This window comes from Pyrus communis, chromosome 9, assembly GCF_963583255.1.
Source record: "Pyrus communis chromosome 9, drPyrComm1.1, whole genome shotgun sequence".
Lineage (NCBI taxonomy): Eukaryota > Viridiplantae > Streptophyta > Magnoliopsida > Rosales > Rosaceae > Pyrus > Pyrus communis.
The window spans coordinates 12,616,189-12,688,115 of record NC_084811.1 but is presented as its reverse complement, the minus strand read 5'-3'; the positions used below and the strand labels follow the sequence as shown (position 1 = coordinate 12,688,115).

The 71,927-nt window shown below is 37.8% G+C and overlaps 5 protein-coding genes, 1 long non-coding RNA gene and 1 pseudogene across 6 annotated transcripts; 5 read left to right on the top strand and 2 right to left on the bottom strand.

Moving 5' to 3' along the window:
- The first annotated feature begins 12,664 nt into the window (after positions 1–12,664).
- On the top strand, positions 12,665–15,797 carry LOC137745992 (leucine-rich repeat receptor-like protein kinase PXC1). The gene is made up of 2 exons (XM_068486035.1): positions 12,665–14,192; positions 14,796–15,797. The coding sequence occupies exons 1-2, from the start codon at positions 12,818–12,820 to the stop codon at positions 15,467–15,469; spliced, it is 2,049 nt and encodes a 682-aa protein (XP_068342136.1). The 5' UTR covers positions 12,665–12,817; the 3' UTR covers positions 15,470–15,797.
- A 3,383-nt stretch (positions 15,798–19,180) lies between these two features.
- Positions 19,181–20,434, top strand: LOC137744407 (uncharacterized mitochondrial protein AtMg00810-like). Its single transcript, XM_068484227.1, has 2 exons — positions 19,181–19,438; positions 19,529–20,434. Exons 1-2 carry the CDS (start codon positions 19,181–19,183, stop codon positions 20,432–20,434), a joined length of 1,164 nt encoding a protein of 387 aa, XP_068340328.1.
- A 1,101-nt stretch (positions 20,435–21,535) lies between these two features.
- LOC137744406 (uncharacterized) lies at positions 21,536–29,339 on the bottom strand (annotated as a pseudogene).
- Positions 29,340–33,482: 4,143 nt separating this feature from the next.
- On the top strand, positions 33,483–39,283 carry LOC137745089 (pyruvate kinase 1, cytosolic-like). Its single transcript, XM_068484962.1, has 16 exons — positions 33,483–33,752; positions 33,857–33,953; positions 34,049–34,146; positions 34,571–34,726; positions 35,354–35,431; positions 35,668–35,799; positions 35,933–36,013; positions 36,138–36,209; positions 36,310–36,399; positions 36,484–36,628; positions 36,829–36,917; positions 37,117–37,212; positions 37,338–37,405; positions 37,551–37,650; positions 38,306–38,365; positions 38,886–39,283. The coding sequence occupies exons 1-16, from the start codon at positions 33,684–33,686 to the stop codon at positions 39,036–39,038; spliced, it is 1,584 nt and encodes a 527-aa protein (XP_068341063.1). The 5' UTR covers positions 33,483–33,683; the 3' UTR covers positions 39,039–39,283.
- A 6,962-nt stretch (positions 39,284–46,245) lies between these two features.
- LOC137746187 (trihelix transcription factor DF1-like) lies at positions 46,246–48,150 on the bottom strand. The gene has a single exon (XM_068486262.1). It carries the CDS (start codon positions 47,729–47,731, stop codon positions 46,307–46,309), a length of 1,425 nt encoding a protein of 474 aa, XP_068342363.1. The 5' UTR covers positions 47,732–48,150; the 3' UTR covers positions 46,246–46,306.
- A 7,171-nt stretch (positions 48,151–55,321) lies between these two features.
- On the top strand, positions 55,322–56,698 carry LOC137744666 (uncharacterized). Its single transcript, XR_011069616.1, has 3 exons — positions 55,322–55,383; positions 55,485–55,558; positions 56,508–56,698. It is a non-coding gene; the product is annotated as an uncharacterized lncRNA (long non-coding RNA).
- A 9,386-nt stretch (positions 56,699–66,084) lies between these two features.
- LOC137745886 (F-box protein PP2-A15-like) lies at positions 66,085–70,742 on the top strand. The gene is made up of 3 exons (XM_068485921.1): positions 66,085–66,792; positions 66,928–67,046; positions 69,966–70,742. The coding sequence occupies exons 1-3, from the start codon at positions 66,481–66,483 to the stop codon at positions 70,423–70,425; spliced, it is 891 nt and encodes a 296-aa protein (XP_068342022.1). The 5' UTR covers positions 66,085–66,480; the 3' UTR covers positions 70,426–70,742.
- The last annotated feature ends 1,185 nt before the right edge of the window (positions 70,743–71,927 follow it).

Sequence of the window (71,927 nt, the reverse complement as noted above, 5' to 3'; positions counted from 1 at the left end):
TGTCCCTTTTCTGACTTGATTCCCTGTTGTTTGCACACTCAACAGCACGATGTCCTCTACCACCATAAGAAAAACAAAGACCAGATTCTCTTGAGGGAGATTTGTCTTATAAATTATCCTTGTGTTCTACCAAAAGTGAACTTTCGATATGATTGATGACTTGAGTTTCTAGAGGACTCCCCAATCTTTTTGAACTCTCTTCCTTTATTGTTGAGAATCCTTCTAAATTGTTTGACAAGTAGGGCAAGATGCTCCTCTAATGATTGCTCAGACAAGTCACTTACACCCTCACTGTTCACAACCTTTGAAGGGCCACTTCTTTTCTCTTCTTGGAGTCATTTTCATCCATATCAAGCTCTATCTCATAGGTGATGAGTTTCCCAACCAATTTTCCAAGCTTGATCTCATTTAGGTCTTAAAACTCTTGAATGGCAGCCTTCTTTGCTTGAAATCTCTTGGGTAAGGATCTCAAAATCTTTTGAACAATGGTTGTTTCATCAATAAGTTTCCCTAATTTTGATGCTCTGAATCTGTTTTTGGCATCCACTTAATGAAATTTCAAAATTTTAACGTAGTTGACAGCCTAGGTGTCTCAGCTAACTTTTTGGTTGACCGTTGACTTTCCCGTTAATTTTTTACAAATTTTTCCTAGGACCTTCTTAACGTATTTCAACGCGTTGATTTGATATCCGCTATCAGTTTTTTTTAAATTCAAACATTTTAATTGAATTTTATAATGGGCCCCAATATTATAGTTAGGTACGATTATTATCGGAGACTCTGGCTTTTCTAATTTGAACAGCTGTGACCTCGCAAGTAACTATGAGTGGGTCTTTTCTTTTAAATATATATATATATATATATATATATATTTAATTAGTTTCCATTCACACACACACACACACACACACACACACACACACACACACACATACATATATATATATATATATATATATATATATATATACATATATTTAATAATGCATTTCTTACATGATGCCATAATTAAATTAACGTTATAAGACATGTCGTAATGATGAGAATTATGAAATTATTATAAATCATACGGGATGCATAGGTATGTGTACTATTATGAGATGTCTTAATTATATTTACTGTCATCAATAGTATTATATTGATTAGAACTATTGAATTACCGTGGCATGATCATATTTATGTTAATTGCTCATCATGCATGCTACACTAGTGTTAGTACTCGCTCGGGCCAGGGCCAACCTCACATGTATGTTCTGAAATTGGTACCAGGTGGAATAACCTGCAATTTAAAATCTATATACGTGCTTGTCTGACTAGTCAACAACACTCATTAACTAAGATCAATAATGTTAGTTTACTCACAGCTGAAGTAGTCAATTGAAGGCTCAATTTACTGAAGTGTTCCTAGTTAACTAAGATCCATTTTTGTGCACATTTTAACTCTGACAATCTTAGTTGCATAGACTTATCTATTTGCCAGTAATGATGAACATATATACATAAGCAAAGAGTAAGATAAGTAAACTTGAAAAGCGATAAATTGCACGAGATGTTTTTGGCCGGAAAATCCCACCTCTTAATTAAAAAACAGGGGATTATCCACTGAGTCCAATCCACTAGTGTAAATAAGGTTCATACAAAGACCACACAAGCTCAATTCCTAGATCCTTATCTATGAAGCAGCTTTACCTTTGTGCAACCTTGCTTTACATGAGAAGAACTCCTTCGATCTTTATAAAGTGGCAGCTCCTCTTAAGCTCTTCACCTTGTAGCATCGATATCAACACGATCAAAGAAATGATAGGATGTTATGATGTGCTCATAAAAATCTAGATTTAAACGACTAGTTAGATTCTTCAATCAAACAGTTGAAGGAAGAATCTATCTTGAATCCAAAAGCTTGGTCTAAAAAAGGATTTATAGCTTAAAACCAAACCAAGAACTTAATGTAAAACCTTAAAACAATGCAACCCTAATATACAATGATTAGGTGTCTAATGCATGAATTTGTTTTGCAGCTAAGGTTCCATAAATGAAGAAAAGGCAAGCTCAAAGCTTTGAAGGGACACTCTCTCTCTAAAATAAATTATGAACGAAGGAAACCCTAGCTGCAGATCTTAACCCGAAAAGCTTTGGTTTGTTTTTCACCTACCAAAGACACATGTTGTCCTACAATCTGATCATAAATGATTAAAGGCTGAGATCTGACTATCGTCAAAAAGTCAAGAAGCCCCTATGAGTAGGTCTTAATGTGCATGCTCAACTTATTGGAAATCGCACGCAAGTCTAACCAAACAACTAAGCTAGTCAGAATAAAGCAGGAATGTAGACGTGAAATGCACATACATGAACAAACCCTTTGAAGTGAGTTGTGCCACATCCTTGAACATTTCTTCCTAGCAAACACATCCTATAAATAAAGAAAATCCTAAAGCTAGATTGAGCATGTGGTACACTTACAAGGAAAGCCAAACCTAAAAATCTAGACTTCACTTGTTCACATCACACCGATACGCTCACCTTCGATCCATGGTAGGTGCCAGTCTAGTCCTAGATTGTTATAAGCAATTAAGACTCATATGTGATGCACATAACGCCAATCTTCACGTGATTGTAGTACTAAAACGTAAATGATTATTACACCTAGTCTTGTTCATGTCAGAATATCTCTAGATAAATTCGTGTGTCAGCATATGTTGATGAACACTGGATGTTATATGTTTTATATGCAGAATATTGTGAATTATAACATTTTTGAGATATTACTGTTTATGGTAAGTATTTTCATACAAAATGTAGTATGTTATATTTGGAAACTATACTTGTTTTACAGCGAAGCGTTATTACATTTTCGAAAAGGTTTTACAAAGCTTTATTTTTAGGCCCACTCATCCTTGTTTTTCACCCCTTCAGGTTTTAGTGGTAGAGTTTTTGTGTCGACGAGGATCTTGGCAAATGTTGATATAGGAGAATACTTCCAATGGTATAATTCTTCTTTTACTCTTACTGTACTTTACTTATACTCTGACATCTTGTGTGAAATGGGTTCATTCCCGCTCACATGCGCACTCTTATATTTAGTCACTTTTAGTTTAAATTTACTCATATTTTCCACATCACCACACTTTTATAACTTCATCACCTTCCTAGTGTTAGGCAACACAGCTCAATTCGGAGTCCAAGTGGACATTCCGGGTTAAGGTGTGTCATAAAAAAATAATCATTCATTGCCGAATATATAATAACAATAAAACATGGCTAATATATGTAATAATACATGCTTAGCTCAGTTGAGTCAATCAAATTATATTTTACATATAAATGTAGGTAAATTGTTTCACATACACACATATAACAACAACAAAATGCTCGATATACGTAAAATTTAATGCAAAATAATTTACTTACAAAAAAATGTTATTAATTCAATGCACCTACTATTCGAATTTTAAAATGTTAGATTGCTTAAAAAGGTAAAATAATTTACCCAATAAATGTAAAGTACATACAAAATAATTTTCCAACATAATAAAGCAAAGCCAATATATGCAAAATAGTGTACCTACATACAAAAATAATATTACTTTATTCAATACTAGTTCACCTATTATTTGTACCATATAATAATAAAATGTGCCCAATATATAATATGATATATACAAAATAAAATACCTATACATAATGAAGAAATGTTATTTGATTCAATATTAATTTTACCTACAAAATATATCTTTGTTGCTCATCATAAATTTACAAATAGGTAGATTAATTAGTATAATTTGTTTGAACACATATGTAGTTGTGACAGCCCATACCAAATTTTTCATACCGTAGGGGTGAAATGACGGTTTTGCCCCTAGTGATTTTGTTTCGTTGTGTGGTCGTTTTGGGGTTTTGGTTGGCTGCATTTGGACCACACACACACCCCCACACTTTCAGTCTCATCATCTGCCTGTCCCGAGTCTCTCTCTCTTTCCCTTCTTCTTCATATGTACGGACAAGAACCCAATCACTCGAAAACGTGGTAGATCGAGGAAGCAAACTTTACATTTGTGCTCGTGAGGTTCTTAGGAGTTCAACCATACCCATTTCAGGTAAGGGAACCTTCGTTTTCACATCGAACCCAAGAGGTTCATTTCGGAGTACTATTCATGCACTCATGTGTTTTTGGGAATTTCAAGAGAAGACGACGGAATATTTCGTCAGTTTGGACGGAATATTCCTAACGGCGTTAGGTTAAATTTTACGGAATCTGTCAGAGTTAACGGAATATTCCTGATGGCGTTAACTAACGCCGTCAGTGTGCCAGGCACGTGCCTACGAGTGGGCGGCGCGTGTATCCGTGCCTTGGCCGGCGCGTGGGGGAGCGTGCGGTGTCAGAAAATTATTTTAAAAATATGGGGATGTTCGTGAGGTTGAGTAGATCACGTTGGTGTATTCATACACCCCATTTGAGCATGTATGAGAAGTTTTTACCTGGTTTGGGTTATGTGCTTTAAATTAACGTTTTTATAGTTGTTTCGCATATAGGTGAGACCTATCCCGAGGACTAGTGCAGTCACTCGAGGCAAGAGGGTTACGACCCTTCTACATACCAGTGAGTGGGCTTTTGGCTTTTCGTATATACCTATATACTTGTGTTTTTCCCAGAAAGTGAAATGAAGCGTTTAAATGTTTTATATGCCATGCTTTATGTTTGCCCATTTAATTATGCATTATTAGTTGCATATATATATATATATATATATATATATATATATATATGTTTGGTGTTGCGGACACACAGGTAAGTGCCAGGTAAGTTATGGTTTATGTTTGTGTTTAGTAGTGATTTGAGATACTTAGAGAGCTCATAACCTGCACCCCCGGTGTTAGTGCTCCTGCCCAGAGTAGGGTACAGTCCTTCACGTGATGTTCACCTCCTACACCACACGCTCATCTTGGATCCAAGTTAGGTGCACAGTCCTGTCGTACAGACCACTATAGGTGGTTCCGACTTGTAGGTGACCCGCGATTATTCGCCCAGTCTTCACGTGATCGTAGCACTTGAGCGTAATTATTTACACCCAGTCATGTCGTACATACCACTTTAGGTGGTTCCGACTCGTGTGCAGGTATAGTTAGTGAGTTAGAGATTTGAGCTCTAGATTCAGCCTTACAGGTCACGTTAGGTGACTCCGGCTGACATATTTCATGGCATTGATTTGACATTACCTGAGTACTTGCATTTTGTTTAGAGGCATTCGACATGGCATATTTCTGAGCATGATTTATATATATGTGCATATTCTATTTTCTGGGAAACTATACAGGTTTTACGGCGAGGGGTTAGTACTTTTGATATTGAAATGATTTTGAAAAGCTTTTTTTTTGCCCACTCACGCTTTCTGTTTTGTGCCCCTCCAGGTTCTAGTTTGAATAGCTCTTTTGGTGGCTCTCAAGGAATTCATGGCATATCTGACAGATTATCACCAGTGTAGGACCACATTTGGGTGTGTTTATTTAGTGTTTGTTTCTCCTGGACTGCACTAGGTCTTCCGTGCTTTAAATATTGTTTCTCACACTTACGCTTGCACGTGTATGTTATCTACTTAGTGTATAGCTTGGTTTTTATTTATTCGTACTTTTATTATTATTCTTAGCTTCCACACTGTGCACATGGTTACGTCACCTTCACGTGACGGCCAGCATGCCCTGATCTCGATCGAGGTGTGTCAGTAGTACTGTGCACATATAGATATAGATATATATATATATATATATATATTTGAATGTACATATATATGTTAGGGGTGATAATATGTGCAATAACTATTTGTTCATTGTAATTAAGGTGAGTAATTATATTTATTCATTTATTTAGAATATTGAGGTACAAGTTGTAAATATTTTGTAATAATTGGTCAATTACTTTTCTACTCGATAGTCATTTTCAAATTTGGGTTTTATTTGGATGTTTATAACTAGGTGAGTTTTTGTCTAGGAAATAAGAGTTGCAAGAGTCTATATCTAAAGAACTCTTTATCTTATACTCTTACTTTAACTCATTCTCATACTTTCTACAAATCACTTTTACATTACGGTTTCGACCAACATGACACACCCCGACCGAGATCAGGGCATGCTGGCCGTCACGTGGAAGTGACGTAACCATGTCCACAGTGCGAAAGCTAAGAAATAATAATAAAAGTACGAATAAATTAAAACCAAGCTATACACTACGTAAATAACATACATGTGCAAGCGTAAGTGTGAAAAATAATGTTCAGAGCACGGAAAACCTAGTGCAGTCCGAAAGAAACAATACTAAATAAACACACCCAAAGGTGGTCCTACACTGGTGATAATCTGTCAGATATGCCATGAATCCCTAGAGAGCCACCAACAGAGCTATCCAAACTAGAACCTGGAGGGGCGCAAAACAGAAAGTGTGAGTGGGCAAAAACAAAGCTTTTCAAAATCATTTCAATATCAAAAGTACTAACCCCTCGCCGTAAAACCTGTATAGTTTCCCAGAAAATAGAGCATGCACATATATATAAATCATGCTCATAAATATGCCATGTCGATGCCTCTACATAGAAATGCAAGTACTCGGGTAATGTCAAATTAATGCCATGAAATCTGTCAGCTGAAGTCACCTAACGTGACCTGTACGGTTGAATCTAGAGCTCAAATCTCCGACTCATGCTCACTAAATATACCTGCACATGAGTCGGAACCACCTAAAGTGGTCTGTACGACAGGACTGGGTGTAAATAAGTACACTCAAATGCTACAATCACGTGAAGACTGGGCAAATAATTGCGGGTCACCTACGAGTCGGAACCACCTATAGTGATCAGTACGACAGGACTATGCACCTAACTTGGATCCAAGATGAGCATATGGTGCGGGAGGTGAACATCACGTGAAGGACTGTGCCCTACTCTGAGCGGGAGCACTAACACCGGGGTTGCAGGTTATGAGCTCTCTATGCATCTCAAATCACTACCAAACATAAACATAAACCATAACTTACCTGGCACTTACTTGTGCGTCCACAGCACCAAACATATATATATATATATATATATATATATATATATATATGCAACTAATAATGCATAATTAAATGGGCAAACATAATGCATGGCATATAAAATATATAAACGCTTCATTTCACTTTCTGGGAAAAACACAAGTATATAGGTATATACGGAAAACCAAAAGCCCACTCACTGGTATGTAGAAGGGTTGTAACCCCCTTGTCTCGAGTGACTGCGCTCGTCCTCGAGATAAGTATCACCTATATGCGAAACAACTATAAAAACGTTAATTTTAAAGCACATAACCAACATTACGAAATAACTTCTCATACAATGCTCAAATGGGGTGTGAGTACACCAACGTGATCTACTCAACCTCACGAACATCCCCATATTTTTAAAATAATTTTCTAACACCGCACGCACCCCCACGCGCCGGCCAATGCACGGCCACACGCTCCGTCCACACACAGGCATGTGCCTGGCACACTGACGACATCAGTTAACGCCATCAGGAATATTCTGTTAAGTCTAACAGATTCCGTTAACGCCGTTAGGAATATTCCGTCCAAACTGACGGAATATTCTGTCGTCTTCTCCAGCCAAACTCCGACGCCATCGCCGGAAAACCGGGAAAATTTCTAAACTTAATATCTCACTCGTTTTTCACCCAAATTTCACGAAATTGGTACCAAAATGAAGCTTACAACTAGAGGAACAAATCCTTACCACTTGCAAGTACTAAAACCAACAAAATCTCATCAGGAAAACTCCACCAAAACCGGCCAAACATGTAACTCACGATCCCGACATCCAAAACCTTCAAATGAACCACCCCGAGCCTCCTAAGGACCTCACCAAGCTTCCTACAAGCTTGAAATTCCCAAAAACACATGAATTTACGTGTGCATGAAAAGTACCCCGATTTGAACATCTCGGGTTCGACGTGAAAACGAAGGTTCCCTTACCTGAAATGGGTACGCTTGAACTCCTAACAACCTTACGAGCACAAATGTATAGTTTTTTTCCTCGATCTACCACGATTTCGAGTGGTTTGACCTTGTCCGTACAAGGAAGAAAGGAAAGGGAGAGAGAGACAGTGATACGGGACAGGGAAAGCAGAGGAAAATGAGTGTGGGTGTATGTGTGGTCCAAAATCAGTCAACCAAAACCCAAACTGACCACACAACGAAACAAACACACTAGGGGCAAAACTGTCATTTTACCCCTACAATACGAAAAGTCGGGGACAGGTTGTCACAAACACACTTCGATTCGAGTGTCTACGTTGGATATTCAGGTTGGGGTGTGTCATTTAATTATTATGAATAAAATTGACACTTTTTAATTTTCAGAATTTTTATTTTTCTCATTCTACTTCTGATTGAGCTGATCAGCCTCTAAATGTAGAATTGTTTATATATTAGCAGTGCAATAGAGGTCATAGGAGTGGAGAGATACTCATGTAACTGATAAGGTTGCATGTAAAATATTTAATGGACTAATGACATCATTAAAATTATGCACTGGTTATAAGAAAAAAATGTCTCTTCACATCAACTCCAAGAAAGCCGTTTAATCGAATTTAAATGTTGATATTCAAATCCCCACCAATTTTTTTTCTATTTTAAAAATAAATCTCAATAATCTTTTTTTAACGGTTGATAAGTACATATTTTTGTAATCCTAAATAAGAGCTTAGTGACACTCAATTAAGTTATTTAATACTACGATTTAGTAATATTCTTTTTACTTCTTAATGTAAAATACACACACACACACACACACACACACACACACACATATATATATATATATATATATATATATATATATATTCTAATGATGATATTAAAAAGGAAAATAATAAAGACACACTCTTTCTAGTGTCTTACATAGTCCTGTTTTATACTGACTGTTGATTTCGTTTGATTTATTCAATTTGACGAACATAAATAAAAAAGAGAGTGTGAAAAGCTAGAACTTGTATGAGAAAATCACTGTTCTATAAAAAATTATTCGGCATTGGAATGTTAGGAAGTTTTGTAAGGTTGCCTTATAAGAAGTTGGGTAATTGGTAAAGCCTGCTCTGTACAGCTTGTATATTTATTCCAAAGTTTGGAATCCAAACCATGTATTTTGTTTCTTCTTTGAATATTGTATTTTCTTTTGAATAATAAAAAAACATATTGCCACTTAGTACTACTGTCTAGTGTTTTCTTCACATAAGAGGTCTTAGATTCGATTATCACCAAATACGATTTTAAACCACATTATTATTAACTCATTGTAAGGCTAAGAGCATCCTCTTTGTTTTAGTGTAGCTAATATCGTTTATTAATAAATAAATAAATAATGAGAAAACATATTTTCTTGATTAGCTAAGATTATTAGTATTTTGCCTCTTCTGACTTTCACATAAAATCCAAAGCCCAAGTTGAAAGTTGAAACACACATGCTCTCCAAGGAAACAATACAAGAATTGAATCTTCTAACTTTGGCCTTATTTTGTACCTGGAACTTATTAAACATACAAAAACCACTGCTCTCTTTGTCTCATTTTCTGGATGAGGAATGGTGGAGATCTTAGATATTCTCACATACTAACGGTTCATATCGTGCGGTTAGAAATCATTTAAATTTTATTATTTAAAATTAAACACAAATAGTACTTAACGAAAATTGACCGCATATTATACGATGAAAAACCAGATGTGAAGATCCCTCTATATGGGATCCTCATCCTCATTTTCTAATAAGCTTTTGTCCTTTGACTCTTTTGCTTTTTGCTTATCGAGTACAGCTTTTGTCTGCTTTTTGTTTGCTGATTCAGCAAGTGTACGAGGCAAATTGGAACGCCAATCACGCCTTCAGTCTCTCCTCTTTTTTTTTTTTTTCTTTTTTTTTTTTTTAAATAAACTTGGCTCCTCACCAAATAAAGTGGAGCTCCTCATTAACCTACGACGTGCTTGGTTCGTGGAACTTTATACAGATTGGAATGGTTTATATTATGACTTATTTTGTAAAATTTAGCTTTGTAAAAAAATCAATTAAATATAAATTGTTTCATTATCGATCTATATAAAAATAGATGTGAAGATTTAATAAAAGAATTACGAACTGTTTATGTATTTTTTACAATTGATTGACTAAACAATTATAATTTTAATTGATTTTTTTTTAGAGATAATTTTGAAAAAAAATTTATATATGAACCATTTTTATTATAAACATGAAATTCTGTAAATTGATCACTTAGTAAATTTAAATGAAATTTCTCTATCATGAGAAGCAAAGCCTTCTTCTTTCTTTTATGCATGTTTCATAATTAAATACAAAAACAAACCAAAAACATGAAGCAAAAAAAGTAAAAAAGAAGAGAGAGAGAGAGAGAGAGAGAGAGAGAGAGAGTTTTTAGCCTGTAAGCATGTCCTTCAGTTTTCGAGACAGTATCAACTGCGTACGTCTCAAGATGATTCCTGACAACAGGGAAATGCACAGGTAAGCTGGGTAATCATATATGTGGCAGTAAGATTTGCATATATGAATTTAATTAGGACTAATGGAACAATTAAACTGTTATTAAATAGTTTCCTTAATTAGTTATTGGGTATGTTATTTGTGTCGTCAAAACTCCATGCTAGCAAACTTCTTAGGACAATGCACTTGGCAATTATACTGGTACTACTTAAATGAAAGCACAGATGCAGGGAAATGCCTAATCATGATAGAGAGGAATAAATATTACATAATGAAGAATTTAAGAAAATAAATTCAGGACAATAACGAGGAATAATTTCACTAAAAGCTCCGAACGACAAAAATTTATTTAGTTTTCTTTAGGTAAATTTCTTTATCAAATTTGAGGTCGCAGAGTAGTGCTATACATGTTAAACTTTTTACTCATTTTTGTGATGGATCCAGTATCCTGTAGCATTCCGCACTCCAATAAATTGTATGCATGCAATTGTTACAAAGAAACTGATTGGTCAGTTCAATGGTTATATATAGGACAGCAATCTAATCATGTTTTGGTGCTTTTTTTGCTGGTAAAGATGGTAAATTTAGGATTTAGTAGGTAGAGAGCAACTTTGCTTTCTTAAGACTCAAAGTCGTACCAAGCTTTTGCTTTGGTGATCTGGAAAAAGGAAGGATCTATCATGCATCCATGAGACAATGAGCAACAGCAGGCAAAACTGAATTATGTGTATATATATGGACCTTCTTCTTTATGTAAAAGCCTCAAAAGGTAGTCCAATGTCAAGATGATTATAAATCATGCATGCATGTTTAATGTTTTGTGTTCAATAATATCCCCTCTCTCATTCTACCATCACCCCACTTAATTATCAAGTGAGAGAATGAGAGAAAGAAAAAGAGAAGGAAACATACATATCTGTATATATAAACGTATATATCCCCATTAGCAATTCCATTAAAGTTTTTCTTATCAACCCAGGCACTCTTAGCTTATATGCAGAGGATAGAGTTAAACCAAGTAACATTGCAAATGCATAATGATAGTAGGGTCAGGATATCCCTGCCCTTCAAATCGGACGTGAAGGTCTCCCCTCACCCGGCCTTCCGATGGGGAATCTCCACTCACTGTTTCCTCTAATATCCTCCCTTCGCCACATTATGAGGGTTTGCCTGAAACTCTAAACCCTAAACTTAATTTAAAATACAAAAATCAAGTTTCACTAAAAGAAAATACAAAAATCAAGACCTAAAAATTAAAATGCCCGAAAAAATTCCATGTTCCGTAGCACTATAAAATTTTTATACAGTCTGAGAGAGGCCAGTCAAAGGTTTGATATGATAATTTGATTGATGGATAAATGAATATATAGCAGTTTGGTGAGCCTAGCTAGCTACTCTTGTCAATGACTGAATGGCACCCAAAGAGTTTCAAGTGGTAGTAAATGATCAGTGTTGCCTGCTTCTTTGTGTACAAAATTAACTAGCTAGGTAGCCATAATCAGCAATGGCGATACTGATTATATATATTAGCTTGACTACTCATGGCATTTTGATTGTTGCAATACAAATTATTAAATTATGTATGTCAAAGTTTACAATCAGTTATTAGACTCGATTGCTTGTGATTAAAAAAAAAAAAACAATATTTGCTTTGCTTCTGATAAGATATCATTTTCTACCGACCTTCAGATCACAATCTTAACTCACATACAAATTATTTACTAAAAACATACAAAGTCATTTATTATCTCCTTATAATTTTGGTTGCTTTGCCATACCATGGTGCTCCTTTTTAGGGTCCCCATTCTCATTTCACTTGGCCAAGAGAAAAGTGAAAAAGGAGACACCACCCTGCTCTCCAAAGCCTTTACTCATTCCATCTGGAAGGAAGGAGTGGAGAACAGCAATCATTCATACAACCATGCCCCTTCTCTCTTTAATCATACTCCTCCTCCATCCATCTCTCTCTCTCTCTCTCTCTCTCTCTCTCTCTCTCTCAAAGGACACCATATTCCCTAATCATATCATTTCAATTATCAAATAACAAAAAGTAACTAAAAATTTAAAAAAAAAAAGAGAAACTACTCATATATTTCCCCCACCCCACTTAATCTCCTATCTCTCTCTCCCTCCCCCTCCCCCTCTCTCTTTTCAAATTCATAGACAAAGAGGATGGCGTCTCACTCTCACTCTCACTCACTCTCTTTAGTCCTTTAGTCATATTTCTTTTGCTTTTTAAAAACAGACACTTCTCTTTAGTCTTTAGTCATATTTCACTCGCTCTTCCCGCCTAATTAAGCAAAAAAACCATGAAGAAAAACAAGCCTTTTGCGTTCCTCACTCTCTCACTTCTTCTCTTGGCCTCCGCCCACTCCTCATTCTCATCTCCGCCACCTAACGACACCTGGGCCCTCGACCAATTCCGCCTTCAGACCGACAGCCACGGCTACCTCCGCTCCAACTGGACCGGCTCCGATGCATGCACCCCCGGCTGGGCTGGAGTCCGATGCTCCACCAATAAAGACCGCGTAGTCGCTCTCTTCCTCCCTTCCCTCAACCTCCGGGGCCCACTCGACTCCCTCGCTTCTCTCGACCAGCTCCGCCTCCTCGACCTCCACAACAACCGCCTCAATGGCACCGTTTCTCCTCTCGTCAACTGCACCAAGCTCAAGCTCCTCTACCTCGCAGGCAACGACCTCTCCGGCGAAATTCCGTCGGAGATCTCCTCCCTCCGGCGACTCCTCCGCCTTGACCTCTCCGACAACAACCTCCGGGGACCCGTTCCAGACAATCTCACCCACCTGACCAGGCTCCTAACGCTCCGCCTCCAGAACAACGCCCTCTCCGGCGAAGTCCCCGACCTCTCCGCCTCCCTTGCCGACCTCAAGGAGCTCAATTTCACCAACAACGAATTGTACGGAAGGCTGCCGGAGGGTCTGTTGAAGAAGTTCGGCGATGAAAGCTTTTCCGGGAATGAAGGGCTATGCGGGCCGAGCCCCTTGCCGGCTTGTTCATTCACCGGCACTCGCGATCCGCCCTCGGCGGCTTCATCCGAAACGGTGCCGTCAAATCCAAGCCAATTGCCTCAGACGACGAGCCCAAACGAGCCGAACAAGAAGCAACGGAGGAAGGGGCTGAGCCCCGGCGCAATCGTTGCGATCGTGATCGCGAATTGCGTGGCCATGCTGGTGGTCGTGTCATTCATCGTGGCCCACTACTGCGCGAGAGACCGCGGCGGCTCGAGTTCGATGGCCGGGAGCGAGAGCGGTAAGAGAAGGAGCGGGAGCAGCTACGGAGGCGATCAGAAGAAGGTGTACGCGAACAGCGGGGGTGGCGGGGACAGTGACGGTACAAACGCAACGGACAGGAGCAAGCTGGTATTTTTCGACCGGAGGAAGCAGTTTGAGCTGGAGGATTTGCTGCGGGCGTCGGCGGAGATGTTGGGGAAAGGAAGCCTAGGGACGGTGTACAAGGCGGTGCTGGACGACGGGAGCACCATGGCTGTGAAGCGGCTCAAGGACGCGAACCCGTGCGAGAGGAAGGAGTTTGAGCAGTACATGGATGTGATTGGAAAGGTGAAGCATCCCAATGTGGTGAGGCTGAGTGCTTATTACTATGCCAAGGAAGAGAAGCTTCTTGTCTATGATTATCTCCCTAATGGAAGCTTGCACTCACTTCTGCATGGTAATATATTATTCCTATTGCTTTTTCAAATCAACATGCATATTGTTGCAACCGTAGCCCGTTTGCTACAATGCTCAACAGTTCAACCCATCAAAATTAAACATCGACACCAATAATTGCAATTAGATATTGACGACATAACAATAAGACACTTGTTATACTTAAAAATGATTATTTTAGCAATACACCGAAGCCTTTTTTGACACCCCTTTACCTCAATTTGCGTATCCATGCACTCAAGACCCCTTGAGTTTTGAGTGGAAGACAAAAGTAAGCTTGAAGTCTTTTTTTTTTTATAGATTAGCTATTGACAGAATTTTAATCTTCACCGTCATGTAAGGGCTCAACACCTTATCTTCACTATGGTAAAGGGCCACTTGCGTAAGTTTGAAGTCTTTAACATGTCCGTAATTTGACCACTACTTACGGTTTCATTTACTAATTGAACTAGTACATAAGATTTCATTCATTATAATGCAGTTCGAGTCTAATACGATTTACTGTAATATAATCCACTTTAGTCATTAATAGAGTTTAGTGTTCAGTTTAGGGCACATCTGGCATTTTGTTTGATTTTTGATGATTTATTTGGATGTAATTAAGGGAATCGGGGTCCGGGTAGAATTCCATTGGATTGGACTACAAGGATCAGCTTGGTGTTGGGTGCGGCTCGTGGCCTTGCCAGGATTCATGCGGAATACAGCTCTGCTAAAGTACCGCATGGCAATGTCAAGTCTTCCAATGTCCTTCTTGACAAGAATGGCGTCGCTTGCATTTCCGACTTCGGCCTCTCTCTGCTTCTCAACCCGGTTCACGCCATTGCAAGATTGGGAGGATACCGAGCTCCTGAGCAGGCGGAGGTCAAGAGGCTATCTCAGAAGGCGGACGTGTACAGCTTCGGAGTCTTGCTTCTGGAGGTTCTAACGGGGAGAGCTCCATCCCAGTACCCTTCTCCCGCCCATCCCCGTGTGGAAGAGGAGGAGGACGCGGTGGACCTTCCGAAATGGGTGAGGTCTGTGGTGAAGGAGGAGTGGACCGGGGAGGTGTTTGATCAAGAACTTCTGAGGTACAAGAACATTGAGGAGGAGCTTGTTGCAATGCTCCATGTGGGATTGGCTTGTGTGGTGCCTCAGCCTGAGAAGAGGCCTACAATGTCCGAAGTAGCTAAGATGATTGAGGACATCCGAGTCGAGAGATCCCCACTCGGAGAAGACTATGATGATTCCCGCAATTCGCTTTCGCCTTCTCTCGTCACCACTGAAGACGGGCTGGCCTGATTGGCAAAGCCATCCCTCGTTTCTGTATCAGTTTTCATCTGCATTATCTCGCTGCGCATCGCTGCTGCTACTTAGCTTATTTTTGTGTAGTTGTGGTCTCTGTAATATCTGCAAGTCCCTGTATTGTTAAAATTGTCAGAGGTAAGGAGATAGATTCTCTTGCCACCAAGATTAACATTTAGTTTGCTATTATGTAAATCTACTTGTTGAAAGGAATTATTTGTGATGGTTATCTTCAAATCACTTTAAATCTTCAGAGTGGAAGCCTAACCTGCCCTAATTTGCACCACATAACCCTAAAGTCGGGATCTGTAGACATGCATCTGTGCCTGGGGACATGAATGTTCGATCAAATGTATTGTTGAGAATTAAGCTTCTCACTAATTTGAGTTTAACCTGCAGATGTTTGAATCCTGCAAATGAAGAAGAAGATGAAAAGACTTTCCTTGTTTAGTAGTAGCCGTTAGGCTTAAATTTTGTAACAGCTAGTTTAGCCCTCTGTTTTAGGAAAGATGAACAGCTGTGTTTTATTCTCATCTCTATTGTACTGTGTTGCTGGATCCATTCCAAGTGGAAGGATCCCAGCGCTTGATGCACTAGAGGGCTGAGATTGGTTTCTGAAATCAAACCTATCCAAGCCTCTATATGCTAGGATTTTTTCTTGTTAAAAGAAATATGCAAAGAGAAATTTGCTTCACTCTCCCTGGCCTCCCTGCATTTCGTTTCATCTTTGAATCCCAGTTTTTTCTCTAAAAGTTAAAACCTTTTTTAAAACAAAATCGACCATGGCCTGGTACCATTTCAACATGGTATTAGAGCTCTAGGTTTGATTCTGAAGAAGGGCGTGATACTGTGAGTGAAATCTAGCTTCGAAGAAAACCCAGAAAACCTTAAAGGTGGTTCCTTTGTTGATTGGTTCACTGAGAGTCACTAAGAAATGTTGGGATCAAGTTCTTCTAGTGGAGATTTACGAACTCCATAGTTTGATGGTGCAAACTACGATTTTTGGGCTGTCAAAATGGAAACTATCCTCATAGCACATGATCTATGGGATGTGGTAGAACTCGGAGTACAACCGCAGGAGATTCCCGAGAAGGAAGAAGGCTCTGGAGATGAAGAAAGTGAGGTTGAGCAAGTTCCAATGGAAGCACCCACCATCTCCAGAGAAAACAAAATAAAAAACGCCAAGGCGCTGAGTTTCATTCAAGGAGCTATAACAGATGAGCTCTTCCCTCGCATCAGAAATGAGAAGACTGCTAAAGGAGCTTGGGAAATTCTGAGAAGAGAGTTCAAAGGAGACAAAAAGGTAAGAGCTGTTAAACTGCAAGCCATTAGAGCTGAGTTTCAATATCCTGAGAATGCATGATAGTGAAGCCTTAGATGACTACTTGGCTAGGTTCTTTGAGATAGTGAATAATCTGAAATCACTAGGTAAGGATGTACCTGAGAAAAGGATTGTGCAGAAGCTATTAATGAGTCTAAGTAGAAGATACAAGTCCATAGTGTCTATAATAGAGGAGACAAGAAATCTGGATGTTATAAGGGTTGAGGAAGTCTTAGCCTCGGTTAAAGTCTATGACAAAATGGAGGACTCACATGATGAGAGGGACAAAGTTACTGGTACTGAGAAGGCATTTAGTAGCCTAAAAATTGGAGGTAGTATTCATGGCAGCACTAGTGGAACTTATAAAGGTGCACAGAGTAAACAGAACCATAAATGGTAACAAAACAAGAAAGGGAGAAATTGATCACAAAGCAGCGATTGGAATGGTAATAGTAACTCCAGTTGGAACAACCAAAATGGTGGAAATTGGGGCAACAGAAACACTTTCCAAAGCAGACAAGGAAGTAGCAGTCAAGGTGCCATGAAGCCACAATGTCAAACTTGTGATAAATATCATTTTGGCATTTGTAGGTATAAGGGAAAACCTAAATGTGGCAAGTGTATCAGATTTGGCCACATTGCAAAGGGTTATGACAATAACAAACAGGTTGCTAACTATGCAAAGGAGGAAGATTTGACCACTGGTACAATGTTCTATGCTTGTCACTCTGCATCAATAGCTCAGGATAGATCTGTGTGGTTTGTGGATAGTGCTTGCAGCAACCACATGACCTCTCAAGAATCTCTACTATTAAATCTTAACATATCAGTTACTTGTAAAGTTAAAATAGGGACTGGTGACTTGGTTCAAGCAACAGGCAAGGGAACACTGATAGTGAATACAAAGCATGGGAAGAGATATATCAATGAAGTTCTGTTGGTTCCAGGACTAGATGAAAAGTTGAGTGTTGGTCAAATGATGGAGCATGGCTATTATGTTCTGTTTGGTGGTAACATGGATGTAATCTTTGATGACAGCAACCTTGAGAATGTATTAGCCAAGGTAGTTATGGCAGGGAATAGATGTTTTCCATCGTCCCTAGAATCTATAAATCCAGTAGCTAGAAAAGCCTCAATCGGAGAAGAGCCATGATCTGGCATAAAAGATTTGGTCATTTGAGCTTTAGCAATCTGAAAAGGATGCAAAGAGAAGAAATGGTGCTTGGTTTACCTAAACTATCTGAGATGAAGGAAATCTGTGAGAGTTGTGTTTCTGGGAAGATGCACAGAGAACCATTTGATAAAGAAAAAGTATGGAGAGCAAGCCATCCACTAGAACTGGTGCATACTGATGTCTATGGACCAATGCAGAATGATTCCATTGGTGGCAACATGTAGTTCATCACATTCATTGATGATTTCTATAGGATGTGTTGGGTGTATTTCCTCAAAAACAAATCTGATGTGTTCAATGTGTTTAAAAAATTTAAAGCCTTTGTGGAGCTACAAAGTGGTTTCAAGCTTAAGAAGCTAAGAAGTGACAGAGGAGGTGAATATACCTCTCATGAATTCTTAAATTTCTGTTCTAACACTGGAATGGAAAGGCAATTAACAGTGCATACTCCCCTCAGCAAAATAGAGTTGCTGAGAAAAGAAATAAAACCATTGGTGAAATGGCAAGGTCAATGATGGTTGAGAAGAACATTCATGTGGTTTTTTGGGCTGAAGCAGTTGGAACTGCAGTATACTTGCAAAATAGATGTCCTACAATCTCAGTGAAGGATAACACTCCATTTAAAGCTTTCACAGGTAGAAAACCTAGTATAAAACATTTGAGAAGTTTTGGATGCATATGCTATACACACATACCTTCACAGCTAAGAAAAAAGTTTGATGAAAAGGCTAGCAAAGGTATTTTTATGGGGTATGGAAGCTGTGAAAAAGGGTATAGAGTTTATGACCTGCAGTCAAAGAAAATCATCCTCTCCAGAAGTGTTGTATTCAATGAGGATCAGTGTTGGAATTGGGAATACAAGCAAGTTGAAACACCTGCAATGCCTCTTGTTTTTTAGAATCAAGTGTATGATGGTGATGTGCAAGAAAGTCCAAATGAGACTCAGGTTGAAACTGCTCAGAGTTCTTAACCAAGTTCGAGTTCTAGCAGTGCATCAACTAGCAGAAGTGAATCACTGAGTCAAAACTCAACTCCTAGTTCAACACCTGTAAAACTAAGGAGTCTAGAAGAGATATATGCTAGATGTCACATGAGTTTTGTTGAACCAGAAAATTATCAAGAAGTAGCACAAGATCAAGCATGGCAAGAAGCTATGAATGCAGAAATCGATACAATTGAAAAGAATGACACTTGACAGCTAGTTGATAGACCCATGGACAAACCTGTTATTGGGGTGAGATGGGTGTTCAAAACTAAATTAAATCTAGATGGAACAGTTCAGAAGCACAAGGCTAGACTGGTGGCAAAAGGGTATGCACAAAAGCCTAGAATTGATTACAATGAGACCTTTGCACCAGTGGCAAGGTTGGATACAATTCAAACTCTTATTGCTTTAGCTACACAAAATGGGTGGAAATTATTCCAACTAGATGTGAAATCTGCGTTTTTAAATGGCGTACTTAAAGAAGAGGTATACATTGAACAACCTGAAGGTTTTGAAGTTAAAAATGCTTGCCATAAGGTCTACAAATTGAAGAAGGCCTTGTATGGTTTAAAATAGGTACCTAGAGCCTGGTATAGTGAGATTGATGCATATCTCACCAGTTCTAAGTTCATTAAGAGCACAAGTGAAGCTACTTTGTACATCAAGTCTGATGAAGAAGGTGGTATACTCATTGTCTCAATATATGTTGATGACATTGTGTTTACTGGAAGTAGCAAAACACTACTCAGTGAGTTCAAAATAGAGATGATGCAGAAGTATAAGATGTCTGATTTAGGCTTACTTCATCATTTCTTAGGAATGGGAATCTTACAAACTGAAAATAGTGTATTTATTCATCAAAGCAAGTATGCAAAATCATTACTTGTGAAGTTTGGCCTTGAAGATTGTAAACCTGTCTCTATTCCTCTACCAACTAGTGAAAAACTTAAGAAGGTAGATGGAAGTGAATTGGCAGATGAAAGCATATACAGGAAAATTGTGGGCAGCCTTCTGTATTTGACAGCAACTAGACCAGATTTGATGTATGCTGCTAGTTTGTTGTCAAGGTTCATGAATAGTCCTACAAAGAAACATTTTGGAGTTGCAAGAAGGGTTCTGAGATATGTGCAAGGCACACTGAGCTATGGAATTGAGTATACAAAAGATAGAGATGCAATTCTTGTAGAGTTTTGTGATGCAGACTCGGTAGGGAGTGAGGATGATTGCAGGAGCACCTCAGGATATGCATTCAGCTTTGGTAGTGGGGTTTTCTCTTGGACTTTTGTGAAGCAAAACACAATTGCTTTATCAACTACAGAGGCCAAGTATGTCTCAGCAGCAGAAGCCACAACCCAGGCTATTTGGCTAAGATTTTTGCTCGATGATTTTGGGGAAATGCAAGTTGATGCAACACCCTTATTCTGTGACAACATGTCTGCAATCTTCATGGTGAAAAATCCTGTCTTTCACCAAAAAAACTAGACACATAAACAGAAAGTTCCACTTTGTAAGGGAAACACTACAAGAAGGGGTGATTAATGTGAAGTTCTGCAGAAGTAAAGAACAACTTGCAAACATTTTTACAAAGGCATTGCTTAGAGAGAGATTCAACTACTTAAGACTCAAATTTGGAGTGAAATCAGTGAGCAGCTTAGGAGAGGCTGTTGAGAATTAAGTTTCTCACTAATTTGAGTTTAACCTGCAGATGTTTGAATCCTCCATATTAAAAAGAAGATGAAGAGACTTTCCTTGTTTAGTAGTAGCCGTTAGGCTTAAATTTTGTAACGGCTAGTTTAGCCCTCTGTTTTAGGAAAGATGAACAACTGTGTTTTATTCTTATCTCTATTGTACTGTGTTGCTGGATCCATTCCAAGTGGAAGGATCCCAGCACCTAATGCACTAGAGGGCTGAGATGGGTTTCTGAAATCAGACCTATCCAGGCCTCTATATGCTAGGGTTTTTTCTTGTTAAAAGAAATATGCAAAGAGAAATCTACTTCACTCTCCCTCGCCTCCTTGCATTTCATTTCATCTTTGAATCCCAGTTTTTTCTCTAAAAGTTAAAACCTTTTTTAAAACAAAATCGGCCATGGCCTGGTACCATTTCAACATGTATTACTCAAATTTAACTCTACAAGTGAACAAAGAATCTCACAATTAACATCTTCATGCATTCAAAAGTTGATAGAAACTGATCATTTAGCAATATAAAGCAATGCAGGAAGGTCCGAGATGCATTCAAAAGATTCAATACAATTTTAGATAGATATGCAACGACAATTTCAGTCTGTCGTAACTCGGAACCATATTTTTCTATTCACACCACTATTAATACAAACTGACCAAGAAAAATGTTAGTCATCTGCATCAACAATCATCCTCCAAGTAACATGCATAACTTAGACAGGATAGTTATAATTTGTACTCTACCTTTTTGTACTACAGTGGCAAATGATATATGTCGAGGATATGCAGCCAAGTCTCAGCGAACAGAGGTTTAGAAGCCAACAATTTTTCTAAATATTAGACCTAATAATCTGAGGAAATTAGACCTAGTCATACAACAGCTCAGAGTTCTAAAATATTAGCTAATCCTTCCAGTTTGATCTATCAGGGTACCAACTTGTTCTCCGCACAGTGCTTTCGATATATTTCCAGGCTCTAACAGATTAAAGACCACAACTGTACATAAAATTGTAAATTGATTACTATGAAGTTCAACACCCATGTACATAATAAAAGACACCATCCAATTCATTTGATTGGAGTTCACACAACTTCTGAGTATAAGCTTGATGACTCAATTGTCTCACTATTGTTCAACTTAACAGAATTGCAAGAAAATCAAAATACACTTACTCGGAACCCCGTTTTCTTCGCAGAAGGTCAGTGCCATCGTGTCTATGGAGGTGACGCCTCCTGTGACCAACTCCCTCATAGAGATGTGATCAAATGTAAAATTATTGTCTTGAGAGTTGGAGTCATAGACACCATCTGCATTGGTACCCTTGAGTACTGCCTCTGCATTAACTGAGAACTTACGAGAATCACAAAATTTTGCATAAAGTCCAAAACATGTGGGTGGGGAGGCATGCATGTATACGTGTAACATGTGTGCAGGTGTTTGAGCAGAAGTAGAACAATTCTGTGTGATTTTAAGAATGCAATATGTTGAACATGAAGTGTGAATGATCGAAGAGCTATACCCTCCAAAGCTCGAAGTGCTGCAGCCGTGTCAGTGGTAAAGAGATGATTTCCAGTGCTAGCGCCAATTCCAGCAAAAATTGCAACCCTGCTTTTTTCAAGATGCCTGATGGCTCGCTGCCTACTGTACGGTTCAGCAATCTCATGCATCGAAAATGCAGCTTGAACACGAGTCTGGACTCCCATCTTCTCCAGTGCTAACTGGAGCAATACGGAATTCATTATAGTGGCCATAATTACACATCACAGTCATCTTTTGAGTACCATATATATCTAGCAATTTATAATTAGCATAACTATCAGAGAGTGGAGATAGGACATAGACCCAAGCTTCTATAATTACACCATTTCTGTAACATCCCTCCAGCATAAATGCTATATTTCAAGTGAAGAAGTAGAAATGAAAATTGTATCTTCAACTTCTAGTGGAACATGCATAATCTTCACACGAGACAAATGAGATAATAAAACAAAAACTGGTCATTATGATATAACATTCTCAGGCGCTCTATATTATGATCCAAATTTTACTCTAGTGCTTTATGAAAAAGAAAAAAACGAAGCAGACCAGATCAGATCAGATCAAATGGGACCCAATACATTGGACATGCATCCACTAAATCATGTCAGTAATTCAAGGCATATTTACCCAGTTGGTGTATGCAGTAGTTCTATGTAGCCTATTGCAGATACCACAAATCCAAAGGAAAAGGTGGAATGAAGTTAAAATGCAAAAGTAGCAATGGTAATTACCTAATCTGGTATACAATACTTCTATGATTCTATCCAACCCGGTTGCCGTCACCCATGCATCTCCACAAAAGAAGTTGGGACCTCCAACAAGAATTGCCACCTTTTGCACCGAGCATGAAACAAAACAAATGTTGCAGATTAAACTCAAAAGGAAAAGAAAAAACATAACACTGCAGACAACAAAAGATCATACAAATACCAATGCATACCTCCACGCCATTACGACAGGCCAATGCAACTTCGTTTGCAAACAGCATTGCCAGTTGCCCAATCACTAACCCACACTATGAAACTTGTAGAAAAAGGTATGTAGGCTAAAAAATATATTTGTTATTGATACGTGAATGTAGAAAAATGGAAGAGAATGCAAATGGAAGAGAATGCTTATGGAAGAGAATGCAAATGGAAGAGAATGCTTATTTTTTCATTATATTTCTCTACAAGATTACAAGGATATATATACATGATACAAGTGTATAGGTAGGACAAGGTAGCCGTCCTAGTGTGTAGGTAGGACGGCTGTAGAGGACAAGGTAGCCGTCCTAGTGTGTAGGTAGGACAAGGTAGGACGGCTTGACGACTGTAGGACGGCTTGACGGCTGTAGGACGACTTGACGGCTATAGGACGGCTGTAGGACGGCTAGTGTGTAGGTAGGACAAGGTAGGACGGCTTGACGGCTGTAGGACGGCTTATTCTTCCAATAATAATATTATATACAATTACACAAGGACTCCAATCATATTCCTTATTTGTCTAACACTCCCCCTCAAGTTGGAGAGTGGATGTCAAGAACTCCCAACTTGCGTAACATACTCGAAAACTTTTCTTTCCCAAGAGGTTTGGTAAACAAGTCTGCCAACTGTTGTGCCGTACCCACATGCTTGGTCTCTATTGTGCCATCTACAATCTTATCTCGTATAAAGTGACAATCCATCTCAATGTGACGAGTTCGTTCATGAAAAACAGGATTGGCAGCTATATGTAACGCTGCTTGATTATCACAAAATAAAATGGAAGGACCATCCAAAGGAATGTTCAAATCCTTCAACAAAAAAACGAAGCCAAACTATCTCGCAACAAGCACCTGCCATGGCCCTATATTCCGCCTCTGCTGAAGAGAGCGAAACGGTTTTCTGTCGTTTCGTCCGCCAAGAAATCAAAGAACCGCCCAAGAATACACAATACCCAGTAGTCGAACGGCGAGTGATAGGGCAACCTGCCCAATCAGAATCACAAAACGCAGTTAACTTGGTCTGGTTGTCAGAACGAAATAATAAACCTTGACCTGGAGTAGCCTTCAAATAACGAACAATACGAAGCGCAGCATCCATATGAGATATCCTTGGCTCGTGCATAAAACGGCTTAGAACATGCACAGAATAGGTGATATCCGGCCGAGTGATAGTGAGATATATTAACCGACCTACTAATCGTCGATACTTTTCAGGATCCTTGAGAAGTTCTCCTTTATCAGATAATTTTGTGTCATCCATAGGAAAAGCAATGGGTCGTGCTCCCAAAAAACCATAGTCCTTGAGAATCTCTAATGCATACTTGCGTTGAGAAATATAAATCCCTTGTTTGGAACGAGAAACCTCAATACCCAAAAAATATTTTAAATCACCAAGGTCTTTTATCCGAAAATGATCACGGAGAAAAGACTTCAGAGAATTAATGGCACTAGCATCATTGCCTGTAATCACAATATCATCCACATAAATGAGCAAAGCTGTGAAAGAAATACCAGACTTTTTAGTGAACAATGAATAGTCAGCTTTGGATTGTTGAAAACCGGCAGAAATGATGGCACTAGTGAATTTGGCAAACCATTGGCGAGAAGCCTGCTTAAGACCATAAAGTGACTTGTGAAGGCGACACACAAGATTCTCCCCCTGTCGCCGAAGACCAGGAGGAGGAGACATATAGATTTCTTCATGTAAGTCACCATGTAAGAAAGCATTATTAACATCAAGCTGATGAAGAGACCAAGACTGACTAGCAGCAAGAGCAAGAAGACAACGCACCGTAATCATCTTAGCAGTAGGAGAAAAAGTGTCATGATAATCAATACCTTCAGCCTGAGTGAAGCCTTTAGCAACCAAACGAGCTTTGTAGCGGTCAATAGAGCCATCGGAATTGTGCTTGAGTTTGTACACCCACTTACAACCAATGGGAATTTTGCCAGGAGGCAAGGAAGTTAAAGTCCAAGTATCATTAGCATGTAAAGCTTGAAGCTCCTCAGTCATAGCACGTTGCCAATTGGGGTCAGTGGCAGCCTCGGCAAAGGAGGAAGGCTCCACAGTCCGACTGACAGAGTTAATGTAAGAAAAATGCCTGGGAGAGTAACGGTGATAAGAGAGAAAATTACAAAGTGGATATCGCGTACCTTGTGTAGAACCGGGTTGCGAAGTCGAAGATGGGTGGGATGGCAGAATCACCTGCGAGCAAACGTAGTCTTTTAAATAGGGTGGAGGTTTATGGGCACGGGAAGAGGTGCGGGGAAGGGGAGGATTGGTAGGTAGTGGGGGGGTAGGGATGTCCGTGGGTAAAAGGGTGAAAGGTAAGGAAGTAGCGGGGGGGGAAGGAGGGGATACCGAGAGGGCAGGGGCATGGGGAAGAACGGGTAATGGGGCAGCAGGGGAATCTGTGGGAGGCGTGGAAGGGGAGGAAGGTGGAGGAGGGTGAGGCGTCGGGGCAGGAAGGGGTGGGTTATATGTAAAGTCCAGAGGGGGTGGGATGGGTAGGGTAGGCGAAGAGGATGGGATAGGAGGGTGAGAAACGGCATAAGGGAAAGTAGTTTCATGAAAGATGACGTCTCGACTAGTGAAAATGCGGTGATTGTCGAGATCGTAAAGGGTATAGGCCTTTTGTCCATGAGGATAACCGAGAAAAATGCAACGATGAGCCCGAGGGGAAAATTTGGTGGTGGGAGTGACAGAGGTGGCATATGCCAGACAACCAAAGACGCGGAAGTGGTCATAAGATGGGGTTTTCGAAAAGAGAACCTCAAATGGGGATTTATGATGGAGAAGACGGGTAGGGAGACGATTGATGAGATAAGTAGCGGTAAGAACACATTCCCCCCAAAACTTGATAGGAAGATGGGATTGAAAACGAAGGGCGCGAGCGGTTTCAAGAAGATGACGATGTTTTCTTTCAACAACGCCATTTTGTTGGGGGGTATAAACACAAGAAGTTTGTAAAAGCACCCCATGATCAGAGAAAAAACTACGAAGAGATAAAAATTCACCACCATTGTCAGTACGAATGCATTGGATGGTAGTGCGGAATTGGGTAGTGACATAAGCAAAAAAATCCTTAATTAATTGTTGAGTGTCGGATTTATGTTTCATGAGGAAGACCCACGTAAAGCGAGAAAAATCATCCACAATGGTTAAGAAATAATGAGCACCAGAAAGAGAAGAGGATTGACGATTCGGGCCCCAAATATCACAATGAATTAAAGCAAAAGGGAAAGTGGATGAAATTGAACTCAAAAGAAAAGGTTGACGAGTTTGTTTTGCCAACGGACAAACATCACAAATATGACTAGAATCAAAAGTGCAATTAAGAGAACTAGATGCTAAAGCTTGCAAACGAGTGGAGGAGGGGTGACCAAGACGCCTATGCCAGAGGGAGGAGGGGATGGTAATGATGTTGCAGAGAGGTTGACGGGTGGGGAGAGAAGAGGTAAGGGCCACAAGGTAATACAGATCGCCACGTCGCTTACCCACACCAATCATCGCCTTCGAAACCAAGTCCTGCAAAACACACCAAGAAGGAAAGAAGGTTATGGAACACGATAATCCATCTGTAAGTTTACCAACCGATAAAAGGTCCACTCGGAAATTAGGGACACATAAAACATCCTTCAAAGTAACTGATGAATTTAAAGGAAGAGTGCCGGTAAAAGTAATGGGAGCAGAAGCACCACTAGGCAAAGAAACAGGCGGCAAATGTGAAGGAGAGCGATTAACCAAACATGAAGCGGAAGAAGTAATATGATCCGTAGCACCACTGTCAAGAATCCATTGACCATGACGAGAGGTGACAGGTAACAAACCTTGGGCAAAATCAGTAGTGAGCACGGCATTGGCCTGAGGAGGGGTGGTGGTGTCACGTAGAGCAGCTAGAACACGGGAGTGCTGCTCGGCAGAGAGGTCAGGCATGGCAAGCTGCAAGTCATGCAAAGTGGGCTGGGCCCCGTGCACTTGGTGGGTCGCTGGAGTAGAAGAGGAGGCGGGGGCCTGGGTGCCTTGCACGTGATGGGCTTGGGTGAAATTATGGGGCCGGGAAGCAGAAAACCGTGGCTGCCAGGGAGGACTGGAAGGTGCATGACTGCGGGAAGAACTGGAAGCAGTGGCACGGCGCGGTGGTCGCCACGGTTGGCCATGGAGGGGATGGCCAACGGGATAGCCATGAAGTTTATGGCAGGTGTCTCGGGTATGATAATCAAAATTGCAGTAGGTGCAGTGGAGGGGAGGACGAGCAAATGAGGGACGGGACGGGCCACGAACAGCCATGGGAACGGCAGAGAAAGCTGCCGAAAAAAAAATTAGGGCTAGGGTTATAAACCTGCTCTGTATACCATGTAGAAAAAGGTATGTAGGCTAAAAAATATATTTGTTATTGATACGTGAATGTAGAAAAATGGAAGAGAATGCAAATGGAAGAGAATGCTTATGGAAGAGAATGCAAATGGAAGAGAATGCTTATTTTTTCATTATATTTCTCTACAAGATTACAAGGATATATATACATGATACAAGTGTGTAGGTAGGACAAGGTAGCCGTCCTAGTGTGTAGGTAGGACGGCTGTAGAGGACAAGGTAGCCGTCCTAGTGTGTAGGTAGGACAAGGTAGGACGGCTTGACGACTGTAGGACGGCTTGACGGCTGTAGGACGACTTGACGGCTATAGGACGGCTGTAGGACGGCTAGTGTGTAGGTAGGACAAGGTAGGACGGCTTGACGGCTGTAGGACGGCTTATTCTTCCAATAATAATATTATATACAATTACACAAGGACTCCAATCATATTCCTTATTTGTCTAACAAAACTTGCTCTCGAGAAGTAAACACATTGACACAGAGACTGACTAATCATAAGCTAAGATGATCAACATTTGAATGAGATAAATCAAATGGGTTTGCATATATAGAATAGAAACCATCGAGTCGACATTGTTTGGAGCAATGCCAGCAAGAGCAGCACTACTGATTTTGAAGACCACTCTTCGCCATTTGATACTCGGAGCTGATTTCACCTTGTTGTTCATCTGACCTACAAGACTCGACACTGTCGTTCCATATCTGCTGAAAAACAACATAACACAACACAAGTACTTGAGCAACCAATTGCAGTAATAACCTAACAAAAATGCAGCACTAACCCAAAGCTCTTTGATTGCCGTGGAGTGTTACCCAAAGAAGAAACACCCTTATCATTATCGGAGGTGGCCTTTGCCGCCACTGAATTGCCGACGATCTGCTCCATCTTCTGAAACCAAGGCCAGTGATTCGCCGACACGCTGCCGCTGCTCATCATTTGCCTCTCAAGCTTGTACCTCTTCTTCAAGTTATCGACCTTGTTATTGCATTGTTCGATGCTCTTCCTCTGCATCTCGCACTTCTCGCTTACAATCGTCTCTACCTCCTCTCAATCTCTGCCTCTCAGATTTCCCCGATTCAACTGCGTGAACTTGTCTAGGTAGGCATCGAGGAGGTACAAATATTTATGTGTCGCTTCACTCCTCTTTGTCCTTTCTGTAATCTCCGTTCGTAGATGCCAAGGCTTTTGATTTCTTGTAACTGTACGAAGCTCCTACTTCGTCGCCGTACTCATCTGAGTGGTCCTTTCTCTTCTCTCTAGCGGTGACGACGACGTCGATCTGATCAGTGCCGCTACCAAACGGATTCAAGGAAAACGCACATGCGGCTGCATTTTCGTAGTCGTCTGCATGGCATTCTCCATCGTTGACCTTGTCCTTAAGTGCAAGTTGAGATAGTGGTGTGTGGACTAGGGGAGTTCGTGTCGGAAGTAGTGAGGAGGCGCATAGGACTAGTAGACGTAGTGGGATGTTGGCACGTGAGGGAGTGATAATTAGCGTTAGAGTCGTCACCAAGGAGAGAGAAGTCTTCGTCACATGAAGCCATTAGAAGAGCAACGTTAGGGATAAAGGGGTTGGAAAATCGACGACATTAGGGAAGGCGGGATGAGATGTTGGGGCGGGATGAGAGAGAAACACGAGGTTGTTTTACGGAACGGGTAAGACGTGAATCAGTGTGGGATGAGACTGTGACGGCTTCGTGACGGTCAACGTAATGAATAAGGATTAAATTAGAGGTGGGCAAACGGATACTGGACCGGCGAGTAGGGACTCGTAATAATGGTTCGTGGTGGGTTCGGAAAGGGTTCGGGGCGGTTCCATAGTTTTTATATACAAAATCGGGCGGGGCGGGTCCAAGTAAAAGGTGGGGAGGGGCGAGTCCTATTTTTCGAGGGTTTGGACCAATAGATTAAATGGAAACGGTTCAAAACTCTCACACACATAGTGGAGAATAAATGTATACGATTCAAATCTCAAACACATCTCCACCGTTCATTTCTAACACACTTCTATTATCTTGGTCTCTCATCTCAAATTCCAACTCGAGCCTTGAGGTCTCATTGGACTCTGTCCGACTCCAACCACTATCTTCTCCCATCGTAACTTTGTCTTCTTCGTTGGTATATACATTATGTTCACCTCAAAGATGTCGGCATGGCTATAGCAAAGATGACCAAGAAGGACAAGGACATCACCACCTTCTTCGATGGCCTCACGGAGAAGAAGATCGATGTCTTCGCCAATTGGGAGAAGAAGTTTGAAGCATACCGGTTGTTGGCCACGTCTGGGTATGTAATTTGAGGGTTAATTTTATGTAATTGAAGCAAAATAAGTGCCTTTGGGAAAATCTCCTTCTGGTATGTATGATTTTGTTTTGATTCATCAATTGGTGTAATTTGTAATGGCAAGGGGGGATGTCTTGGATCCGTAAGGAAGATGATGTCTCTCTAGTTCGATTTGTGCGTGAAGGTCAGCAACTCCAATTGAAGCTAATGATGTGGCTGGGCTCAAGCGTGAATTGCAAGCCTTGTTAGACTTGCGAACCTGGCCAGAAACGGGTCGGGTTAGGTCCGGTTCTAGATTCAGAAACTCCATTACTCGACCTGCCCCACCCCATTGCATTTTAAAATAGGTCTGGTCCAATCCCTCTAAATTTTGGCCCCAACCCGACCCATGCCCACCCCTAGGTTAAATAGTTCATGGAGCTAAATGATAACGTGGGTGGACCGGAACTGATATGGACGGCTAATTGGTTATTGCTTCGTTTCATCTTTTGTTATCGCGTTTCACAAATGGCTGGACACGAATTTAACAAGTTTTCGGATCAACACGATAACAAATCAGGTTGTTATCGAATAACCTAATAAGCACATATTAAGAAAACAGGTCGATCCAGATATATACATGAGTACACCGTTACACGATAAGAAAATTATTAATTTAATAATTTTACACATAGATGTTATTTCTTGGTGACAAATGGAGGGCTTTCATTATCCAATACTTTCTCGGTTAGCAAGAAATGTGTTAATAATTTCCATTTCAACTATTGCGTTAAAATCTGCATTTAGTATTGGGGCTAGAGTACTAGATCAATATTGTTGTTCATTGTTGCCAAATACAATTCAAGCTTGTTGTGCACACGAGATTGACAAGCCTTACTGAAAACATCATTAATATAACTCTTGAAGAAAATAGATCAAGCCAAAGTTTGAATACCATTTCTCCATGATGATCGATGAAATTTGAAGGATTTTGTAAAAAATTGAAAAACAACATGCAAGCTTTGAGTTTCATTAACAAGGTTTTAACTTCTGAGAAAGGCTTCACAACCTTGAAAAGAAAAACTCCTTCATTTTGCATATCCTTGCACATTTGATATTTTATAGTTGTGTGTTGGTGCTTTTATATTAGGCACTTATTTTAGAGTATGTAGTACTTCAAGACAAATATGTTTTATGTTTTGAAGTAATATTTATGTGGCAATTTGGTATGTGCAAATTAAAAAAAATAAAAAATTAACGAGTCGAAACATGTCAGGTCATTTTATCTATTGGGTAAAATGACTGAACTATTAAGAGCACGTTAAGATGATGAATGTGACATGACACAACCTGTTAAGATAATATGTGTTATACGAAAACGACACGAACACGACAAACATGACTTATTTGCCGGGCCTAATGTGGAGTACCAGCTTGAAAATTGGGTACTTAGAAATTTTTCTCTATCAGTTAGCCTTCTAGGCATGTACGAGTAATGGTAGGGAGACTAAATTTTTAAACTAAATTTGCAAACTAAATGATCTGTCATAAATCAGAAGTAAGCACGTTAATCAACACTTAAGTAATAATTCAATTATCAATAACCACATCATTTATGTAGAACCATGATTTTCTAGAGTCGAGCTTAGTGTCCACAAATCTAACCCATCTTTTCTTGTTATGCATCTTATGCGTATATGTAGGATAACTAATTTAACATGCACGTAGGTTGATGACGTATTCCCTCTCCACACGTAGTATTAGGGTGAGGACTTTGGTGGACAACTGATGATACCCGTGGGCTCATAGCATAGATCTTCATTTACGAGCTTTCGTTCTTGGGGCTTGTCCTATACTCCCATGTGTAGCCCGCAATGCGCTCATTTGTCAAAATCGAATTTTATTTTTTCAAAACTTCAAACCATGCCCACATTATCCTAGTGTTATAATCAATGCAATAGATGATTTTCATCTGTAAATAATAGAGAGTAATTGCCACTTTGTACTAGGTCGTGGGTCGTATGAAAATTCAAAGCTTGAGAGATTTTAGTATGCCTGAAACACGTCTTAATAGACTAAATGTTTTAGTACAATTGATTGAAAATTAAATAAAATTATTTTTCGACTTATTATATTAAAACACTTGAAATACTGAGTTATGTTCTCACCGCATAAAAAAAATTTCCTAAGCTCGACGCAATAAAATCAACTTTCAAAGGGGTGCGTCGGCCATGGACGACCGCACGCGGCACATAAAATAACCAGCCCCTAGAATTTGACCAACCGATGACCCATAGCAACTTTTAAAAATAGGAACACAAGCAGAAAAACACATGTGTGGGTCCCATGAGCTTTTAAGTTAAGCTGTTTGTTGCGTTTCGTGGGGCAGAAGCGGTAAGCTGAAAGCTGTTTGTTTTAGATCAAAAATAAAAAATAAAATAAAAAAAGAAAGCTGTTTGTTTGAAAGCTAGTAGGCAGCAACCAGTTCTAAACCAAACCACCTTACAAAGCACGTGCTATATTTTTCCTACTCACGGAAAAAACACACGAGGAAACTCGCACCACGCGTTAATGATTCGCGTGAGGTGTACCTTTTGCCCTCCCCCACGAAACCAAAACCAAGCTCCTGACGACGCACTTCCACTTCTGCCACGTGGTCCACACGACCGGATACGTGTATTTAATGTTAAAAGATTGAAAAAATAAAATATATTCTTGTTTTTGTTTTGGCAGATTTGTCGATTTCCTTACTAAACTTGTGTATTGAACTTTAATTTTAATGAATTATTTCTTGAATTTTTAGAATTAGTTAATTTTCTCATTTTTATTAATTAATGAAACTTTCTTTGTCAATTAAGAAGGAATGAAAAGACTATTTAATCTTATATCATACAAAAAAGAAAAATAATGAGCAATAATGTAATTTCACAAGTTTAAATTTGCATCACCTACCGGTGATGTTAAAATTCTTCCAATATTAAAAAAAAATAAAAAATAAAAATAAAAAAACCAAAAACAAAAACCTATCACTCCCCCGTTCTCTCTCTCTCCGTCTCCGTCTCATTTTCTAAAAAAAATGTGTTCATACACACAAAATGTGTAGGCAAATGCTAGTATAACTTAATTTTAGTCGATTACTTCTGAACTTATATAAATAGTTAATTTTTTCTTTGACGTTGAATTTTAAAAATTTTCATTCATTTTGATCACATGAATAACACATGACATCTATATGTTGGCAAAAAAATAAAAATTAGATGGATGAAAATTAGATGAAAATTTTTAAATCCATTGCTAGAGTGGGGAATTGGCAATTTAGAAAATTTTAAAGGTAATTGGTTAAAGTTAAAGTTGAGAGGAAAAATTGACAATTATAAAAAGGAAAACTAATGAAAAAAACTTGAAAACTTTGAATTTTAACGAAAATGACAAAATAAAGGGTAAAATGAATAGTACCAAGATTGATTTTTAGTGTAAAAATATGATTTTTTGTTAAATTAAATAGTATCGAGAGTTTTTCGTTAAAACTGCCTTATAAAAATTCATGAAAATAATCAGCTATATTAAAAAAAAAAAAAAAAAAAAAAAAAAAAAAAAAAAAGTAGCGCATTTGTACAAATTGAGGACAAGCCGACAAATACTTGTTCTGTTTTGGTTTTTTTTAATAAAGTAGGGCAAAATACCAAAGTGAAGTGCGAAAGCAAAACAGGGAGGATTTCCATATTTCTTTGTCGTCGCAAAGAAATTAAAATATAAGCGTTTTTCAGAAGCAGAAAAAAAGCGTATTCTTCCAAAGGAATCAGGTTTCGATTCCCCCCGTTTCATTTCGTTCCGCTTCTTCTTCTTCTCCAGGCAAAAAGCAGAGAGTAATCAGCACAAGCAGCAACAAGAAGCAGCGAAGATGCATTCGAATCACCTTCTTCTAGAAGAGCCAATCCGGATGGCTTCGATTCTCGAGCCATCCAAGGCTGTAAGTAAACTCAAATCCCTAATCCCTAATTCGATTTTTGATTCAGATTTGGTTTGTGAATGTTTTTTTTGTTCGTTAATTTAATAGTTTGGTAATTTTTGCAGACTTTTTTTCCTGCAATGACGAAGATTGTGGGTACGCTCGGCCCCAAATCTCGATCGGTGGAGGTTATCGCTTCCTGCCTTGATGCTGGAATGTCTGGTATGCGATTTTATTCGCCAAAAGCAAATTAAATTTTGAATTTTTCGTTTTTTTGTTGGGTTTTATTTAATGGATTTGAATGGTCTGGTTGGCAGTGGCCCGATTCGACTTCTCGTGGGGCAACCCGGAATATCACCAGGAGACTCTGGAGAATCTCAAGGCCGCTGTTAAGAGTACTAAGAAGCTTTGCGCTGTATGTTTTCTTTTAACTTTTAAGGGGATTTGATTTGTTGATTTCTTTTGTTTGCCAATTCCCATGCATGCCTGTGTTTTTCAGTTGTAAACAGTTTAATAAATGAATGAAGGCATTTATTTTTGTCTGTTGATCCTTGTTTTTCAGTGAATCCCTACATCGGGTTAATCTTCTGCTTGTTTAGTTTTGATCTTTGGGACTATTTGAGAGTCCTTCAACTGTTGTTTGGTCAGCATTTTCGAAAGAAATGAGAAACTCAATTATGAATTGCTAACGGGACAAATCTTCGTAGTTTAACATCTGAGATTGCCATCAAAATATTTACTAACTGTGTTATTAACAACTGTGGTTTTCTCCTTTTTGTGTGCTGAGTAATAGGAAGAATAAGCTAGTGACTGCATGCTAATGTTTGGCTGTTTATCAGGTTATGTTGGACACTGTGGGTGCTGAGTTGCAAGTCGCCAACAAAACTGGGAATCCTATTTCACTCCTTGGAGATGGACTCGTTGTTCTGACACCAGATCGTGGACAAGAACCATCCTCAGAGCTATTGCCCATCAATTTTGATGGATTGTCAAAGGTTTGCCAGCACCTATCATTTTATCACGGCATGCATGACTTGGTTGAATATATAACAAAATTGATGGACAGGTTCAAAAACTAGTCAAGGTTAGGTTTAGGTCTCTTACTACTTATAATGCTGAAATCCGGTGGAGACGTTCATAGCTTTGGACATTGCGTTTCACCAAAATAAGTGAGGTTTTAGTAACAATGACTAAAATTGATGAACTTAAGCCTGTGAATATGGAGTTGATTGATGGCCCACGGTTTGGAGAACTTTTCCCAGTACTGTTTTCTCTTTGTTGTACATCCCCAATAGAATTCTATTCTGCTGGTAATGCTTGAAATTATGGATCTTCTGATGACAATAAAGTAATTTGAGTGGCGCCATCACAGTTTGAATTACGTGTTCATATATGGAAGACAGAGTCAGACCTACGTGTTCTCATGGTGACAGTAGAGATTATCTCAAAATGTCTCCCTTTAAGATACTAGAAATTTTTCTTTTACCTCTTAATGAGTTGGACACTGCAAGTTTCTATTATTATGTTGTTTTAGTTTATGTTATTTATTCATTTTTGTAGTAGTCCATACCGACATAAAATCTCCATAATATCACAAGTCAATCTTCAAATTGTTTTTGCAGGCGGTGAAGAAGGGAGATACCATTTTTGTTGGTCAGTACCTGTTCACTGGAAGTGAAACGACTTCTGTATGGTTGGAGGTAAAACATATATAGTTGGAGAATAAACTTGATAAAGAAATCTTTTTAGTTTGCTTCCCTGAAATTCCCCCACCCCTGAATCTGAAAAGTCCTGTTTCCACTGAAGAAAATCTTCACTATGGTCCAGTTGTTCGGAGTAAATTAGTATATGAACAAACCTAAAAGAACTTTACATAATCATTGAGGGAAGTTGGAAGGCCATGATTGGCTGATAATTTTTATTTTCAATTGCTCAGGTTTCTGAAATAAAAGGAGATGATGTTGTCTGTTCTGTAAAGAATTCTGCAACATTGGCTGGTTCATTGTTCACTTTGCATGCGTCTCAAATTCCCATTGAACTGCCTACTCTCTCCGATAAAGATAAGGAGGTAAGTTATTTTAACTTGCTGCCCTGACTACTTTTAATAGGTTTGTATAGAATGATTCAAGTCTCTATTAGTTAATTTTGGCCTGATGCCTTGACTGATTTATTGAGTGCTTGAATTCAATGCTTAATTCAAGGTTATAAGTAGTTGGGGACTTAAAAACAAAATCGACTTCCTGTCATTGTCATATACCAGGCATGCAGAAGATGTTCGCCATGTAAGTGTGATTCCAAGTTCCATGTCCTTGTATCAAGTCTCAACATCTGAATACTCTATATTATTTCATCATTTTTGAAGTTGGTTGTGGGAATAACTTGAGTATTGTTAATGGTATAATGCAGGCTCGTGAGTTCCTGAATCAGTTGGGTGACCTCAGTCAGACACAAATCTTTGCTAAGATTGAGAATATGGAGGTGAGGTTCATCTATTTTCAGTTCAGAATCTCAACTTTCCAATGACAATGCTGAGTACTGAATATTTATGTTTTTGTTTTGTTTTGTTTTTATGCATTAGGGATTAACCCATTTTGATGAGATTCTGCAAGAAGCTGATGGTATCATCCTCTCCCGTGGGAACTTGGGCATTGATCTCCCACCAGAGAAGGTCAATTTCCTTAATTTTGAAGTAGAAGGTGTTTAAATATTTATTTGTTTTAAAAGAAGTGAATAAACATTTTGTCTTTTACAGGTCTTTTTATTTCAAAAGGCTGCCCTTTATAAGTGTAACATGGCTGGAAAGCCTGCTGTGGTTACTCGTGTTGTGGATAGTATGACTGACAACTTGAGGCCAACCCGTGCTGAAGCAACTGATGTTGCAAATGCTGTATTGGATGGTGCGTCCCTATTTGACTCAACGAGTGCTTTAGAGACTACTTGTTAAGGCCCATTGAAGGGTTTACTTTGTTATGGTTGCATCTACTAATGTCTGAGATATTCTCTTATTTTTTGTTACTGTTTGCCATTGTTTGCAAGTGCTCTGTTGACTAGAAAAATACGTTCTTTGTTTCCTAACTTAATTGTCTTGTGGGTGCAGGAAGTGATGCAATTCTTCTGGGTGCTGAGACTCTTCGTGGTTTGTACCCTGTCGATACAATCTCTACTGTTGGTAAAATTTGTGCTGAGGTAACCTTTTACTTGTAATTTTATTAATTCTTTGTTTGGTAACTTTTTATATCAATGCATATCATTTTAGTATATTGAGGATGATTTCCTGTGCTGGACATGTCATTAAATTGGCTTATCGCAATGCACTAAGTATGAAAACCACATTTTGTTTCGTTTCCTTTACAAGTATAGTCTTTCCCAATTTTAATCCATGCAGGCAGAGAAGGTTTTCAACCAAGACTTGTATTTTAAGAGGACTGTCAAATATGTTGGAGAGCCAATGACACACTTGGAATCTATTGCGTCTTCTGCGGTATGACTTTTAATATGTTGCTCTTCTGATAATTTTATGTTGCCTCCTTTTGTAGTTAGTATTCTGGATGAAATTATTGCATGATTTTGTTTGGTACTTGAATTGTCAATGTTATCACTGTCTAGGTACGAGCAGCGATTAAGGTGAAGGCATCTGTTATTATTTGCTTCACTTCTTCTGGAAGAGCTGCGAGGTGTGTATTTGGTATCCTTGGAAATGCAGAGTTATCTGTTTGTAATTAATTTATTCTGATGTTTGGCATTAATAAGACAAATCAATTTATGCTTCTTTTTATTAGCGAATGTCCTCAATTCTTTTAAGTCGTTCGTATTATGCAGATTGATTGCAAAGTATCGACCCACAATGCCAGTTCTTTCAGTTGTCATTCCCCGGCTCAAGACAAATCAGCTTAAGTGGAGCTTTACTGGAGCCTTTGAGGTGTGCCCTTGACTCTTGAGTCTTTGATTAACTTCTAGTTCAATTACTGCTGTGAAGTCTATCATAATGCATGCCATTTTGTGGTTCTTTTTCCTAAACTTATTTGGAAGTGCATTTACATATGCAAAGTTTGATGTATAGAAGATTGTTATCCATTCTTGTGAGATGGAAATGTCTTGATGCTATGCATCTGTTCACTAAAGAGTCCAAGAAAAGTAAAGATGTTTACCAGTTTAATCACAATGTTGCTAAATGTGAGTCGTAAAAAGCTTCTAAATCTCATGCATAATTTAAGCGTCATGTCAAAATCCAGGTCTATACTTTTGTTAGCTCGTTATTAATTAACTCCATTATGCTTTATGGGAAAGACAATGTTAGAATTCATAAATTGCAGCTGTAATATGGCTAATTAAATATCGGTCATGATCAGATTTAGTACGAATGCTATGCTCAGCTTCGAGTGATTTCTGACTCGGGTAAAAAATGGGATATATATGAAGTGTGACTTTTTTTGTAGAATTAAAACTCGTTTTAGAAGTTTGCATATTAAAAAATGCATATTACTTATACCTGTTCTTCTATTATTTGTTCTCTTATCATTTTAATCTGTAACTTCTTCCTAACTTATTTTTCTCAATAACATACCAATTTGCAGGCAAGGCAATCACTTCTAGTGAGGGGTTTGTACCCTATGCTTGCTGATCCTCGACATCCTGTAAGTACCTTATTCCTGTAAATAGTGGAGGTCGTATGTAAATTTATAGATCTGTGGTTTCTGCTAGTTAATGTTATAGAGGGTCTTGAGTATCTATATTCATACTAAACTAGCTTGACCACTACACTTGAACATTGAGTTAGGTTTGGATGGTACTTGGAGCCACGAATGTTTGGCAAAGAAGTATCCTTTTCTCTATTTTGGCACACCCTTGGTGGTGAAAAGAATGGGTTTGAGCTCCAATTTTAATCACCACTCACCTGTATTGTTATTTCTCGGCCCGAGTTTTCGGACCCTGTCCTACCTGTTTGTAATGAGTTTGACTATAGATGCAAACCTGTAATTACCCTTTAGGTGGAATGTTGCGTTGGTCCTGCGTGGATCTTTTTCAGTAAAAAAATGGATGTTTGTTTATAAGCATGACAAGTAATAGAGCTATCAAACATTTAGTTTGTTACAGGTTTTACCGTGGTATTGATCTAGTGTCACTCAATTTGTTGCCCCATATGTGATTTTGCAGGCCGAGTCTACCAGTGCAACAAACGAGTCAGTTCTAAAGGTCGCCCTTGATCATGGAAAGGCATCCGGAGTGGTTAAGTCACACGACCGAGTAGTCGTTTGCCAGAAAGTTGGTGATGCCTCTGTAGTCAAGATTATAGAGCTTGAAGATTAGAATTCTTCTTTACCCTCATTTTTGAGGCGTAATTTCCTATCTTCTGTTTTCTTGTCGGAAAATGGACCAATCATATCGCCCTCGAGGTTTATAGCCCTCAGGTTTTGGAGGCTTGGTAGTTGATTAATTGTTCTATGCTCACAGTTATAGTCATGGTGTACGTGACCCCCCCCTAAAAAAAAACAAATTTTGTGTTTACATATCAAAGTTGTTCAAGTCTCCAATAAAGATGGTTTTTTGTGATATTTGTTGGTCGGTTTTTTCAACTGAGATATTCGCCTTAAACTGAATGTTGTCCAAAGCGTAACACGACACTGAAAGACTGAGATTGGCACTTGACATTGCAAGTATGGAGTTTTGCTACATCCTTTCGGTTCTTAGCGAAATTGTCTACTGAAACAATTAATGTCTTTCGTAACCAAAAGGAAGAAAAAGGAGTTGCTTTTCTCGAATCTTCAAGGAGCAAGGGCAAAAGAAACAAGCGACCATCATAAACACAAGGAAGCATCCAAAGAGCTTGGAGTGAAATTGGAGGTCCTCCACTTGGGTCATGACCTTGTAACACAGGGATGAGCTCAAGGGTAATGAAAGTACTATATTTCCTCTTTTTATTTTGTAGAGTCATTCACTAGGTTTCGAAAGTGTTAATATGTATGCATGTATACTCAAATGTTCTTAGTTAAACAAAAAATTTCCTTTAGACATAACACATGCTAGCCTTAGTAGATTGTCCTACGGCTAAGATCATTTTAGGAATGAACATAAAAGAAAGGTCTTGTTGATCTAACTTACTTAGATCACTTCTCTCTTAAGTTGATTACATTCCTTGGATTATGTTATTGATTACACACAATACATTAAATAGTGATTAACAATAAACAATGCCCTTCCATTAAACTAAATAAGAGTTTGACAAAATAAGTTTTCCAAAATCTATGACATCAAATTAGTGGCTTTAAGGGGATATTTCTAACAATTAAGCCACGTTCTTTTGTTAAACATCAACAAAAAAATACTGGCCGAATTGGAAAGAGGAAATTCCACTACAATATACTATGAATGTGGAAAAATGGAACAATACAAATCCTAAAGATGTTAAAACCAAAAGGTTATATATGAGCATTTGCAATACAGTGAAATACACTCACATAATATGATACACGGTTTCTAGTTGAAATCTAAAATCATGATATACTCCTGTAAGCATGATTTCCCATTATGAAACGAGTTCATTTCATATGAATGGAAAGTTATATATTATACGAAAGGTTATGAAATGCCGAAGCATATCTCCATTAGTAATTCCCTGAAGTATACATAGAAATAAATTGCTTTGTATAAATTCCAAAGGATAATGTGTCATAAAGTGTAGAAAATCCCTGAAGAATACGACACAAGCTATGGAAGCGCAAAGCACAAATTATGTACTCAACACCAATAGATGGTATAAATTGCCTTAGTCAATATTTTCATTCTAATATTGATCCGACACACTAAATCTCTTACAAGAATTGATATTAGATTGAGACTTTTGAAGAGTCTAGAAATGTTATAAAGTATTAAAAGACAATTTTTGTCTCAAGTTGCAAATCGAGCAATATGTCAACGTGATTCTTATCCATCAAAAGGAAAACACCATATCAATGGATTATCATTGGTTGAGCACTAAAATGATTAACTAATATTCAGACACTAAGAAAAATCATTCATCATCATGAGGAAAATGATAAATTCATACTGAGCCCAAAAGTATCATACCATAGTAAAATATGTGTCGTATTGTATTTAGCAAAATACACTAAATCAATTGTTACATTTTCTGTGAAGCACAATATCAGCATATAGGTATATGAATGATATGAAGCTTATCAATTATTATCTCCGACAAATTATAAATATGTACTTGTTCTATTCCAATGCACTCGCTAATATCCATGATTTTATTTGGCAAGCAAAATTTGAATCTCTCTAAAGATCGCTCACTTAAAGGATTTGTATTTACATATTGAAATAGATTGATCCTACAATGCTTAACGAAGCAAACATTTGTTGCTACATCTTCATATCTCTAAAAAAATACATATCTTCATGAAGCTAGTTATGAATGTGTTTAGTTAAGACCAATGACCTATTCATATGCAGAGCACATGTGATCTATTTTTAGAAACAAAACTCCAACTATCAGACATAAAGATAAAACAAAATGGAATGATTTATCATAAGGGACAAGACTAAAGTCATGTCTCCAAGTTTTCCTCTCACATGAGTTTTAGAAGGTTGAAGTGATCAAAGTTAGACAAATCTCATTCTAACGGTAATATGATGAACTCATTCACCAAATCTCTATTAAAGTGTACATTCCATAATCTGGTATATAGAATCAACAACCAACAATTGAACAAGTTGCTTCATTAAAGCTTATTATAATCAGGGAGAGATATCGATAAGAGGGAGCATCCAAAATATGCAACTTTTTTTAACATATACACACATGTACTATTGTATCACATTTGGTCTTTCCTAACAAGGTTGTATTAAGGTGACTATCAATGATATGTAGGCATCTGATTGGGAAGTGTTGAGAATATCGGTGTTCTAAAAATCGACCTAGGCAGCCGCTTAGGTGCTAGACGGTGGCCAACCGTTGGGATTAACCTATAGTTGACAAAAAAATCAAGAAAGGAATGGGGCGGGCACCGACGCGACTTGAGCGGCTCTTGGAAGGCCTAGGTGGGCAACTAGATGACCTAGGCAATCTAGGCATTTCAATTCCTTTTTTTGTTTTCGACTGGATGACCAAGTCGGGAACAATGCGGAGCTCTGTTTGTGTTCTTGGTTCTAAATTCCAACGAAGAAGAGAGAAAGAAGAAGAGAGAAAGAAGAAGAGAGAAAACGAGTTTCCCTCTCCCTTTTCCACCCACGTGACCATTCTCAAGTCTCACCGTTTTATATTTAACAATTTTTTAATTTTTTTTTTCCAATAAAAAGGGGACAGCTAGCATCCTAATTGACTGAACATGTATTATGGAACATCTAGCATCCTAATAATTGAACGTGTATTAAGAATGGTGCCCCACCTCCCTCCGTTCCATGCGTCTTGGTTTCCTTTCCTCTTTTTTATTTAATACTTTTTAGACTGTTGATTAAATGTTTTTACACCCACACGCTTAACAACTTCATGCTTATTATATTAACACCTTATAAATTGTTGAATAAACTTTACATACCAAATACACTTTATGTAACATCTCACATCGTCCAGAGGAGTGGATCTTGTAAGCCTTATACATATATTCCCATCTCTACCTAGCACGAGACTTTTTGGGAGCTCATTGGCTTCGGGTTTTGTAGGAACTCTGAAGTTAAGTGAGTTTGCACGAGACCAATCCCAGGATGGGTAACCCACTGGGAAGTTCTCGTGTGAGTTCCCAGAAATAAAACCGTGAGGGCGTGGTCGGAGCCCAAAGCGGACAATATCATGCTACGGTGGAGTCAAACCTGGGATGTGGTGGGGGCCTGGGTCAGGATGTGACACCTTACATTTACTTTTTCAATGAAAAATTATCTTAATACACCTCACATAATTCCCCATAATACCTTCACACCTCACATTCTCAATATACACTTTACATTTTCTACATGCATCCCATACTTTCTATATTCCCCACATTTCTCAAATCTTATAAAGTTTTTAATTTGGACAAAAAATGTCGACTAGAATTTTGACAAAAGATGCCGCCTGGGATTTAAAGCATATGTGGGTTGTTTTCAATTCCACCATTAAAACTCATGTTGTCTGTTTTTAATATTTGGTGGTAATTTTAGGTGTTTAATTCTTCATGTAATCCATGTAATCCCTAAAAGATGAATACAAACATAGAAGTTTGAATAACGCAACAAAAGCAAGATTAAATAATTATCGATGTCGTCAAAATCACTAAAACAATAAAGAATATGAAGTCTTACCTCATGTGGAGCTTCTAAAACATCGATTTCGTGTTTCATTCGTCAAAAATAATTTTTCTCAATCAACATGTTTGTATTTTCATTGGTTAGGATTTTGTTCAACAATACAGGGTCGAAGGGATTTTGATAGTTGAAGAAGATAAATAATAAGTTAAAAGTGATTTGAGGTGTATTTAGAAATTATTTTTTTTTAAACCTTATAAGGTCAAAATTGTTATTGCATACTAGGGTAAATAAATCATTTAATATTAAATTTTAATATGAATTTATAATATTTGAACAAAATATTTCGTAAAATATTACAGATTAGTAACCATTCTTTCATATCGATTTATTAAATTCACCATTGTACTATATATATATTACAGACCAAATTTAATTAAATCCATCTAGTACCACTCAGTACTACGTCTTGTGGTATTCTTCTTCACTTGTAAGTGAGAGGTTTCAGGTTCGATTCTCGTTGACAGCAAATTCAATACCAAATTACGTTGTTCATTGTGTGGCTTAACCTAACTCTCCCCTCCCTATAGTGTAAAATATATAGTTGTACTAAAAAAAAATTAAAATCTGCCTAATCTGCCTAGCCTCGTCTAGGCAACTAGGTGTTAGATCCCCAATCCACCGTCCGACTAACGCCTAACGTCTTTTAGAACATAAAAATGAAGAAGACAAAACAAGTGGTGAACGAGAAAGTTTCCACTAAAATAAATGTGATTAGTATACATATGTTAGGTGAAAAAGTATTTCATGTCTCCATTGTAATTCCCTATATAAAGGGATTGGTTTGTAAGGAAGACAAACCAATTTTCATCTTCTCTATGTGAGAGCAAGAGTGCTACTCGAGGCCAAAGAGGAGGGAAAAATTATGAGCTACTTTAGTGATATTATATACACTAAAGTGAGAGTCATCTTTTTCTTCTTATTATTTCAGATAATGAAAGAAATTCTGAAAATGTAGATAAAATCGCCAAACCTCATAAGTATTGTGTCTTATTTAATTTATATATCACCATACGTATATATCATCTCTTTTACAACAAGTAGTGACTTTTGCAAACCCCTTTTGTCACCTGCACACATTTACTTATTTTTGGACTTTGAAGTTGAGACATTTGGCTATTTTTTGGACATTGGAATTGAATAAATTGATTAGAGAATTAACAAGAAGAAATAAACATGCATGTGCATAAAGAGAAAAAGTAATTAGAATCAGTGCACGACATGTTTACTACCCAGTGATGTTATGAGAAGGAATGAGTAATAGAGATAAACACCCCAATCATTTTCCCGTACTTTTATTTTCAAGTATGTCATATCTAAATAAATAGGGTTTTTATCATAAATGGTCTCTGAAATTGACCCTTACCATCAAGATGGTCCCTGAAATTAAAAATCAATTAATGGAGTCCCTGAAAATAGGTGATCAATGTGGTTATTCCATCACAATTATGTTAAAATTTTCGTTAAGTGCTAATGTGGCACACAAATGGATCCCACAAGATTTGCGGGTTTCTATTATAAATGGTCACTGAAATTGACTTACACCATCAAGATAGTCCCTGAAATTGATCCACATCATCAATATGGTCCTTGAAATTGAAAATCAATCAATGTAATCTTTGAAAATGGATGTCGCAAATCAATATGATCGTTCTGCCACAATTCTGTAAAAAGATTTGTTATGTGTTGATGTGGGTTTAATAATTAATTAAAAAAGTTATCCAAGTACCTTTTTGCATAGTAGATTTTTTTATTTTTTATTTTTTATTTTTATAGTAGGGCCTACTCCAAATAGAGATCCCTTCCATAAATTCTTAAATGCACAAGGCTTAAGCAAGGCCTAAGAGGGGGTGTGGAAATAGTTGTCAACCAACAATGGACGCAATTCGATTATAACCTAATTATCTCAAGGCATACCTCGTTGTTCTTTGCATCACTAGACCACCAAGGAAGCGCCAAACAAGCTCTCCAAGATTAAGGTTGTAAGGATATTGATCTCCTAAATGTTAACAGTGATGTCCCAGTAGTTGTTGCCAATGGGCCAAGCTGTCACCAAAGGTAATCTCGATCTAGGTTTAATTCGGTAAAGGGTGTTGAAGTGTGAAAATATGGGTGTATTGACATTTTTTTTTTTTAGAGAATAGAGAGCGAAAGAGGTAGAGAAATGTGGACTGTGATCGGAGGTGATTGCAAGACTAGGTTTTTGGGTTGACAATTTTTTTATTAACTATTAAATTATAAGCCTATTTGTAATTTTTTTAAATTTAATTAGACATGTGTGACCCATTTATGTGTCACATCAGCACATAACAAAAATTTTGACACAATTATGACGGAATGACTACATTGATTTGAGACACTTACTTCCGGAACTACATCGATCAATTTGCAATTTCAAGGACCATTTTGATGTCGAGGGTCAATTTCAAGGACCATTTTGATATCGTAGATCAATTTCAATGACCATTTGTGAGAAAAAAAAAAAAAAAAAGAACTTATGGGGTCCATTTATATGCCACATCAGCACTTAACAAAAATTGTAACAAAATTGTGATGAAATGACCACATTGATTTGCAACACCTATTTTCAGGAACTACATTGATTAATTTTCAATTTCAAAGACTATTTTGATGATGATGGTCAATTTCAAGGACCATTTTTTATTAAAAAAAACCCAAATAAATAAGGTCATCTCCAGTCATGCTCAACGTAGCCCACAACTATGTTTTAGCCCTCCAAAAGTTAATATTTCAAAGACTACTTCGAGATAAATTTTTCCTTCAACTGTGTTGGGCTATATTTTATTTTCCTTTATATTTATTACTTTTGAAGACCAAACTTAGTCTGCCCGAGAGCTAAATGTTGTCTGCCCTAAGGCCAAAACTCAAGTATCATTTGACATGCCGTATTAGACATTAGAAAGATTATTTAATACGAATCCGATGGACTAAATGTGATTTATTTATTAGGAAACATATGAATATGAATGACAAAACTTATTGAGGACCACTTAAATCCAAATTGTTATAACAATGAATCATCTAATTGAATCAAGGCTTTCGTAGATTTTGGTCATTCCACTATTATTAACCCATCGCAACATATTCCCTGCATGGATTCGAACTTCGTCGATGACTAATCTAACATTTATCGTTTGAAAAAAAAAAAAAAAAATAATCCCGGATATCTAAAATAGATAAAAAAAAAATTAAAAAAAAAAAAAAAAAAAAAAAAAAAAGAACTTTAGAACAAAAAATGAGAATATCATCTATCTGACCTCAACCTATAGAATGTACAACTATCCAGTGGGGGAAGATGGATCACTTCTTTTGTTTGAAGAATTCTGTTGCTGCTGCTGGTGATGAAGCTCCAGCAACTCGAGCTCATTCCCGCGGACGACCAATAGCATCCTCTCGTTCTCAAGTCGCCTTCGCTCGTTCTCAAGCTTGCCTCTCTCCATGTACCTTTCCTTCTTCCCACTGTACTTGATCCACATGAGCCTCTGCTTCTCGAGCTCGAAAGCTCGGTGTTGGTAGCTCACTTGCTGTTCCTCCAATTGTATCATCCTTGTTTTCAACCACTGCTTCTTCTCCCACGCGGTCTTTGACACATCTTGCAGCACAACCCTCACCTCACAGTTCAATTGCTGCATTAATTGGGTGGATGAGGACGACCCCGAAAAACAGCCTTCCTTTCTTGGCACTTTTTGGGGAGCTCTTTCATCGTTGTCATCGTTGTCTTCGTGATTTCCATGCCCCATGTGACCTTTAGAACCACCTCGAACCACCTCCTCATCCGAATCATCATCCTCGTAGTCTTCATCTTCGTCCTCGCTTCCTCCTTTTATTACCTTGGATCCCTCGGTCTCTGACCTTCCTGAATTGGCAACCGCTTGAGCATTTTCTGACGAATGAAAGCATCTCCGCTGCTGGAGCTGCTCGTGCGGCTGCGGCCACACTGGGATCTCAGACGGCTCTGTGGCCACCTCTGGCGGGGAGTTATGCGCGCCATTAGACCCACCACTAACAGTTCCATGACCACAACTATTATGATAAGCACACATTTCTCTGAAAAACAGGTGCTTCGAATTCATCAATTTACGAACTTCTTCCTTCATCTTTGGTGCCAAATCCATCTTTTCCAACAAGCCCTGATTCTCCACAACCCGGCAAGCTGCCCCCTTCCCAAGAATATCATTAACCCTCTTATACCTCTTATTCAAATCGTTGAACTTGTCCTCACATTGCTGCGGCGACACGTAGAAACCCTTCTCCACCATAGCTCGGGACACCGATTTCCACTTCCCTTTCTTCTGCAGCAACCCACCAGCAGGCTTCTTCTTGCCTGTAGGATCAGGGCCATCAGAAGCGTCGTCACCAATGTAAAACACGGCCATGATCAGGAGCCTCACCATGGTGTCGGTCCACTTCATTCTCTGCCATGGCGATATCTTCTTCTTGTTATCCCCATTGCTGTTGTCATCAGCACCGAAACCGGGTTCGTCATCATCACTGAGGGCAATTTGTTTGGACTTGGGTGCAAATGGGTGCCCCTCTTTCACAGATTGGTGAGGGTTTTGGTGGTTGTCGGGGTCATGGTGGGGGGCATAGGCAACCATTTGGGGTTGGTGCATATGGTGGTGAGGGTTTTGGGGGTTTTGGGTATTTTGGTGCAAAGGCATTTCCAGGCCAAGCATTCCAGAAAACAACCCATTGGCTTCCATCCCAAACTCTTACAAAACTGCTCTTATTCTACCAATTTCACAGAAGAACAAAACTTTGAGATAAAACCCAAAAACCCAATTGAAAAAAATGCCACGATCTAATCTTCCCACATACTAAATTTATCTCTCAATCCAACGATTTTATAAGGATACATCCACTGAACAAAACTCAGAAACAAAAAAGCAAAATGAAAATACCCAATAAATGAAATGAAATTTGGAAAAAAAATCCAGAAAATAAAACAGCCCGAAAGTACCGGAAACTGAGAGATTGGAACCGACCCGTTATATCAACATGTCCAGAGGCACCTCCACGGATGGAAAAGAATGAGAGTAATTGGTCAGCTTTTTGCAGAAATGTGTGGCAAAAGCAGAAGATAATGTAGAGAGAAAGACAGAGGTGTGAGAGAGTGAGAGAGAGAGAGGTTTAGTGCTAGTGCTGGTGCTGGTGGACTAGATTGTGTGACAGAGATTCAATGGAGAAGCGGTATGAGCTATATAGAGAGGGCGGAGCAGCCAGTTTTGGGTTGGCAGGTTTTGTTTGTGCAGAAGACAGCAGAAAACTGCCCATGGTTTTGCCTCTGTCTGCTTTGGAATGTAAAGCCCACGAGTTCCGTTTGTTTTTGCCAAAACCAGGTCTGTCCGTTTAAATCTACAGAGTGGGAGAGAGGATCACCAATCCACTACCAAATTACGTTTGCGCTATATACCAAGGATCTAAAAAAACGTTAGGTGCTAGTCGGGCAGTGGGTTGGTGCTTGGCGCTTAGGCGGTTAGGTGGGTGTCTAGACAGATTTGAGTAAATTTATTGTATATCTTGTAAATAAGTGCATATTGACACTTACAAAAAATTATACTTGTATGAAATCCATAGATAAGATAATAAAATAATGACAAAATGCAAAAAGAGTATCCAACAAGTCCAAAATTTAAAAACACATTAAGCATATATGCCATATAATCATAGTGAGGAGTATTGTAGGATGACACATGTACAACAAGTTCACAATTTAAAACCACTTAGACTTAGATAGGATTTTTTATTTTATTTTTTAATTTCATTAAAAAAACCGCCTAGCTCTGCCTAGCTCCGCCTAGCACTGCCTAACCCCGCCTAGCCCACCTAGTCACCTAGGCCGCCCAGAGCTCATCCGATTTTTCCCACCGATTTGTAGGAAAACGCATCGGCTCACCACCGCTCAGCACACCTAGGCCATTTTTTTAGAACATTGATATATATGACTTAATTAGATACGGGCATGCCACGTACACTAAAAGGTGGTATATTACTTTATTATGAAGTTGCAATTAATTAATTTAATTAGAAATTAGTTATTGAATGTGCATGTAAACCCCAATAATGGCGTCGGCACACTTTTGCATTGAAGTGTCTTTAACATAGTCAAAGATTAAAGTCCTAATCAGAAGGTAACTATGATGTATCAAGTCAAATAATTACTTTGCATTATCCCAACTAGTGAGTTTTCATGTGACATGAGTATGAGAACTCTTGGTTGATCGCGTTTAGTGTATTCACTCTCTATTAAGCACCTACATACTTGTCTTGGTGTCATCCATACACCAATTACTGGAGACTAGAGACCATTCACTTTCTAGAGAGAAGACATAGTATGTACTGATTAATCCAGATTGTTAACGCTAAATTGGTAATCCTATGATCATGAACTTTTAGGATATGTATATGAAAGAAATAGGTTTCATGAATCTAACATCTTTAGATCACATTCTCTTTATTACATATTTCTTAGACGTATCGTTTAGGAGTATAACATTTAATGAGACAACTTTAAACCATTTTATTTTCCCTTAGCTTAAACTAGATTAATTTAATAATTTCAAATGTTTGTAAAGTATCATCTCATGATTGACTTTAGGGCACATTCCAACAACTTATGCATTTTTCAAAAATACTTCCATTTTCCGTACATGTTTTAATCATTCATTAAATTACACATTTTCAAACTCCAATGTATACTACATGTATTAAACACATACTTACATACTTTTCACATTTAATACACGTTATTTCACATATTTTTCAACAAGGTTCTAAAAGACGCTAAGCGCTAGTCAGGTAATGGGCTGGGGCCTACCGCCTAGACTGCTAGTCGGGCCTAGGTAGATTAGGCAGATTTAAGTAAATCTATCTGTTACACTTCGTGTAAATAAGTGTATTTTTATACTTAATTTATATATAATTACATTATAAATTATAAAATACAATGACATAAATAGTATGAAGTATTAGAACATAATGAAAATATGGGGAACAAGCATATAATGTATGTTCATTTAAGTATTCAACAAGTCTCTTACAATTTATTAAAAAAAAATAAAATGCAAAATGAAAGTTATCTATTTTCTATGTAAGTGAGTCATAACCTAGGCAGGTCTGAGTGAGCGCCTCAACAAGTCTAGGCACCATTTCTTAATTTCCAAACACTTAGGTATTAATCGGAGAGGTGGCCAGCCGCCTAGCACCTAGGTGGAGATTTTTAGAACAGTGTTTTTCAAGAATACATACAAAATTCACGTAATCTACATGTATTTTAAGCATTTTTAAGAAATATAATTAATTAATTGAAATAAATAAATAATAATTTAAAAAAAGTGGCTGAATTTTTTGAAGTAAATTTTGAGTTAATTTGCCAAATAATACACGCACATATTTTCACGTATTATACTCGTTTCATCAGTGGCGAAGCTAGAAATCCATCTTAGGAGGGGCCTTTAAACCATATAAAAACAATTAGAAGAAATATAGCAATATAATTATTTGGAGAAAAAAATAAAAGAAATTTATTGGTATGAAAATTTTAATCAAACAAATGTGATGGAGTTTTTAAATTTGTATGAAAAATTCGGTATTGAGAAGATTATATCATAAGAAAATAACTTTTTTACGAGTTTTGATAAAAAAAAAAGGATTAAGGCTAGAACAAAAATTTAAGGTCATGTCAAAAGAGATTTTCTTTTCAACATAATTGGATCTTCTTTTGAATTGTATAGACCTTATTTTATATGAACTAACAAAAAAAAAAGTTAGATTTTATATGGTAAGATAGAAGGCTAGTTAAAAAGGGAATTGTTATTAGTACTCCAAAAATCTCATTCTACACTCTAAACTTTTTATATTTGGAAAGAAAAATACACTTGTGAGGAGTGTAGAATGAGATTTTTAGAGTGCCAATAACACTTCCTGTTAAAAATATGGGTTTTGAAAAAAAACAGAAGGTAAGGTTCGGTTAAAAGGTTGGATTATAAGAAAAAAAACGGAAGGTTGGGTCTTCTAAATTGTATAGAACTTATTTTATATGAATTAACAAAAAAAAAAGTTAGATTTTATATGGTAAGATAGAAGGCTAGTTAAAAAGAGAATTGTTATTAGCACTCCAAAAATCTCATTCTGCACTCTAAACTTTCTATATTTGGAAAGAAAAATACACTTATAAGGAGTGTAGAATGAAATTTTTAGAGTGCCAATAACATTTGCCGTTAAAAATATGGGTTTTGAAAAAACAGAAGGTAAGATTCGGTCAAAAGGTTGGATTATATGAAAAAAAACGGAAGGTTGGGTCTTCTAAATTGTATAGACCTTATTTTATATGAACTAACAAAAAAAAAAAAGATTTTATATGGTAAGATAGAAGGCTAGTTAAAAAGATGGGTTTTGAAAAAACAAAAGGTAAGGTTCGGTTAAAAGGTTGGATTATAAGAAAAATAAAAAATACAAACAGGGGGAGGGAAGGTTGGGTTTACAAGAAAGAAGGTTGGGTTTACAATAGCAAGTTTCGACCCCATCACCTTTAGCATTGTGAAACTCTAATCACCAATGGACAGCATACTCTTCTTCTTTCAAAGCAGACGTTATATCTACATACTAGCACGTTTTCAGGATGGGCCCACCACTGCTTTCTATACTTTACTAACCATGTTTTCAACATTATCTTTTAATACAATCCAATGGTGGTTTATTAGAAAAGTAGAGATGTATCTGGTAATTGATTGTATATTCTTTTGTAATTATTTTTCTAATGTATTTTCACGTAATGAGAAATGCACAAAAATTATTCAATCAGAAAATCTCTTTCCAAAAACAAAAAAAAAAAAAAAGGTTGAAAATCTCTCTTTTTTAAGGACAAAATAGTTAAAAATCTCTCTTTTATATGCAGCCATGCCTTTGGCCATAGAACTAGCGGCACTCCTTTGTTTATTCTCCCTATCCACTTGTTTATATTTTTTTTTTGGTGTAGAATCGTCATTGTGAAACTTGTAAGCGTCAGGATAATCACCATTTTTTGGCCCATTACACAACCAACACATGTTCTCACTCTAGCTGTCGCTTTCGATTTGGGGTTTGGAGCTCCAAGGACGTTGAAGTTGTCGGATTGTGTCTGGCGGTACAATGCTATGCGTCTTTTTTGAGATGCAAAGAGGATATGGAGTCGAGGCATAGTTTTGTTCTTCTAGTTTTGATTGTGCATATTAATTTTCAGAAACTTACTAGGAGTGTTCTTGTATGCTTGTTTTTTCTTTAAGAGAGTTCTTTCATTTTCTTTTTCATCTTGGTATGATAGATCTCTTTTAGATCTATGTGTAAACGGGTCAAGCTATTTGATTTGCTAGATTTACTTTGCATGGTGTTATGGAGTAGCACACATAGGCACACCATAGAGTAGCACACAAATGCCCTATTGATTTTCCTTTGTTAATTGTAACATATGAAAATAAGGGTCTTTCCCGTAAAAGATTGTTTTACCTAACTAATTAAAATTTCACAAAAACTGGGATGATGTTCCTACTGACCAACCACCCAAAAATAATTATTAGACTAGCTTACACTTATTTAAATTCAACGAAATTTTATATGCAGACACTAGACACACAGAGGTACATTCACACAAATATTTAAGATTTTTGGAGTTGATTTGCTCTGTTAATTAAATCCAACAAAAACAGAATAGCAACCATGATAAAATAACAAAAACAGATTTAGTTTACAAATGAAGAAAACAAATTAGGGGAAATGTTATCCACCACCAAATAATCATGCAAACATGTTATGTTTCATTAAAATTCCTTTTATTTTCGGATGAAAATGCTCAAGTTGGCCGGCTATTAGAACTCAAACTTATTACTCTCTCTTATAGTATGTTAAGAGAATGATGTTTTCAATTTAATTTAGTTTCTAACATGCAATCTAGAATGGCGTGTTTATAGATTTAACAAGTAGAAATCATTAAGAACAAAAGAGTTTGAGTCATCACAAGACATCAGAAGTACTAGTGTTGTCTTACTTATCCTAGTTATTGGTTCACATGCTAATCACAATTAACAAGTACTACTCTAGAACATAAGTAGGTCCTCATTCGGTAAGGGCAGACACACACATATTCATAACATTAGAATTCTAGATACGTTTACTAAGTATGCATTCATAGAAAACATATAAAGAACTCATCACTGACATAAGTAGTGAACCAATTTTCATTCTTCATAAAAGAAATTCAAGCAAAATGTCATTACTAACTTGCAATCATATTTAGGGTTTCAAAATAGCCCCTAACTTCTAGAGGTTTAGTTACACATAATTCTTAAATTAAACCAAAAGAAATTCATGAGTTTAAGAATATAAAACCAAAAGAATAGAGTGAAGTCTTTTCTCCTTTGATTCTACTCCCTGCTGACTTGCCTTCTCCACGTTCTTGCTGCCTTCTTTCCTCCTCTCCACACTTCACTTCTTTTCTTTCCTTTTCATAACCTTCCAAATGTGTTATGGTTTCCACCATCATGAGAATTCAATCCTAATTAGTATTGAGACTTGTGGTTTTCTTGGATGCATCAATTGTGGCTGCTAGGATTACTTGTGTTTATTGCCTTCATTGTCAGTTACAAAATGCTCAGCTTCTTGAGAACCTTTCAGTGTTAAAATAAACATAACTTCTTCTAGCAAAATGACATTAACTAGCCGTAAAATGCTCTAGAAAATAAACATCTGTAATCCATTTTGAGTTGTTTGTAAATCACTGCCAAAGTCAGTTGATCTGCACAAGCAGTTTTTTACGAATTTGATATTTAAATTCCTACTTGTGCTCATTTTCTCTTTCATGCTTGAAAAATCCTACAAAACACAAAAACAAAGTCAATAGCTTAAAAATATAAGGAACTAACTAAGAAAAGACAAGTAAACTTGATGTAAAATATGTATAAATATTAGCTTATCCTTGATCAGTCTTGGTAGTATATCTTGGATTATTTTTTATTCCTAATGTACTACTTTTTTCTCCTGGATTATATTGAATTTTTAATTTTAATAAATTATTGTACTCTTTTGCTCCTAAAATATGTTCTACACCTATGTCTAAATTTTATTTTTTCATTTTTTCCATCTAAAATTTTACGTAGTCCTAAATTATGTCTTATATTTTTCTAAATACTGTTCTTCATCTAAATTGTCAATATCTTCTATGAGTTTATCTACAATATGATCAAAATTTGTTCAACTAAATTAACATCTAAATTATCAAAAGTCTAATGAATACTTTCATGAATACTTTCAATGTCACCACCCGTCCCGGAATTTTTAATTCCGAGGACGTGAAGTTACAAAGATGCCCTTAAACGGGACTAAGGGGCGTAAAGTTGGCATTGGTTTTTACCTGAAGTTCCTAAACTAATGTTAATTGGAATATTCATTAGTTTTAGGGACTTAAATTTAAGACTTAGAACTAGGTTTATATGTTATAACTTGATGATTTGGGGATTGGGTAGGAACCCACATCCCTCAAATCTCTCCCCCATTTCTGCATCTTGTCTCTCTCTCTCTCCTCCCTCACAAACCTCTCATTCCCTCTGTCAGTTCTCTCTCTCTCTCCTTCGAACTCACACGGACCACCCACAAACCACCCTAAAACTATACCAACGAAGGATCTAAGACCACCATCGTACTCCTGAGGACCACACGAACACGATGGTACCAATTTCAGGTGAGTTTCACTTCGGAAAACATGGATTTCAATTTCACTGTGTGTGTGCACTGTTCATGCACACGTAAAACTTGATGTTTTCTGGGATTTTGAAGCTTGTAGGAAGCTTGGTGAGGTCCTAAGGAAGCTCGGAGTGCTTCGTTTGAAGGATTTGGACGTCGGGATCACGAACTGTAAGTCCGGCCGAATTTTCGTATTTTTGGAAAAGTTTGATTCCGTTGTTTTTAGGTCCTAAAACTAGTCCAACGTGGTAGATTATGATTAGGGCTTCATTTTGGTATAGATTACGTGAAAAATGGACGTAAGAACAAGGAGAATGACAAGTTCAAAGTTTGGCCGGAGCTTTCGGGGCTTTCTCCGGCGAATCCACGGCGAGTTAGGGGTCGAGGAAGGTATGGATGTGTTCGTCTCGTCAATACCTTCATTTTGATATATAGTACGTCGAAAATGGTTAAGAAATGAAGAAGTTATGACACTTTGAAGTTTACCCAGAAATTCCGGCAAAACACCCACCGCCGGCGAAACCAGTCCGGCGACGCGAGGAAGAAGACGCGCGCGTGGGCAGCGCGTGAACAGGGCGCGTGAGAGCTCCAAATTGAGTTCTGAAAATTGTCACGCGTTCGTGACGTCGTGTAGATCACCGTGGTATATTCATACACCCAAATTGAGCAACGTATGAGAAAGTTATGGACGCATGTTTGGTGTATGTGCGTTAAATAACGTCAATTTGGTTACTTTTTGTATAGGTGAAAATATTACAGAGGAAGAATGTAACCAAGCTAGGGGAGGTTCAGGGACCTATGAGACGTCGATGTGATCAGTGAGTGGGCAGTTATTTTTCAGTATATATATATACGTATGCTTGACGTATTTCCCAGAAAACGTATTTTAAAAGAAATACGAATTAAATATCCTGTCATATATGCATCATATTTTAATATGTGCATTACCATAATTATGCATACTGTTGCATGGTGCGGAGGAGGCCCAGGTAAGCTACATTTGAAATACATTTGAAATACGTATGAAATACGTTTGGAATACGATTGAAATACTATCATCACATGCATTAGTAGTGGCATACATTTATATATGTGTATTGATGCTGTGGACGCACAGGTAAGTGCCAGGTAAGTGGTATTCATATTGTTATGCAGTAGTAGTTTGAGAGGATTAGAGAGCTCATAATCTGCACCCCCGGTGTTAGTGCTCCCGCCCGAGGCCAGGGCACAGCCTTCACGTGTATGTTCACCAGCACCGCATGCTCGCCTTGGATCCAAGTTAGGTGCAAGCCTGTCGTACAGACCACATTAGGTGGTTCCGACTTGTAGGTGACCCGCGATTTATCGCACAGCTTCACGTGATCGTAGCACTAGAGCATATATATATATTACACCCAGCCTGTCGTACAGACCACGTTAGGTGGTTCCGACTCGTGTGCAGATTCAATTATTGAGTTTGAGATTTGAGCTCTATATGCAGCCGTACAGGTCACGTTAGGTGACTCCCGGCTGCCAGATTATATGTTATTGATGTGAGTTATGCTTGAGCACTTACATTTCATTATGAGTTTCCGACATGGCATATTCTTGAGCATGAATGATATACCCTTGAGCATGTTGGCATATTTATACATACGTATATATGTTTATTTCTCTGGGAAACTATACTTGTTTTACAGCGAGGGGTTAGTATATGCAAAAGAGAAAAGAAGGTTTTGAATACGTTCGTTTTGCTGACCCACTCAATTTTGTTTTGCGCCCCTCCAGGTTCAAGAATTGAAAAGGTGTGGTGACTACGAGGAAATTCAACGGTGTTCTGACAGAATGGCCAAAAATTAGGACTCACCTTTGGGTGTTTTATCTTAGAAATTGTATCTTTAAAGCTTCCGTACTGTGTAAATGGTTACGTCACTCTCACGTGACGGCCAGCATGCCCTCCTTCGGGACGGGGTGTGTCATTCAATTTCACTATCATCCTCTTCTAAATTTTCTAATTGCTTGTAATTACTAAATCTAATTGTTGTCTCTCCTATACTAGTTTCATATATTTGCACACTATCTACCTATCTATTTCTTGCTACATGTAAATTAGGTTATGTCCACTGAGTTTCTTCCAAAAATCTCTTATCTACATGTTTTGCTTTTACATATTTACATGTTTACTATCAAATGTTTGAACTAAATTTTGAAACTCTAAATTAAACTTAGGATTATATTTATCAGACACTTTTTCTATGTACATTAAGCTAATATATAAATTTTTATATTCTCTTTTCATATTATAATTTTTTGTTCTTATGCTTACTTTAATAATTCACTAAATTCATTAATTGTCATAACATAATTAGGAAAACAACCTATGACTTATAAATTTGAACTTAAATATACTTCAGCTGTTGCTATTGATGCTTGCTGGTGATTATCTCATCTATCACCATATATGTAGATTAATGGTTTTGTGCTTACTTGTGCTCTAGTTAATCATGCAATTCCAATTAAAATTGTACCCATGTGAATTTGGCTAAAATGTGATTTTCTCAGATGATAAATTGCTTCTTTACTAAGTATTAAGTGTTAGTTCTTTATCAATGCAATTAACTTCATGTTGACTAGGTTCTTTCAAAACCTCTTCTAATAAACTTTTGTGCTTATTCTTCATGGGATAAATGTCTTTAGCTCTAACTATTTATTTTCCTCTTCGTCTTCTAAGGAGTTCCATTTTTTATTATTGAAATGATTTATCTTAGGTCTTCTAAAATGATTTTTTTTTACTTAAAGTTAAATTTTCTAATTTTTGTAACAAAGATGGTGAAAGTGATGAAGATGTGTTATGTAAAACTTGATTTATTTCTGCTATTTGTTTTTCAACTTGATATAATTTTCAGCTAAATTTAAAATTAATTGGATGATTAAATTATTTTGTCTAACAAGTATATTACCATTAGCTACTTGTATTGATCAATATGTTAAACCTACTGATTCTTTGTCCTAACTTGTTAGTTTCTTTTAAATCTTGAATATATTTTCTATTTGTTCTAGAATCAGTCATTAAACTAATAATAATCTATCTATTTTGTTATGTAACTTACCTACTAGCTCATTTAACTCTTTTGTACTAATTGAGCTTTTTGAACTTCTAATTTTAATTGCTCAACTATTTGTAATTATTTATGTTCTACTTGCTTAGGCTTACTATCTATAAGGTCAATAAGCTTTTTTTTATCTCTTTCTTACTAGGAAATCCTTGAATATTTTTATTATTATTGTGATAGCCCGTCCCAGAAATTTTAAAAACGTACGCGTGAAAAGACGATTTTGCCCCTAGTGTGATTTTTTTTTACATTGTGTGGTTGTTTTGAGCATGTTGTTGGCTGATTGTGGACCACACCTTTCCACACACACACACCCTCACCTTTTCCATAATCTGCACCCTGTCCCGTGCCATTTCCCTTCCCCATTTTCATTCCCATTGTACGGACATACCCCAAAACCCTTGTAATCTTCACAGATCGAAGAAACAAAGTACATATCCATGCTCGTGAGGTCCGTAGAAGTTCAACCATACCCATTTCAGGTAAGGATACCTTCGTTTTCACGTCGAACTCGGGATACCCCGATTTTTTCACTGTTCATGCACACGTAATTTCTTATGTTTTTGGGAATTTCAAGCTTGTAAGAAGCTTGGTGAGGTCCTTAGGAGGCTCGGGGTGGTTCGTTTGAAGGTTTTGGACGTCGGGATCGCGAGTTTCGAGGTTGGTTGCAGCCTCGCCGAAGAAGACGACAGAATATTCCGTCAGTTTGGACGGAATATTCCTAACGCCGTTGACGGAATTCGTTAAAGTTAACGAAATATTCCTGATGGCGTTAACTGACGCCGTCAACGTGCCAGGCACGTGCCTGCGCGTGGCCGGCGCGTGTGGCTGTGCCTTGGCCGGCGCGTGGGGGCACGTGTGACGGTGAAATTTTTTTCTAAAAATATGGGGATGTTCCTGAGGTTGAGTAGATCACGTTGGTGTATTCATACACCCCATTTGAGCATTGTATGAGAAGTTATTTCTTAAGGTTGGTTATGTGCTTTAAAATTAACGTTTTTATAGTTGTTTCGCATATAGGTGATACCTATCCCGAGGACGAGCGTGGTCACTCGAGGCAAAGGGGTTACGACCCTTCCACATACCAGTGAGTGGGCTTTTGGTTTTCTGTATATACCTATATACTTATACTTTTCCCAGAAAGTGAATTGAAACGTTTATTCGTTATATGCCATGCATTATATTGCCGTTTGTTATGCATTGTTAGTTGCATATATATATGTATGTTTGGTGCTGCGGACGCACAGGTAAGTGTTAGGTGAGTATGATTTATGTTTATGTTCAGTAGTGTTTTGAGATGCTTAGAGAGCTCATAACCTGCACCACCGGTGTTAGTGCTCCCGCCCAGAGTTGGGCATAGTCCTTCACGTGATGTTCACCTCCCGCACCACACGCTCATCTTGGATCCAAGTTAGGTGCACAGTCCTGTCGTACAGATCACTTTAGGTGGTTCCGACTCGTAGGTGACCCGCGATTATTCGCCCAGCCTTCACGTGATCGTAGCACTTAAGCGTACTTATATTACACCCAGGCTTGTCGTACAGACCACTTTAGGTGGTTCCGACTCGTGTGTAGGTATAGTTAGTGAGATGGAGATTTGAGCTCTAGATTCAGCCGTACAGGTCAAGTTAGGTGACTCCGGCTAACATATTGTATGGTATTGATGTGTTGTTACCTGAGCACTTGCATTTTACTTCGAGGTTTTGGCATAGCATATTTTCCGAGCATGATTTATATATATATATATATATATATATATTCTATTTTCTGGGAAGTATACAGGTTTTACGGTGAGGGGTTAGAACTTGTTTATGAAATGGTTTTTGAAAAGCTTTGTTTTTGCCCACTCACAATTTTTGTTTTGCACCCCTCCAGATTCTAGTTGGCTAGCACGTTTGGTGGTTTCCCTTAGGATTTCCCCGGCATATCTGACAGACTATCACCAGTGTAGGACCACCTTCGGGTGTGCTTTTGTTGTGTCGTTTTCTCCCGGACTGCATTAGGTCTTCGTGCTCTGAACTTTGTGTTCACACTTAAGCTTGCACATGTTTGTTATTACTTTGTGTAAAGCTGGTTTTTATTTATTCGTACTACTTTTATTATTATTTTATTAGCTTCCGCACTGTGCACATGGTTACGTCACTTCCACGTGACGGCCAGCATGCCCTGATCTCGATCGGGGTGTGTCAATTATCCTCTAGTTGTGATGTAATATAATCTAAATTCTGTCTAATAGTCTATATGGAATTTTTCTGAAAATAGTCTAACAACTGGTTTAATAAATAATTATACTTATTATTTTCTAACTTTATGTTTTCTGCTTGACTAATGATAAGATCTCATACTATTTTCTTGTGAATTTTCCTCACTATGTAAAATATGGTTATGCTTTCTTAATGGAAAAATAAAAAACTAAACTATTTTGGTATAAAGTGAATTTTCTTTTATTGTGACAACCCGTTCCAAATTTTACGTTTTTATGTTATTTTAAAAGCGTGAATTTACAAAAATGCCATAAAGGCAAAGATTTTGACTTATGTTGACCATTGTCTAGAGAGACGTATTACTTATTCTTTTAACATATTCTCGTAGTACTGGTGGATGTGAACGCATAGGCGAAAGCCGTTTGTGAGTCCGGATTATAACGGTATAGTTATGGACGTTTGAAAATGGCTATTTCAAGTTTGATTATAAATTATTTGAATTCCCACCTTGTGGGAAAGTGGCCAATCTGATTTTAGGCACAAATAGGAAGGAACCAATTAAATTAGAGGGAGAGGGTGAGACCCAATCAGAAATAGCAAAAAAAAAAAAAAAAAAAAAAAGAAAAACTCCCGGCTTTCCGTGGGTTTTTCCACTCGCGACCACCCATTTTCCAAGGTCGATTCAGGCCAACTCCGGTGGAGTTTTTCGACGCCACCACCACCATCTTGAAGCTCTCATTCCCCTCTGCAAAACCCACCCAAGAACCACCTTGATTAACCATGGTATGTGGCGGTTTGAGGCCACGAAAGTCGACGAAAATCAATGGTGCTCCGGCCACTCTTTTTGATTTTCCGGAAAATCGGCAAAGTGATGGCCGATGCCACCACTTGGGCTTTATAGCCCATCATCCCAGGAGAAAAACCCAACCAACCTTGACCCCGTTGGACCACTGTAGAAGACGAATCGACATCGGGAAGTTTTAGGCACCCGCCGGCTTTGTGGGCAAAATTGACCATCTTCCATCCACTTTTGGACTTCGTGGTAGGTATGAAAGTTGCTCCACTCACTGAGATCTTCATTTCTGTGAAGTTTGAGAATTTTTAGAAATAGTTGGATTTTCCGGCGAGTCCGGGCGGCCGACCGCCACCCGCGGCGACGCGTGGCCAGTGAGCCGCCAATGCTATTTTTAGGCTATGTCGAATGTCTTGAATTTAGTTTTGTCATTTGAATGACGTAGGTTGATCGTTGGAACCTAAATTCGTTACGATGCGTTACTTGATAAAAATGTGAATCGACGATCCGACCGTTGGATCGTTACCAAAATTGGATACGTTATAATACGTAATATTTAAAGATCATAGGAATTTATGGATCGGGAATCCGACTTACGGATCTTCCTGAATTGGATTTGTAAGTTAGTAAAATAAATGTTCATGACCACTTGTTTTAGGCAATTGGTGGAGATCTGACTGTTGGATCGTAATGAAATTTTAGTATGTTATTCTAGAAACATATTGTGGATCGTTGGGAGTTACGGATTGGAAATCTGATATGCGGATCTTCCAAATCGAGCTATACAGGGTTGTAGAACCTACCGTCGATCTTTGATCGACGGTTGACTTTTGGTCAATGGGTCTCAAATTATTCTTGAAGGTCCTTGAGGATATGTTTTATGTAAATTATGTATTCTATCGGTAAAAACTTTAAGACGTGATTTGATAATTGGTCACAGGCGACGATAGATCGTGATGTCTCGATGTGCGTGCAAGATAATCATAGCGTGGACTCCAGGTGCGTGGGTCTTTTTCTTTCATAGGCATATAATTGATAGTTCCACAAGCACTTCTATAGTGATCTATGCTTGTTACCTACAATTAATCATTTCGAACTACAAATGGCTTGATCCCTGTATAGGGTACGTAGGCAGTTTAACAAGACGTTAGATGCAGCCATATAATAAATGAGATTAAATAATTGAGACAATAGCCTTGTTTAATGAATTGAGAAATGTGAAGGACATTGGTGGGAAGTGTGAGATTTAGCTTTATGATTTGGCGATTAATGTTGATCATGAATCAACGCGTGAAGAATTAAGAAATTGAAGTAAGGAAAGGTAAGTAATAATAGTTAATGTAACTAGGGTCTAATTAGGCTTAACACTGATGATTACTCTCAAAAGTAAATAGTTGGGAGTAGGGTGTTATTGATTGTACATGTTACGCCGTATTATATATTTTGGGAATATCATGAAATGTTTGGGGTATAGATTGCATCATGGCATATTCATATGGATATTACCTGAACCTAACTATTGTGAATGCTTTGAAGTGCTACATGATGCCGCGGACGCCCAGGTAAGCTTCAGGTGAGTACATGTTGATGTTAGTGATGGTAGTGAGTACGATTGTGTTGAGATATAGTATAGCTCATAAACCTGCACCCCGGTGTTAGTGCTCCCACCCGTGGCCAGGGCACAGTCCTTCACGTGATGTTCACCTCCCGCACCTTACGCTCACCTTGGATCCAAGGTAGGTGCACAGTCCTGTCGTACAGACCACTTTAGGTGGTTCCAACTCGTAGGTGACCCGCGATTATTCGCACAGTCTTCACGTGATCATAGCATTTGAGCGTATTTATTTACACCAAGTCTTGTTGTACAGATCACTTTAGGTGGTTCCGACTCGTGTGCATGTATACTTATTGAGCTATTGGCTAACCATGATTGATGAGATATGGATAAGTCATACATGTCACTATAGGTGACTCCGACTTATATGCTAGCCATGATTGATGAGATATGGATAAGTCGTACAGGTCACTATAGGTGACTCCAACTTATATGCTAGCCATGATTGATGAGATATGGTTAGGTTGTACATGTCATTTTAGATGACTCTGACTAATATATCATTTTGTATTGATTAAGTTCATTTGGCCTACTTATTAATGTATGGTGGAGTTGATGGAAAACCGTGGTTTTAGTCATTTCTGAGTATGGTTTGGATATATGTATATATGTTGTACTGTCCTATAGAAAATGATAAGGGAAGTACAGTGAGGGGTTATTACTGTTAGAAATGTAATAGTTTTGGGAAGCTTGGTTTTACTGCTTACTCACACTTTCTGTTTTATACCCCTTCAGGTTTTAACTGCTGAGTTCGTATCGACGAGGATATATAGCTAATCTTAGTATTGGTGGCTACTTTTAAGGGTATGATTCTTACCCACACTGCTGTACCTTACTTATGTTCTGACATCGCGTGTGAAATGAGTTCGCTCCCACTCGTAGCGCACTCTGGTATTTAGACACTTTTAGATTCAAATTTATTCACTTTTTATACACTATCACATTTTATGGCTTCGTCACCTTCCAGGTGTCGGCCAACACAGCTCGATTTGGGGTCCTAGTGGACATTCCGGGTCGGGGTGTGTCATTTATTGTGGTTCACTAATTTCTAAATTTAGGTAATCTATCATAAACTACAACAATCTAACTTTCTCTAAGGATATAGCTAATTGATTTCTTAAAAATTCTCTTTCTTATCTTAGAGTCTCTAAAGTATGATATTTTGTTCTTTTTGCTACTAATACGTTATACTGCACTTCCGTGTTTTTATATTTACTAATCAATGAAGGATGTTTAAAATAATCAAGATAAAACCTTTGTTTCTTCAAAGTCTTTAGTCTTGTTAATTATTTTGAAAATATGTGCTAATATTCTCTTTATGCTAGTTATAGTTGGGTGTCTAGGACAATATATTCATGTTAGTTGTGGTTGGTAGGATCTACAAGGACAACAATATATAGTGCTCATACAAAATAGACAAGTGTGTGATATTAGTTGTGTTGATGACTTTCATCCTCAAGATACTTTATTATTATAATTATACTATTAAAATGCTAAACTTGACTCTGATACCAAATTCGAAGAGCAATGCCAGTTAAATAGTAGGATGACCATTATAACAATTAGACATAAAATCTTGCAATTGAAACTCAACATGTTTCAGCATGATGGCTACTCACAATGCATGTATAAGGCCTTAGAAGCTAAACTCAAAGGTACCCTCGTTAATGTTTAGTTATTTGTATGACACAACTATAACAGAGTGCTTGAGCAAAATATAATCGTCAGTTTAACGAGATAATAACATAACTACAATAATATTTCTCTATTTTGGACTAGAAGTCTAATTAAACAAATACACTAAAAAGAAAAAACAAGAAAACTTACTTAAGATTGAAGATTGTTTGAATATGTACACTTAAATTTTTATTGGTATACAGAAGATAATTACAAAGGAAGTGCTTATAGGAAAAGTTTACGAATGATGTAAATGATGCTCAAAAGGCTACGTGTTTTGCTGCTTAGGTCTGTGTGTTGTAGTCGTAGGTAGGTATGTGTTTACAATGAAGGAAGACCTCTCCTATATATATATGAATGAAGATACTATTGTACAAAAAATCTTTACAAATGAATGGTATGGTCGTCTCCTTGGGTACTTGTCAATTTTTTTCTTGATGATTTTTCACTTTTTGCTTCCACTTTTTCTGAATCTCCTAAAAGTGTCTGTACTGTTTTTGAAACAAGTACTAAATTATTGGTCTTATTTTTGCTTTGTCTCCTTTTGCTTTTGTTTTGATAATGGCCACGTGAACTTACTGCATGTTCTGCATTTTACTATATTTTCCTAGACCACTTTCAACAGTGTAGGGAATGCTTTTGTCTGGTGCCTTTATGGTCTTATTTGAGCGTGATAGATATTTTAGGGTTTCTAAAAATTCTATGTCCTAATGGTTAAAAGGAAGTATTTGAAGATTTTTGGTTGGTTTTCCTTAAAAAAATAAAAAAAAAATAAAAACATAAATAAAGAAGAAAGAAAAAAAAGGAAAAAAAGGGCAATTTTGTCAAAATATTGCTAATGAATAGTGTTTTTCAGCTGGCTTTTAGTATAGAGTAATGGTGTGAGTTTTTTTTCTTATGAAATAGCAATTTGAAACTTCTCCTCACTTTGAGAGAACATGTTAGAAATAAGGCTTTATTGGATTAATAACTCTCGTGGTGATAGGGTAGTTAAAGGTTTATTTGGAATTGTTCTGCATTTAAATAAAACAGCTTATTAAAAAATTTGGAACATCAAATGTGTTCTTTTTTATTTTTTATTATTTTTTTTAAACTGATATAAATGACAATAGAAAAACATAGAAAAACAGAAGTAGAGTTTTACATGCTTTTAAAAAAGTTTTTTTTTTCTTTTCAAAGCATAGTAATCAGTACCCATTTAATGAAATTTTCAAATGATAAGTATACTTCCACATATTTTACAAAATTACAATTTTTGCCCTTACATTATTCTCTTTGACAATTATTTACTCAAATAAATAACATATTATTTTTAGTCATTTAACATATTTATAGCAATTTATATAAAAGTTTACCAAATACTTGGATAAAGTTTACCAAACACTCAACAACTTTATTTTATAGCTATTTATTTTTACAACACATCAAAAACAACATTTTTTTTTAATTTTTTTTAAACACAGCAATGCCAGCTAACCCTTCGAAGTTCGATTGTGTGGTAAAAAAAAAAAAAATATTAGGATTTAAGACCATGTGGTGAAGTCTATTAGGATTTAGACCCAAAATTATAAATTCCATCCAGTCTTTGTTAATTATTAGTACATGAGTCTCACATGTGAGACTAAAAAGATAAAATTAGCCTCAAATGTAAGCTTCACGTGCTAACAATTAACGGAGAGTTCCGTTTTAGCCTAATATATGTGGCTAACGGAGAGTTGACAAATTTTTTAATTTTGGAACTAAATACTAAGAGATTCCACCATAGGGTTTTAAATCATAGTTTTTTTTAATCACAGAAGCTATCTTGTAACTGCTCTATCACAATCCAATTGAACTAAAAAAAAAAAAAAAAAATTAATACACACACACACACATATATATATATAGAGAGAGAGAAACACAACTAAGCAGAGATGTCATCCTCCAGCAATATACAAGAATAAAAACAATATCCATCTAAATATAACGTAATAAAAAAAATATGGGTTGTAATACACCACACGGTAAGTAACTAGTGGTGGGGAGCGAAATTGCATCCTCGGTCCCTCCCCTCGGCTCCTCCGTCCCTTCCAACTTTCCCTGACTTCCCCCCGTTGCAAAATTTTCCCGGCAAATATGATTGACGAGAAAAACCCATCACAAACCCAAAAACCCATGCTAGAATTTCCCACTACACTTTCTCACTAACCAAACACTCCAAATCCCCACACAACCCCCACCATCTTCCTCAAAACCCTAAAAAAACCCACCCATCCATTTCTTCGATTCTCCGCCTTACAAACATATCTGCGTCGGACGCCATGACCTGATTGGAGCACAACAGTCTCTGTAAATACAGTGAAATCTAGGAGGAGAGGATATGGGGGCTTCGCTCTCGAACCTGACGGAGGGGGCGAACGGGTCGGATCATGGACCGGGTCTTGGTGACATACCGGAGAGCTGTGTGGCCTGCGTCTTCATGTACCTGACTCCGCCTGAGATTTGCAATCTTGCGAGGCTCAACAGGGCGTTTCGCGGTGCGGCGTCGTCTGATTCGGTTTGGGAATCCAAGTTGCCCCCAAATTACCATGATCTACTCGATTTGGTGCCTCCTCAGAGGTACCAAAACCTCTCTAAAAAGGACATCTTTGCTATGCTCTCCCGCCCTATACCCTTCGACGATGGCAATAAGGTGGGTTTTTTGTTTTTTGATTGGGAATTAGGGTTTTGGGTTGATTGTCTTGGGGTAATTTTTCAATTTAGGGTTTTGGGTTTGGTGATATCTGAATTTGTTCATTTTTTTGGATGTGTTTGGTGTGTTTTGCAGGTAGTGTGGATAGACAGGGTCACAGGGAGGGTTTGCATGTCGGTTTCTGCCAAGGGGATGGCGATAACTGGGATCGAAGATAGGCGATACTGGAACTGGATTCCTACTGAAGAATCTAGGTTAGCTAATTATCTATCATCTACTAGTTTGTGCTTTTGATATACGTAGTTTTTTCCTTTCTTTGTTTGGGAGTACTTTTTAGGCTTTGCAAATTTAATTGAGCTTATGCTAATTCAGTAAAGTTTTTTTTGTTTAGTGATAATTAAGTAGTTATATTAACCAAATAAGAGGAGAAATCAGAAATTTTTAAGGAACTGATATTCGTGCTTGAAAGATTTTTATATCTTTTGCTTCATCAGGACACTTGTCTTTTAGGTTCTTTTTTCATTCTTTAATAACTTGTTAGAAAATTTGGCGAGGAGGGATTGAGGCATCTATTTGTAAATGGTTGCCAACTAGGTGATGTCCTAGTCGCACAAAATTTAATCTGAATAGACAGTGATAGCATCCATCTCAAATGATTGAACACATGGTGAACATCAGTTGAGTGCTAAACAGAATTTTGGCTCACATGAGTATGGTCTTGTAGGTTTTCCTACTAACATCGTATTCTATGCCAGTTGCATGCAAATTTGTCTCCCACATGTTATGAAATGGTACTACATTTATCAAGGAGGTGAAGAAAATTTTGTGCATATGGGAACGGAAGATATGGTAGTATCTTATGGTACTGTGGACGCTTTTCTTATGTGAGGGCAGATCACTCACAGGTTAAGATTAGGCTTCAATAGGTGCAATCCATTCTGTAATTAGTGCATGTGCTAATTTTATGGACTGGAGTCTGGTGAACTGTCATTATCGGGTTTGACATATATTTGATGCAAATGTTGAGGATGCATGAAAGAATAAAAGTTTTATCTTTATAGAAGTCTGTATTGTTGGTTAATTCTCTTTGTTGTTGTAGCAAAATATATCCTTGCTTGGTTGTTTTATACTTGAACACGCTTCTCTATATTATCTTTTTTGTGACTGGCTTGGTGCTGTTAGTTAATTGGTCATCTGATATAATTACATAGTGCATGGCATGTCAGGTTGAATACTATGGTCCACCTCTCTATCATTGTAGTTCTGTACATTGGGAGAGTTACTCAACGTCATTATTCTAATTACTACACTGGGGGTCTAAGATGTCTTTCTAGCTTTGAATTCTCAAAGTCGAATGAATTTATGCCTAAAACCTGCACTGTTTATCCTTTAGAAAAATACATGTATAAAAGTCAGATAAGCAGGTGATGCCATTTTTTTCATGTTGTTCTATATTCAACACGTTCTGTAACTGATTTTATCGTGCTCAACTGCTAAGGAGTTATTGTATTTTTTCTGGGGTATATGTTTCATTTCATGGTTTTTGTAGCGAATTTCTGATTTGCATACATTTGTACATCACTGAACCCAAAATAAATTCCTATCTTTGTTTTCAGCTGGTTGGAGAACCTAATTTCAAGACCTGTATGTTATAATCTTTATTTTCTCAAAAATGAAACTGTTTATCTTTATGAAAATGGCTGGCTATAGTTTCAATCGAGGAGAGAACAAATGCAATTGTTAAGTTGCAGTTGGAAATTAAGTTTTGTTGTCAGCAAATGTATAATATTTCCTATAATTGCTAGTGTTGATGCACAAAATCGGTGAAGACTTGGAACAACGTAAAGTGTCAAGTTTGTGACCTTCGCTCGGTTATTCCGATCACTTTGTGATGATGATGTGTAAAGAGGTAGAGATAGGGAAGCAAACACAAGATGTATGTGGTTTGCCCTAAGTCTGGCTACGTCCACAGAGTAGAGGAGTTCTCTTTAATAGTGAAGGGTTTACACAAATATATAGGTTTAAGCATAATTATCATTGGTGGGTTCTAATGACTAGTTTAAGTATAATAATGACATTAGGGATTTTAATTGTAGGAGAATGGTCTCCTTTTATAGTTGAGGAGAGTCCTTAGCTTTTGTCCGCGGTCGATGTGGGACTCGATGAGCTTTATTCTAATGTTGACATGTGTTGCGTTGTGATTGACCTTCTGGTTGGAGGGAAACTCTTGTGCTTCGGCATGGGTGCCTCAGCATGAACCCCTCAATGAGTCCTTGAAGGTATGCCGTTGACTGGTGCTCGGTAGTTTTAGGATTGGTCAAGTATGGTACAAACAACTAGTAACTGAGTTCTGCTTTACTAGAAACACACTTGCCTCTCGCTACCTTACTTAATATTAGATATAATGTGTATGTACTAATATATAGTTCATTGGATAGTGCACTACCAAACAAGGAATGTAATCTAGGTAAAACTGGAAGTATAAAAGTTCAGAGCCTAAAATTCTAAACTACAAAACATCAATGAAATTTTAATTGGTCTTGACAGAGTTGTTCTAAGTCAGGGTCTTCAAGAAATCAAGGTTAATCATGGCAGTAGAATGTTCCGCTTATTCACTCAAATTCCATCTTATCTATGTATAATAATGTTTACAAAGGGTCTAAACTCTATACGGACAATTAGAAACTCCTCAAGGTTGGTGGAGAATCTTGGTTGGCCTATGTCAAACTGAAAAGGGTGAACCACTTTGTCACTATGGAATGCACTTAGTAATTAGTGCGTTTCTTTCTGCAGTGGTTTGTTTCTCCTTTACTAGTTTCTTGGGTGGAATCAGAATTGCCAATGTAGTTCTCACATGTCATTCGTCAGTAGTCATTGCTAAAGGTCATTTCTGATTTTCAACGCCCCACTCGATCAGAGAGTTTAGCTTATGCTTTTCTCTGACTGGGGCTGCCACCTTTGATCTCATTACATCGACTAACTATTGTGTTTTAATACTTTTACAGCAATGTATGTTCATAAATCTCTTTTGGGTCAGTTATCATAATTAAAACATTGATTGCAAGTTGCGCCAGCTTGCTGTCAATTCATTATTTCTTCATTTTTTCTCAGCATTAGGATGTATTATATTTTATAGATGTTGATGATCTGCATGCTCTGTTCTTTATTTGCAGGTTTCAGGTTGTGGCGTATTTACAGCAAATATGGTGGTTTGAAGTAGATGGGGTGGTGAAGTTCCCGTTTCCTGCTGATATCTACACTTTGTCTTTCAGGCTTCACATTGGAAGATTCTCAAAAAGATTGGGACGACGTGTCTGCAATTTTGAGCACACCCACGGTTGGGATTTAAAGCCCGTGCGATATGAGTTGTCGACTTCAGATGGACAGCAAGCATCATATGAATGCTGCTTGGATGAAATTGACCATGAGGATGCATATGGAAACCATAAGCGCGGATGCTGGGTTGAGTACAAGGTTGGTGAATTTACTGTCACCGATACAGATCCAGTAACAGAAGTTAAGTTTTCCATGAAACAGATAGATTGCACACATTCGAAAGGTGGGCTATGCGTGGATTCTGTGTCTATCGTGCCCAGTGATTTGAAAGAACGTAGAAGAGGGGTCTGGAAGTAAGCCGAGCCCTAAAACAGGGAAGTTGATCATTCGCAACAGTGATCCCACAAGATTGAAGCTGGGATTTGTAATACAGCTTATACTTTGAAAAAGGCGTAAGGTGTTTTGGAGGATGTCATCTTATTTGGTTTTTGCAGTAGGTGTGTGTCCTCTATGGTTTCTGTAACTTGAGTTCATGTATTTGAACCAAGTTTTGTTCCATTATATACCTTTGCAGATTAGATGAAGTAAATACGCTTGGGTGTGTTTGTCGGTTGCTCACTGTAAAGCATTTTGTAACCTAGATATATGTGATATCTAATAACACTGTTTGCATTGGTTTCATAGATCATGCTAGATTCTTGGAAAATCATTTTGTTTTTTGTTTTGGGTTAAAACCTGTTGGGCGTGTTAAACCTGCTGTCCATTAGCGCGGACCATCCGTGCAGACCATGATTTGCCGCTAAGAAAAGGCGAGCACACGCGTAGAACCGAGTCTTTAGGACCCGGTGTTATTCAGTACACTATTTTTTTTTTCAGAGACATGAAGCGTTCAGAAGGGGATCTGCGCGCCTTAGAAAACACCACAGTTGAAACTCCTCGCCATCTCGATCAATATTCATGAAGGTCTCCACAACCTTTGAATCTCGGTTCTACTATGACACCTTCTGTGAAGACACGGCGCTTAGACCGTTGTTGCCGTCGCTCGTCTTTGTTGTTGCAGCCGCTATCCAGATGTGGAGCGTGGCGGTTCATATCGCTCGACTGATTCAATCATTTGGTTGAAGTTTTGCAGCCTCTACCTTTCTGTTCCCCTTTGAGATTAAGATCCAAGTTTGTTGTTCTGAAAATCTTTTTCGGGTGCGTTTGTAAGCTGCTTTCTCTTTTGGAAAATTTTATTCCAAGTGGTTACAACTGGATATCGTAAAAATCCTCGAGTTCAATTTTGGATATATACAGGTAAAACTTGTACTGGGTTCTGATAAGTTGTTGCATTTGTACACCTTTGAAGCAGCAAGTTATTGAATACGATTTCAATGGTGGATAAGTTAGAAATAGAAGAAAGTGAGGATGTAGATGCAGGAGATAGATTTAGTGCAGGGAGGCTGAATTTGTGGTTCCAAATATAGACGATGAGTTGAAACTCAAATTGAATATGAAGTTTGATTCGTTGGATTAATGGTACATTTTTTACAATAATTATGCACTAGCATCTGGTTTTCGGGTTCATGAACATAATAATAAAAATGATAGTGATGGTGATTATTTGGTAATGAAGGATTTTTTTTGTTGCAAACAAGGCAAAAACAAGGTGGATGCTAATCCCAAACCAAATCGGAAAGGTAAGCGGGGAGATAGTAGAAGTGACTGCAAGCCAAAAGTTGCGCTGTTGAAGCCAACTGGTCGTGATAAGTTTGTCGCATCAGTTTTCAGTGACGAACACAACCACCTTATGGCAAATGCCATGCAGATCTCATCGTCAGGTTAAACAAGGTAAAGAAGGCGATGATTGAACAATGTAT

Excerpts from the sequence above, each read along its gene's own strand:
- LOC137745992 (XM_068486035.1), top strand. The coding sequence starts at position 12,818 with ATGAAGAAAAACAAGCCTTTTGCGTTCCTCACTCTCTCACTTCTTCTC. Across the intron at positions 14,193-14,795 it reads CTTGCACTCACTTCTGCATG|GGAATCGGGGTCCGGGTAGA; the intron begins GTAATATATTAT and ends GATGTAATTAAG.
- LOC137744407 (XM_068484227.1), top strand. The coding sequence starts at position 19,181 with ATGGACAAACCTGTTATTGGGGTGAGATGGGTGTTCAAAACTAAATTA. Across the intron at positions 19,439-19,528 it reads ATGGCGTACTTAAAGAAGAG|GTACCTAGAGCCTGGTATAG; the intron begins GTATACATTGAA and ends GGTTTAAAATAG.
- LOC137745089 (XM_068484962.1), top strand. The coding sequence starts at position 33,684 with ATGCATTCGAATCACCTTCTTCTAGAAGAGCCAATCCGGATGGCTTCG. Across the intron at positions 35,432-35,667 it reads CGACTTCTGTATGGTTGGAG|GTTTCTGAAATAAAAGGAGA; the intron begins GTAAAACATATA and ends TCAATTGCTCAG. Across the intron at positions 36,014-36,137 it reads ATGCAGAAGATGTTCGCCAT|GCTCGTGAGTTCCTGAATCA; the intron begins GTAAGTGTGATT and ends GGTATAATGCAG.
- LOC137746187 (XM_068486262.1), bottom strand. The coding sequence starts at position 47,731 with ATGGAAGCCAATGGGTTGTTTTCTGGAATGCTTGGCCTGGAAATGCCT.
- LOC137745886 (XM_068485921.1), top strand. The coding sequence starts at position 66,481 with ATGGGGGCTTCGCTCTCGAACCTGACGGAGGGGGCGAACGGGTCGGAT. Across the intron at positions 66,793-66,927 it reads CCTTCGACGATGGCAATAAG|GTAGTGTGGATAGACAGGGT; the intron begins GTGGGTTTTTTG and ends TGTGTTTTGCAG. Across the intron at positions 67,047-69,965 it reads ATTCCTACTGAAGAATCTAG|GTTTCAGGTTGTGGCGTATT; the intron begins GTTAGCTAATTA and ends CTTTATTTGCAG.